Here is a 72,089-nt window from a genome sequence, read left to right as displayed (position 1 = left end):
CAGCTCTCATCTGCTCACAAGGAAATTCTACACCAAGCTTTGCTCACTACCAACGTTCCAAAAGATTTAGACATTGATCGGTTTCAGTCTATGGTGGGTCATCTGACTTCACCTCACTATTTGACCTTCTCTGAGGAAGATGACAACTCATTAAATCATCCACATAACCAGCCATTGCATATTGAAGCCATGATCCACAAACACAGAGTTAAACGTGTTTTGATAGATGGAGGCACGAGGTTGAATATCTGTACTTATCATCTGCTTACAAAACTAGGATTCTCTAAAAATGTCATTGACCCAGGCAAGAAAATAACAATTAAAGCCTATGATGAAGAAGAGAGGAACTCCAAAGGTTTGGTATCATTACCAATCAGAGTGGGACCGGTAGAGAGAGATGTCCTTTTCCAGGTTCTTGATATTCCATTGTCATACAATACATTGTTGGGCAGGCCATGGATTCATGAAATGAAGGCAGTACCCTCAACATATCACCAATGCTTAAAGTTTCCATATAATGGAGCTGAAGTCAATATTCCGGCTGATAAAAATGTCATTTGTAGTGCATTGACAAAAGGTGCAGATACTCTTGTGCCTCATAATAGGGCAGCCTCTCCAAATGAAGATCCAGAAACATTGATCAAAGACTTAGAAAAGAGATTGAAGATTACAGATACCGGCATGGATAGCTACAAGATAGAACCAGTATTATCATTAGTTTCTCTTCCTCCATCGCCAAAACAGTTAGGCAAGCCATCAGAGGCTATGAGAACCCAAACTCCAGCTCCAAATATTATATATGATGGTCTCTTTATACAGTCTTCTACCTCCTTGGCAGATGAAATAGAAGAGGATGATGTGCTTAACTGGCTCTATAAGGAAGATAGTCCAAATGAGGAGGTACGACATTGTGAGATTTCTTCAAACCAGTATGGTCGTGGTTACAAAATGATTCAGCGCATGGGGTACTCAGGTACTGGTCCTTTGGGCAAACAAAAAGAAGGTATTACTGAACCAATTCAGCTACAAACCAAATCCACACATGATAAAGCTAGACTAGGATACAATCCTAAAAAGACATCAGAACAAAAACATGTTTCTAAGTCTAAAGGCTTGAAAAAGATATCGCCTTTAATATTACATGAAGCAAACGCTAAACAGACAAAAGAAGAGCGTAGAAAAGAGAGAGAGGAATCAACAGTCAAGAAAGAAGAAATAGTCAGTGCTCAAGCTTCAACGGTATCAGCTACGATAATACAAGAATTTGAGGTTCCTGAAGATATAAGAGATGAATTTGTAAGAATCAGAGAATTGTTTGCACCATTAAAAATTCCAGTCACATATATTGGCAGGCAACAGGTAGATGATTCAGAGACTGATTCAAATGAGTATGAATGGGGTCCTGACTATCTTTCAGACACATCCGCTACAGAAACTCTAGAAGAATCTAGTGGTATCATAGATGATACTCAAGAGTTGATGCGCCTAAAACTAGAGAAGGAAATACAAGAAATTAGACAAAAGAGGCAAGCAAATTATGAACAAGCATTGAAAGAAGGAACAATACCAAAAAGCTTCTCATCTATGTGTCCTTATCCCGAAACAGAACAAATCAGTTATAGCACTACATAGGAAGAGTTAGAAGTTGTAGGACAAGAACCAGTTGTCAGTCCAAAAGAAGCTAAATGGAGTAGATGACAGAAAGCCGCAGAAACAATGAGACCATGTCAACAGGTGTGTCAGATACAAATGACAAATGAACTACAATATGAAGGAATTTGTAGCATTAAAGATGTTAGTATTGATACCATACATATGCTTACTAAATCACCTGAAAGAGACTTGGAAACTTCATCAGATAACTCTGATGATTCTGATGACTCTAATGACAGTCTTGTTCATGATGATACCCACTCATCCTCAAATTCTAAATCATCTAATACAAACAATGAAAAATTGCCCACTAGTCTTCTTGTTGTTAAACCACGACATGACGTCCAGTCCGATTTAGTCAATGATGTTATAAGTATGCCTATTGGATTAGATCGATTGAATATTAACGTGAACTTTAATAATCATGATCTGACTCTTCCTGGTCTTGAGACACTTACACAAGGTATCATTCTAGAACTCGACTTTTCGATCCACAGCTGTGATAACAATACCATGAATGCTCTTGAACCTATCCAAAATTTGTCCCTAATACATCCTGAATTGATTGACTGTACTTTACAGAATCAACCCATGGATATACCTATTTTTGCCAATGACTATACATTATCCTATTATCTCAATGCAGTCAAACCTATTAACTCTTCCACCAGTGAATGGAGTGAAAATATGATTGAAGAGGATATCAAGTATCTTAGTCGCAAAAACAAGAAAGATAAAGATAAAAGATCTGATGGCGAAAACCACATTGTGGCGGTGTCAGAATCTAAAAAAGAGAAAATAAAGGATGTACCCAAAGGTGAAAACCTCTCTTAGGCACCTGAAGGTGAGATACTTGGTATACTGCCCAGTCTTTTTTAGGAGCGGTCTTCCATATTGATCAAGCCAACTCAGCCAGTGAATATTGGGAATCAAGACACACCACAAATTATTCACGTAGCTCAATCACTATTAGCAGAGGAATTGAAGGATTTCACTCAGCTATTCCTAGAGAAGAAAATAAATTTTGCATGGACATACTCTGATATGCCAGGCTTAGATCCTGATCTCATTATGCACCATCTCTCAATCACACCAGGAGTAAAACCAGTTAAACAAAAACTTTGTAAGATGCACCCGCATGTCGCACTATTGGTCAAAGCTGAACTAGAAAAACTACTCAAAGCTGGATTTATCAGAGTGATAGATTATGTTGAATGGATTTCCAACATAGTACCTATGTCAAAGGCAGATAAATCTATCAGAGTTTGTACAGATTTTAGAGATCTCAATAAAGTATGTCCAAAAGATGACTTTCCATTGCCAAATATTGATATGATAGTCGACATGACAGCTAGGTATGAGATGTACTCACTAATCGACGGATTCTCCGACTACAATCAGATTAAAATTGCTCCTGGAGATCAAGAAAAGACAGCTTTCACCTGTGCATGGGGAACCTTTTGCTGGAACGTTATGCCATTTGGGTTAAAGAATGCAGGAGCGACCTACCAAAGAGTAGTTACAACTATCTTTCATGACATGATGCATAAGAATATGGAAGATTATGTTGATGACACTTTAGTGAAGACTATGAAAAGATCAACGCATATTCAAGAGTTAGGTCCTATACTTGACAGAATGGAAAAGTTCAAGCTCCGATTAAATCCAAAGAAGTGTGCATTCGGAGTGACATCTAGTAAACTACTTGGCTACATCATTTCAAAGAAGGGCATCGAGGTTGATCCTGAGAAGGTCCAAGCTATAATGGAAATGCCGCCTCCAAAGAACATCAGTCAAATGAGAAGTCTACAGGGACGTCTCTAATCCATTAGAAGATTTATTTCTCAACTAGCAGACAAAGCTCAACCTTTTACAAAGGTACTAAGGAAAGGCATATTATACAATTGGGATCAAGAATGTGAACAACATCTTCAGCAAATCAAAGAGTATCTGTCAAATCCACCGATATCGATGCCACCTATTCAAGGTAAACCATTAATTTTATACATATCAGCAACTGATTCATCATTGGGGGCACTTCTGGTGCAACAGGATGATAACAAAAAGGAAAGAGCTATTTATTACATCAGCAGGACATTGGTGTCTTACGAAATGAGCTACAATATAATAGAAAAAGCATGCTTGGCATTAGTCTTCACATCACAGAAACTAAGGCACTATATGCTCACACATTCAGTCAAGATGGTGGCCAAAATTGATCCACTCAAGTATCTTCTTAATAAAGAAACACTCACCGGACGATTGGCAAAGTGGGTAATGATCCTTACAGAGTTTGACATTGAATATGTGGAACGCAAAGCCATAAAAGGATAGGTAATTGCTGATCAACTTGCTGAAGCTCCACTTGAGGATACTCAACCACTACACATTGAGTTCCCAGATGAATCAATAATGCATCTTACTCAACAACCCTGGAAGATGTTCTTTGATGCGTCCTTTACTCAAAATGGTTCAGGTGCTGGCATACTATTCATTACTCCTCAGAAGTACTCAATTCCAAAATCTTATAAGATTCTATTCCCTTGCACAAACAACATTGCAGAATATGAAGCATTGGTAAATGGAATAAAACTAGCCATTGAATGGAAGGTTGTTGAATTACATATTTATGGAGATTCTCAGCTGGTCATCAATCAAATCAACGATACATATCAGACTCGGGATGAGAAATTGATGCCTTACAAGAGGATGGTAGATGATTTCAAGAAGTATTTTGCTTTTGTATCATTCCAACAAATTCCTAGATCAACAAATAGAGCAGTCGGTGCTATGGCTACCTTGGCATCTATACCTGAGCTACAGGAGTCCAATTTTCGCTTTGATTTCCTGGTGGAAGAGTTATATTACCCTGCTTATGATTCTCCTGAGACCCAAATAGTTTGTTCTATTATTGGACACGATTCATCCCGATATAGCCACATCTATTCCTATCTTTGTGACCAAATTATCCCTGAAAACCTTACTCGTAACGAGAGAAGAAACCTAACTCGAAATGCTTCATGATATGTTATCATAGCTAATGATTTATTTAGACGAGGTTTGGATGGTACTTTGCTTAGATGTCTAGAAACTGAAGAATCAAAACGTGCATTATCGGAAGTCCATGAAGGTATTTGTGGATCTCATTCGAATGGTTTTACTTTAGCTCGAAAACTATTACGGGTTGGCTACTACTGGCCAGATATGGAAAAAGATGCCATAAAATTTGCTAAGACTTGTGAGAAATGTCAGCTTCATGGAAATCTCATACATGCCCCAATGAGGGATCTCATACCATTCATTACACATTGGCCTTTTCAGCAATGGGCCTTTGATCTCATTGGTCAGATATATCCTGCTTCATCCAACGGACATAAATTCATCATAACGGCCACTGAGTATTTCACCAAGTGGGTAGAGGCGATTCCACTCATCAAAGCAACTGGTAAACAAGTCGCCTTATTCATCCTAAACTATATAATTTGTAGGTATGGGATACTTTCGTCCATCGTGACTGATAATGGAGGACAGTTCAAGAATAAAGACCTGGATGAACTTTGTGAGAAATTCAAAATAAAGCAACACTGGTCATCAGTATATTACCCTCAAAGTAATGGACAAGCCGAGGCGTCTAACAAAAACCTACTGACTATCTTGCACAGAACAGTGAACAAATCCGGGAAAGATTGGCATCTACAGCTCAATCCGGCACTATGGGCTTACAGAACAAGTATCAGAACACCTACTGGGGCTACACCTTTCTCTTTGGTGTATGGGTCCGAAGCAGTATTACCTATTGAAGTAGAAATACCATCTCTAAGAGTTTTGTTGCAAGGTCTTGTTACTGATGAAGATCGTAGAATATCTAGATTGCAAGAACTCGAATTGTTGGATGAGCGTCGATAAGTGGCGTTTAATCATATCAGAGTGTATCAAAAGAGAATGTCCAGAGGGTATAACAAGAAAGTTCAACAAAGAGAATTTCAAGTTGGTGACCTACAACTGAGAGAAAATCCAAAAAATCAACAGTTTCGAGACAACAAAGGGAAGTTTGAACCCAACTGGCTGGGTCCCTATATCGTTACTGCAGTCTTCGGCTCTGGTGCCTATCAACTCTCAACATCGGAAGGAGAACAGCTCCGAGAACCAATTAGCACCATCCACCTGAAAAGATTCTTTACTTAGCATTCTCTGCTCCAGCAAACTGCACAGCAGAAAATGTCCTGAAGAAATCCTAAAAATCAAAAAATGTCCTGAAGAAATCCTAAAAATCAGAAAAAGTCCTGAAAAAAAAAAAAAAAATTGCACTACTCATTTTCATTCATTTATTTGCATATGAAAAGAAACAAAAACATAGACATCCATTATAATTTGTAATACATACATTCATGTTGAAAAAGAAATGCATACATATAGAATAAAGCATATAGAAACATCTCATAATCGAATTGACAAAAGTACAATGAAGTCAAATCGGATCTCGTATATATATATATATATATATATATATATATATATATATATATATATATATATATATATATATATATATATATATATATCATCTCAAGTCTAAGAGTACAAAATGATGTCCAATGACATGTACAAACTCCCATTGGAGCAAGAATCGTATAGGCTACAAAAAAACAAATGGGTGTGTCTACAAAAAAAAATTTCGAGCTACAAAAAGAATCATCTAGCTGGCACCCTCTCCCTCATCGCCTGGTGGAGGAGGAGGAGCCTGATGCCCAGGATCCTATCGAGGTGCTCGCGCTCCCTCCGATCTGGTCATATACTGCAAATAAGGTTGCACCTGCTGTGCAACAGGAACTACAGCACTATACGCGGCTACATAATAAGATGCCCTACTGCTTTGGAGAAGGACCTCCTGTCGTAGAGACTCTATCTCTGCTCTCAAAGCCGCAATCTGGTGATCACGCTCAGTCCTCACCTCAATCAGCTGTCGGTCTTGCTCCGCCAGCTGAGTCTGCGCCACTAACAACTGTGACTGTAGCTCTACAAGACGTGCTCTCATTGACCGACCCATGTCAGCCCCCTGCTCTCTCGCAGGCTCTCCGCCACCATCTCCACCACCCTCTCCACCTGTGGCTCCGCCCTGCTCCTCTCGCCACTGACAGACCTGCCTCGGAGCTGCTCGCTCCTCCTCTCCCCCACCCAACCTCATGCCTACTCTCCCAAGGGATCCACCCTCACCCCTCTGCTATCCAATGTCAGCTCGCACTTTGCTGCTGCTAGCACAAGGATCACCACCAGTCCGTCGTGGAGCATCTGGTCTCTGGCCCTGTCCCTGACCCTGTCTTTGTGTCTGTCCCCGTGTCGGTGCGGGGGCATCATCCTCCACATCCTCGATATGAGGAGCATGCTCTCCAGGATCCGTAAGCCGAGGGAATGGATGCTGGTGCAAATAATCCCTGTACTGGGGCAATACCCCCGCATCTGCTATATCCTCCAGGTAATCCCACCTCAGGTGGGGTAAACCTGTCAGCTCCTGCATAGCCAAGGCATAAGATAGCCTAGGTGCCCAACCCTGCCTCTCCTCGTCCGCATACCTAGCATATGTTGTAAACTCCTGTGAGATCCCCTGAGGCCGGCCATACTGCCTCATCACTCGTGAAATGACGAATCGCTCCACAACAGTCTGCGATCTCCCAATCAGTGGGCGTGTGACAAATAGATCTCTGCATACTCCCTGCCAGTCATCCCATGGGTCTAACCCTCTATATGGTCACCATACGACAGCTATCAAGTCATCGAGTTGCCGTCTCCAGAAGTCTACCTGGCCCAGATGGGGCTGCGTGATATATCCAGCATATCTATAAATGATCGGTTGTCCTGGCTCCCTGCTATCTGTCACTATCGGCTGACACACGGGAAGGTGCTCCCAAGCCCACACCTACAAAATGTACACTCCAGCAGCCATGCTCTGCCCCTCTCTATAAATAATCTCATGCATCTCTCGATACATGTGGGCCAGTAAGCAAGAACCCCAGCCAAGTCTCTCATGGGACTCTATCAATCGCTCAAGCATCCAGCCCCATCCGCTCTGGAAACCCTGCTGCCCTCGGTCTGGCATCAAAAGGCACCCAATAAACCCTGCTAAGACACATGCCAGCGGATACTCCTCACTGTACCTGCTCATCAGTATATCCCAGAATGAGTCAAGATATCTGGATCCCTGAATACATTCCTCAGTGCCTGCAATCCAAGTAACAATGCGGTATCATAGTCCACCTTATCCCCAGCAAAAGGGATACAAAGGATCCTGTACATATCCTCAGGAGTGATGGTCAACTCCCCAACCGGCAAATGAAAGGTATTATGCTTCGAATGAAATCGTTCTACCAACATCGTGAGCATCCCGTGGTTCACACGGATATCAGGTAACCTCATCAAATGAGCCAAGCCGCATAAATCAACATGAGTCTGCTCAACCTCAGACAAATCCCGAACTAAAGCCATCGTGGGCGGATATACACATCTGAAGAGCACAGGAGGTAAACAAACCTGCAAAACCCAACAACAAACATCAAAAAACATTCCAAATTAGCCTGCAAGAGAAGTTAAACATCACGCAAATCCAAATAAGTTAAATACAAAACCAAAATTTCATGTTTACACTTTCAAAAATTGTCACTGTTTTCCGAACAACAAAACACAGTTAAACAGAATCTCGTACGAGTCAGAAATGGCTTTCGTACGAGAAAACAGCCTCAAACAACAAAGTTTTATAGACAGAACAACAAAATGGTCTTTTAACCGGCCTATCATACGACACAAAGGTTTCTCTCGTACGACAATTCTAATGGGTTGAAATGATAAAACAAAATTTGCCAGTTTCTCGTACGAGACAGGATCCTGTCTCGCATGATAAACCGTGAAACCCGACTTCAAACCCGTCAAAAATGTGAAAAATACACAAAAAAAATTCAAATTTGGAAACATGCAGAGGCTAAAGATTGATCACTTACCACTGGCTCGTAGTTTTGGGGTCGATTATGTCGTCTCTTGCGCTCGAATCGATGCTAACGAGTAGGGACCACCATTTTTCTTAGCAGACGGTTTTTTGAATTTCCAAACTTGGAGGGTTAAAATGAATTGAAAATGACACTTTTGTCCTATATATAGCCTAAAACCAAATTTTTCAACTTGCTCCGAGGGACACGAAAATTGTACCCTTGGCTAATGTGCCTGCTCTGATTCCATTTTCGGGATCGAAATCGAACTTCGAGATCGTGTTGCTAGTCAATTTCACAATTTTGACCACTTAGCGCTTTTTTTCATTAATGCTCATTCTTTCTTCAAATTGCGCTCAATTTCAACGCTGAATCTTAATTCAATTTCAATTCTACACATCCACATTTCAATTCTACCAATCAACTCTATGCTCAATTTCTCATCAATCATTGCCAAATCTTCAGAAAAATCCTCAAAATCAATTTGTGCTTAAATCACTTATTTTCGCCAAACAATTGCCTATAATCAACTACCCTCGCTATCTTTCGATTTCGCTCCCGAGGGGGCATACTCATGACCTTATGACTTTACATCTCACAAGTCAAGAATTTTTTTCAAATCTTCATCAAAAGTCGAGCAAAATCTCTCTAATTAAAATCCTTATCGCTAAGGGGCATCTCAACTTCATCGCTGAAATCTCTCGATCATCTAAATCAATCAATCGCTAGGGGCATATCAGTTTCATCACTTCAAATCAAGCTAATATTTGTCTTTCATCTGAATTAATCTCTTAATATTAATCAGTTTCATCGCTTCAAATCAAACTGATTATTCATTTAAACTCAATCAAAAGTTTAAAGAGTTTCTTTGGTCATTCTAAATCTAAGCGGGTGTTCAGTATTTGTTTCTTGATCAAGCTGGACGGTTTATTCTTCGCTCATCGTGTCTTGATCAATCAAGTTCAAGATCGATTTTTATCATTATTCACTGTATCTAAGATCAATCAAGTTCTAGATCAGTAAGATCCGCTTCTTGATCAATCAAGTTCAAGTTCGGTATCTTTGTTTTCTATCGTTCCTCAGTTCAATCAAGTTCGGGATCGGTATCACTTTAATCAGACCTCATTTAGTTTTGTCGCTTCGAATCAAGCTAACACCTCGCTTTTTATCTAGTTCATGATCAATCAAGTTCAGAACTGGCATCTCCTGGACATCACACATTCTTTGAATCAAAGCATTGCTCACACATTAATTCAAAGAGGGGCAAATGTAATACCCTAAAATTGGTCATCTAAACCATGGGCCCCTAATCTCGACAACATCACCAAGGTCCTAACCAAAGGCAATTAAATCAATCTTGAGCACATTATTAATTCCTTAATTATCAAAAATCACATGGCAAATCAACCACTCAATATTAATTAAATATTTATTTACTTAATTGAATTATTTCAAGAATAATCATTTTGATCAATTATCCTATTTTAATTTATTAAATATCTTTGCATATTTAATTAATTAATAAATTTGTCATTCAATCATGCGAAAAGATTAATTTATTACAAAAGATGAATTAATTTATTACAAAGAGTTGAATTGAAACAAAACAAAAGTCAAAAAAAGAATTGAAGAGAGAGAGAAATCAAACTTGAGATATTATTTCTTTTTCTAAATTTAGAACTTAAAATCAGAAAAGCAATTTAATTGAATTGTTGAATTATTCTCTAAAATTGGAACTCAAAGCTTTTCAGAAAAAGAAGTTCAGTTGCATTAAGAAAACTCTTTTCTTGATTAAATTGAAGAATTGTCTATTTTTATCAGATGTGCATGGAATTAATTTATTATTATTTTCCAATGCAACTTGGACTTCTAATTTGAATGCATTTCAATTAAACTGTAATTGGAATCTATCTCAAAGTTAACTCAACCTGATTTCTCAATTATTTTCAATTAATCCTAAATTGAGCTTTTTGTAATTCTCTATAAATTCAGTCTTCAGCTCTCATTCCAATTCACCCCAGAGATTTTTGAGAACACGCTTGGAAATTATTATCACGCTAATTTCGCTCTGGAGTTATTGAAATCATTGAGTTTTTTAGATTACTTGCATCCATTTTACATTCATTATTGCTTGCATGCATTGTTGCTTGAATTTGCTTGAATTACTCATCCATCTTGCATCCATATAGCTTAATATCATATAGATTAAATCCTTCGTCTTGGTGTAGTCTAGTCACTGGTATTGCTTATAAAAAATCTGAGAGCAATCTTATACTCGCATCTTTTAGAAGGCAATTAGTCGCTTTGCTATGGTTTATTTCTTATTGATTATTGATTACTAACCATGCATATAATGACTTAATTGAAGTGTTGTGCTTGCAGCTACAGGTTCACTTTTTCACACACACAATATTCATCACATATCAAATCACATGCATCTATCTAAGCATTGCATCATCATCATAGAAGCAACAAAATCATATAGAAAGCATCATCCATAACACATCACCTAAGGATCAAAGAAAATTGTGTCATATATATATATCAAAAATTATCAATGTGCAAAATATGTCATGTCTGTGCCAAAAACAACAAAATGATCAAAATTCTATCCTCCAAAATAAGATCCTTACCGTTGACAACCTAAAAGGCAGAGGTTTTGCCCTTCCTAATAGGTATGTGTTGTGCTTTCAAGAGGAAGAGTTTGTGGACCACCTTGCCCTCCACTGTTCCTTCTCAGCCTCAGTTTGGGAAAATTTCCTCAAGAGCTTTAGTTTAGCTTGGGTGTTTCCGAGTAACATTAGAGATTTGTTCTCCTCCTGGAATATTCAATGGACTAACTCTTTTTTGAGATGTATGTGGCAGCTCTCTCTTCCTCACATCTTGTGGGGTCTTTGGAAAGAAAGAAACAACTGAATCTTTAGGGATGTCTCCCTAAATCAATATACTATATTCCAAAAAATTCAAAGGGCTATCCAGGAAAATATGGGAATCATGGAGGGTCCTTGTTACTCAAATAACTCCCTGGAGTCAAATATCTTAAGGGCTTGGAATATGAAGATCACCGATGGTCCTAATCTCAGCTACAATAAAAGGCTTGAAGCTAAATGGCAAACCCCTCCCCAAGGCTGGCTCAAAATCAATTTTGATGGTGCAGCCAAAAGTAACCCAGGTCCTTCAGGTTGTGGAGCTATTCTTAGAGATCATAGAGGAATTTGCAAAGAGATGATTGTTGTCCCTATTGGAACCCAAACTAACCATAAAGTTGAAGTTATGGCAGCTCTTCAAGGCATAATCCTAGCCAAAAAATGGAATTGCCCCTATCTATGGATAGAAGGGGACTCAAATAATATAATAAAGTGCCTCAATGGGACTTCAAAACCTTCATGGTCGATTCACAACATAATCACTTCTGCTATTGACATTATTAGAACCTTTAAAAAATGTCATATCTCCCATATCTATCGGGAGGCCAACTGTTCTACTGATTGGGCTGCCAATGTGGCGGTTAAAAATGAGACAATTACCACATGGATGGGTGAGAGAGGACTCCCTGAAGATGTCAAACAAATCATAAGTGATGAGCGATATAGAAGTACCCCAAAGACTCTTGATTGACAGGGTAATAATGAAAAGTATTGATGTGAACACTTCGAGTTATTTCTATAATGAGAAAATCACTCATTATAACATCAATGCCATCAACTCCCATGCTTGTTGGGTAATTGTTTTAGCTCTGAAAAGCTCTCTGTTTAACCAGCTCTGAAAGTTTCAAAATTTGGCTGTGAGAAGTGACATCATGGGCGGAAATAGGAGACGATATGAGCCAAGTAGCTGCAAAGAGTGGAAATAAAAGGAAGAGGTGTGGGGTATTTTGCAGAAGGGCGGTCTCTCGAACTTCATAGAGAGACTCCACGGCCATGATGGAATGGTAACTAGCCTTTTCTGCAAAAACTGAAAGAAGGGCATGTTAAAAATGGGTGACCAAATGGTGGAAATTGATGAAGATTTAATTGCTAAAGCTACGGGTCTCAACAAGGAAGGTTGCAACTTCTACAGAGACAAGAAGGTCAGCAGGGAAGCCATTGAAAGGTACCCAGTTACTGAGAAAGAGAAAAAATGACTGGTAAAGTTGAGCAAAACCTACTACCCGCCTAGGGCTTTTGCCAAACCCTAGAGGGAAATTCTCTTTGTTTTAATGCGGTATATTACTCTAGATGGTAGGTTTACGAAAGTCTATGGGTATCATTTTGTTTTGTTAAACCACTTTAGGCATAATGATAAGGTGAATTTTCCTTATTTCTTGCTTTGCTCAATGAATGCTTCCCTTAAAGCCTACAAAGAGAATCCTCTGGGCGATACTGCAATGCACCAAGGCCTAATGGTCCCAGAACCCGCACCAGAAGCACGAGGAAGGAAAAGAAAATGAACAAGGATCTGGAAGAGCTGAAAGCTGTCGGGGCTACCTATGATGAGTTGGTGATAAAGGCAGAGGACTTGCTAAAGAAAATTGTTGAGTAGCGTCTCCCCGGTTTCTTTGTTGTGTTTTGTTGTTTTGTTGCTTTGCTGTTCTTTCTGTTCGCTAGTCTTTTGGCCAGTTGTTATGTATGCGGACTTTTAATCCTTTTGCTGCTCTTTCTCTTTCTATGATGTAAGGGTTTCGGGTCCTTAAAACCTGTTTTTTAATCAATCAGAACAAAACGATCAAAATACAATAGAGAAAACATCTCTCAAGTATGACTATCTCCTAAGGGTGATGGTCTCACAACAATTGTCCCAGCATCAGGATCCCCAGGTGGATCCTGACGAACATGCCCTATCACACCTCTACTCTCTGTCCTCGACCCGGTCTCCCTAGATCGACTGGATCTCGAAGCTGTGAAACTCAGAACTCGGCGCTCCCTGGGAACCACATCCTCATAATGCCTCTGGTAGTACTCCGCCTCTTTGGCTCTCAAAGCCAACTCTCTCGGGGTGTCTCTGCTCGAGCCACCTGTCGCCGCTCTCTCCAAAGTCTCTGCTCAAGCCACACCTCTCAATGATATCCCTGTCAACCTGCGTCAATCGTGGTATCAACGACCATGGTCTCAGAAATCGCTCTCACGACTAAACAACTCCAAGTCACTCCTGTAAAAAACAAAACAAGTCCACTATCAGTTTCTTCATCCAATCAATTCATATCGCAAATCAGATTCATATCAACTTGAAACATTGAAAATCTAATCAAGTTTCGCATCATATCCAATCCATTTCCATATCACATCATATCAACTTGTAAAACAACTCAAGTTCCACAACCATATCAACTTGTAAAACAACTCAAGTTCCACAACGATATCAGCTTATAAAACAACTCAAGTTCCACATATATATCAACTTGAAACATTGCAAATCAAATCAAGTTATCTATCCAAAAACCATGATTGAAAAATTCCAAAACATGATAAAAAATGACAAAACAAAAATCAAAAAGGGGTCAAAAATGATGACTTACCGGTGGTCCATACGTGGCGGGCCTCCGATACCTTCGAACGCGCTTGAATCAATGAGACGCAAACGGAATCGGTGTTTTGTCTTTTCTCCAAGTGTCACTTTCTCCAAAGTTAGCAAGCACAAATGAGACAAAATAACTCACTTTTTCCCTTTTATAGGGTAAATGAAAATTAGGGTTGCGTGGACGAACATGTAAATTGCTCGTGGTCTCATATCAAACCCTCGCAAACATCATTATCGGGAGATGAATCAACTTCTCGCATTCAACATAGACTCAAATTTTTAAAATTTTGATTCATCTCCCGAGGGGGCATTATTAACATCATTTATCAAAATCTGGGGCACAACATGAACATCTCGACAAGACATCACACTGATCATAACCAAATTATGACGACACATCATTTTCTTTGAATCAACATGTGCACACACGTCACTTCAAAGAGGGGCAAAATGTAGACGTATAAAAATGACCATATTCCTAAATGAATATTTAATATTCATTTTATTCTCATTCCTCTATTTTAGTTAAATCTAATTTAATTAAATCACCACATTCTTCTATTTAATTAAATAAATTATTCAATTTATTTCTTTAAATTCACTTAAGCCCTTTATATCATTTAACTGAATAAATCATTTTATTTAATTAAACCCCTTCTCTCTACTTTTAATTAAATTTACATTTAATTAAATAGTTTACCCCAATTAAATAATTCTAATTTATTTAAATCTCCAACTTGCAACCAAATTAAAATAAAGCAATTCATTTTAATTAATCCCTTATCCTCCACCCACTTGTATTTTCCTACAAATGCAAGTTGCACAACTATTTTAAATAAAAATTATTTATTTAAAATCCTATTTATCCTCCACCCACTTGTATTTTCCTACAAATGCAAGTTGCACAACTATTTATTTAAAATCCTATTTATCCTCACCCACTTGAAACCTTTAATGGTTTCCCTTAAAGTCTTCAAACTTAATGGCTTCCTTCTAGAGTCTTCAAACTTAAAGTCTTCAAATTTAAAGTCTTCAAACTTAATGGCTTCTTTCTAGAGTCTTCTTAAGCCTTAAATGGTTTCCCTCAAAGTCTTCAAGCATTTAATGCTTTATCTTCCTTTTTCTCATGTAAATAAATTAAGATTTATTTAAATCCAAAATTCACATTCACATTTAAATAAATTAATATCTATTTAAATATTTATCCAAATGCAAATTACACCATTTAATTGAAATAAATGATTTTATTTTAATTGAAAATCCCAAAATTCCTCCCACTTGCATTCTCCTACAAAATCCACTTGCATGCCTAAATCCCTTCTAGATTCTTCTAACTCCTTCTAATTAGCCTAATCCTATCCTAATCATTGTCACATCCCTAAGCAAAGGGAAGTCACTTCTCAAACCTTCAAAGTCTTTGAAAACCATTAAAGGCTTTAGGTTTTCAACAACTTAACCTTGAAAGTCTTCCAAACCATTAATGGTTAACTCAACCCTCTTGCATGGTTAGAGACTTTTTAACTAACTTAACCCTCGTGTAACCCAAGGGTCTCATCAAACCTTTAATGCTTTGACCATGGTTATTCCTTAATCCCTTGCACAAGAGTTTATCCTTTGGGTAAAAGCTTTATCCATTAGATAAACCCTAATCTAATCCTAATCCTTACCTCTTAAGGTAACCATCATGTCCCCTCAAGCATTTAATGCTTCCTACCTCTTCTCTCAAACAGTCTTATGTTGACAATTGTCACCATTTCATTGGTGAAAATTGTAAACATGGATTGATAACTTTCAATCCTGACCCTTGATAACTCCTCCAATCTTGACCCTCCATTGCCCTATTTTCACTAAAAATAGAGCTCTCCATCCCTCCATTTTATGATCCAAGCTTTTAGTATCTCATTTATGCTCAATTTTAGCTTGCATCTAGCCTCTCTTTGCAATAGGAATTAATCTAATATGCATTTTAGAGTATTTCTATTATCATTAGCTTAAAATCATTAACTAGTATATCATGCTAGGATAGTATTGCTACTAACCTTGTCATCTTATAGTCTAGTTTAATCCATTTTGTAGAAACATGCATAAATAGGATGCATTCATGTTAAAATTAATCTAAAGCATCTCTCATTCTTGCATTAGTCATCCCTAAGTCACTTTGCTCAGTGATCTGAGAGCAAAGACATTGGCTTGAGGGACCTTGTGAGATAGAGAACCAGAGAACCAACCTTGGGAAGTTGAGCTATCCTTCATAGCTCCATAACTTGCACCAAGAAGTCCCATGTGTGTGTGTGGACAAGTCTTTTGGAATATTTTCATATATTGAGTTTCATCAACCCACTTTCCCCGCATACACCTCTTGTTAGAGTTAATATTATTTTGAGATTGCTCGTAGGCGGCATTTTGATCAAGTGGCAAGTATTTCTTTTGATTTTCGACCATTTTCCCGTTCATCAGCGTGCGCGCCAAGTGGTGTCTCGGTGTTGCCTCGAGTCGCTCGCTTTTCTCGCTCAAAGTTGAGAGAACACGGAGCTGCCGTGTGGCTCAGGTTTTTATATCGGTATAAGTTTCTCGGCCCCCACCATCCATTGTGTAAAGTTGAAGACACTTGGTGTCCCCGCGTTGCACGATCTGTTTCTCTTTTTGTGCTTGACTTCGGATATCCCCTGAACTGTCGCGTGTCATCCATGGTAGCTTGTGAACCAGAATGCAATTTGCATCACGGTTTTCTTGATGGGTAGGTGCAGGAATCGCCATGACACGGTTGAGATAACAACTTCGAGGGTTGTTTTGCTGGGTAGTATCTCGCGGTTTGCCACACCATGTTTTTTTGTCAGATTGCTAGGTTGTTGTTGATGCTGCGAGCTATCAGTTAGGAGCCGAGGGCTCTATTTATGCTTCATTTTCCTTGCTTTGAAGGGTTTAGACTTCTAGAGAGATTTTTAGACTTTGGCTCATTAAAGAAGCCTTTATGTTTATTTAATTTGGTGAATGATAGACATGTCAGATTGTGCCTATGGCCTTTGTGATTGTTTTATTTGAAGCTTAATATATTGACTTTTGTGTTGTTTTCAAGTTCAATAACTTCTATAATATTTGTTGTGAGACTCCGCAGATTAAACTATGTTCTGAGACTTGTCATCTGTTGGATGAATGGTTAATTTCATTTTATGTTAAATGAGTTTTGTTGAGTTACTCTCTTTAATGATTCTGAGCATGTAGATTGTTGAATGAGCTTTAAAGTTGCATGTCTCTAGGTTTTATATGTTGTTAATGCTTTTCCAAAATATTTTGGCATATCGCCTAAGTAGCGTAGATCATTTATTTTAAGTTTTCTTCTTCCGCTTTTCTCCCCCCAATTATATGAAGAGTCGGCTTCTTAAACCTGGAGGTCATTCAGTGAGTTTTGCGCAAAAGGTCCCTCGTCATTGAATTTCCCATAAGGTTGTTAACATTTAAGGTAAAATTAAGAGTCAACGGTTAGATAGAATTTGGATAAGGGATGCTCTTTTAAGGTCTTCCATGACATCACGAATTGACCTTTTAGAATCCAAGACAAAAATATTTTGAATTATATCATGTGTTAATTGAATTAGAGTTGAGAAAACTAAATTATTCAAGGTTTCATTCACTTTTTTAAATAACATATGTCATCAATGTGAAAGTCGCCACTGCATTAAGGTTACTAAGATTTCAATCATAGAATGTACTAGTATTATATAATCTTGCCATTTCACATAATCTTGTTGGGAGCAAGTTCATTGTAAAAAAGTTCATTGTAAAAGGAAAACATTTATAATTGAACTTTGAGATCTTAATTAAAAGGTTCCAATTTAAGAAATGTAACTTTTTTAAGTTAAAATTACAGGGAATAGCATATTTATGTACGATGATTATTTGTTAGACATACTTCCTAGTTTAGGTAGAATAGTAAATGAACCAAACACTAGTTGTTAAAATCGATTTATTTGTAGGTGATGATGATAAAAGTATATCCTAATATGTAAGTGGAATTAAAGGGGAGAAATAATAGTACAGTTCAGCAAGATTGGTTATTAGCATATGGCATCGATCAATATATAGGTAAATTATTCTTCAAACGATGAGCTGAATCCACACACTAATACCAGATTTGAAATTTAGTGTATAGTCAAACTGAAGCTGACATCATATCAAATTTAAATTATATCCATTAGCTCCATTGGCACTCTTCCCTTCTATATAAAATGATTTGAAATAATAAACTTTCTCACGTATTATAAACGCTTGCTGTTTTCATAGATCAAGTTCTGTTACGCTTGATCAAGTCAATGAAAGAATATACACTAAATCAGAATCCATTTATAACTTGTGCAAATAACAGAATGCATATTCCAAATTTTCTCCCAAAAGCAAATTACATTTTGGGCTTCCAAACAAGCTGTATACTTCTAAACGCCGACTCCTTTTGAACTCCGAATCATAGCTTCGTCACTAAATAGGGACAGAATGTTATTGGTTACTGACAATATTTTAATTTGTGAAGGGCAAAAATAATGCCTTGGTCGAGTAAATCATGATATAAATAGGAGGCCTCCAATGAACAAAGAATTGTCAACTGTACTTATACAATAATGTCTCCGAACAGAAAAGAATGAATAAAAAGAGACAGGATGCCTGTAATTATAATTTAATAATCAGGTAGTAGTGCGCATGGAATCCGAATCACAGAGGATTTGCATTGGAATTGATTTTGCATTGGCAGGAGAATACTGAAGGCCATTACTTGTCCACGGAAACCATCTCTTCGTACTTTTTGCTCTCTCTTCCCAGAGTTGTTCTACCTCTTGGAAAGATAGTCCCTTGGTTTCCGGCACAGCTACAAAGACAAATAGTAATGCCAACACAGACAAACAAGTGAACAAGAAAAATGTTCCAGATGTTCCCAACAAACGTGTGAGTGACAAAAACGACTGTGCGACAAGAAGATTTGAAACCCAATTTGCAGTTGCTGCAATTCCCCCACACACCCCTCTCAAATGTGCAGGGTAAATCTCTGAATTTACTGCCCAAGGAACTGGCCCCATTCCAGGGGAGAATGCCATAATGTAAATTACGAGGCCAACTAAAGCTAGCCAGCCATAGTTACTTGGGCAAGACTGTGTGTACCAAGATCTCGAACTACTAGTGCAAATGTCAGCAACGGTCCCATTGTGAATTAAACAGCTACCCGGTTGCATCTGCAATGATTAGACATAATATGATGAGAATAGATCTATTAGGAAGTATATGCTTGCTATAGGTGATTGACATTTAACAATCTTCCCATTTTTTAGGTTGCTGTTGAATAGGATCGAAGATATACCTTGTTTTGAGGAGCAGCACAAAATGCACATGCCTTATGCAAACAGTCAAGACATGAAATAGACCGAGATGTGTGTTGTTTAGACTGTGCGGCTGTGCATAAAAGTTCAGGAACAAAATGGTTATCTGGTCTCATGACATTGGGTGCATCTGTTGTGGTAAGGTAGAAGCCCACTGATAATAAAATTAATGCTCCTATTACACCAATCAAGCTAAACATTGCAAGCCGCCTCCTTCCAGATCGATCTATGAGCAATATGCCAGCAACTGTGCCCAATGCATTCACACCGGCAACAACTAATGACAACAATAATGCTGTCTTATGAGCAGCAAATCCAGCCAGCTCCATTATGGATGGGCTGTAATACATCACAGTATTAATACCTACCAACTGCTGAAAAACCTGCATCAACAAAGCAATTGACCCCACCAAATGAATAGACATAAAGTACTCTCTGTCCAAATTATATAATTTTAAGTTAAGCGTATTCTTTAGAAATTTGCAGTAACGGGCCAGACCATAGCATGATAAATCTAAAATGAACTTTCCAATTCTAAGAAAAGAAAAAAGAACAGGCAGAACATTTCCAGCTTTAGGGATAAAATAGAGTAGCCATCTCAAATCCAACAAATCAAAACAGACCTGCATTCCAACTCCTGCTATGAGAGCTAACCTCATCTCCTTTGTACCCAGTATATCACCAATGCTTATATCCTTTTTAACTCCATCGACCTGAGATTCATTCTCTGCTGCCTCCATAATTTGCTCCAGTTCAGTTTTCAAGTTGTCTGGTGAATAAATCTTCTTAAACACAGAAATGGCTTCTTCAACATTTCCCTGAAAAAAATCGATTTATTTAATTTGAATTGAAAAAATTGTCAGTTCACTTCAGACAGGCATGCATTTAGAGACCAAACATATATTTCCTTTTAGCAGGGTGAGCTCTCATACTCGCCTTTCTAAACAGCCATCTTGGGGACTCTGGCAAAAAGGTGAATACAATTATCTGGAAGAGCGCAGGTACACCAGCAATTCCCAACATCCAACGCCATGTCCCTGGAACCTAAATAATGGAAGCCACTGTCAGATATGTCATATTGAAGTTACTTGGTGAGTGTGCATCAGAAAAATGGTTCATGACTACATTATGACAAAAATAAGCTTCTTTGGAAAAAGGAACCCAAAAGTAGTAGCAGGTTTTGTAATTTGACAGCCACCTTACTAATCAGCCCACATTTTTGGCACTACCTTTCCTCCCAAATCCATCTGTTATTTGCATTTCTGTAAATAAATTACAGATCGCATTCACAGGATTGTTTTGAATTTACTTTCTTTTGTATCTCTTTATGCTCGTATTCTAGAATAGCCTTAAAAATGTTGATATTTAGTGTTTACATATTCTAGCCTGTCATACTTACAATTTTATCTACAAATTTTAGTCATAAAATAAGTTTACAAAGGTAAAATTATCACAACCTTTGAATTTGAACACAACACTGCAAATGTAAAAGAACGGAGTGTGGTGAGGATGACAAAGTTGTGGAGCAAGTGGACATGTAGGAAGTATGCAGCATGTGCCCCGGTGGAACTATGGCAAATCTTGTCATCAAATGGAACAAGCTATTCCATGTAGGTAAAGAAATGGGTTATGTCAGAATGTACAAGAGTAAAGCGTATGTTATATATCAGAGCACATTCTTCTGTCCATATGCAAACTATGACACATGTTTAGGTCCTAACGGGCACATGGAATAAATGGGCATAGTTGGATCATGACACAAAATTATTTTCATTGTTGCAGATTGTTTTAATGACAAGACTTTCAATGATGGGGATGAAACACTTGAGGAACATTGTTGGAAATAGTAGTGCTGACAACGACAGCTTAAGCCAAAACATATTGATAGAAACATCCAATCATTGGGAAAACGGATCATGAGAACTAAAAACTGCGAAAACAGATTGGATTAGAAGAAAAAATAAGCATTTGGAATAATGGTGTCAACAAAACTGTAAGTTTACTACAAAGGTGACAGGACCTAACACAAGATAAATTATTCCAAGTAAAAAGCGAGAAATTGTGAAGTTGGGAGAAAATTGATTTAAGGCTGTAAACTATAAGAATAAGTAGTGCTATTTGCATTAGTAAAATCCTAAAATGTAAATGATGGTTGTATAGGTTAAATGATATGGTTATTGGGGAAGAAGGGCATCCCCAAAATACAGCAGATCAAGATCATGAGCAAGCACCATCATCAAACCAAGGTTTTTCATATTTTTATTAATATATATCTGATTGCATGGGATACTTTATCTAAACAGAAAGCTCAAAACCTACAAATTCATCTATTGCAACAGCAATTCGTTGATGACAAAATTCACCCCAAGAGTTGCCTGGTGGTGAATAGAGTCTAATCCAAGCTGGTATAACTGGAGGCACATGTTTCAATAGGATAAATGTTGGTGCCAATGTTACATAAAGGGAACATCTCAATTCATTGATGACAAAATTTACCCCAAGAGTTGCCTGGTGGTGAATACAGTCTAATCCAAGCTGTTATAACTGGAGGCACATATTTCAATAGGACAAATGTTGGCGCCCAATTTTTCATAAAGGGCAAATCACAATTCACAAATAAAGGGTTCCCTTGAAAAATTGAACCCTTATCAGATTTCTCCTTTAATTTCACTTGACCTATTTCTTCAAGGTTTTAGAATTTAGGTAAAGGACCCATAAAATGGCATATCAAAGGTCTCCATGTAATCTGTACTATTCCAGGGAAAATTCAACCTTCAGAACATAAAAAATAATTCTGCTAACATCTATAAGAAATTTTGGCAGTGAAAAATGGTGATGCACCAATGTAAGATCATGTTGCTGATAACACTGTAGGAGTTCTCTCAAATACTGCAAAGATCTACACAGTTCATCTACATTATATGACTGAGAGGCCCCAGCACAGGGTGTCACTGTCTCCTCTTGACTAAACAAAAACGAGAGGGTATTTTCCTCCTGTCATGAGAAGGAAATAAAAAGGGAAATCAATTATTTGAGATAAAGTTGGGTCTGAAAAAATGAAATACTAAAACTCAAATAGAGAAGGCCATTGACTCCTCTTGGAAAAATAACCAAGTAGATATTAAAAAATTTATCTGGTCAAGAGCAATAAAAATTAGAGCTAATAGAATATTTCTACGGGAGAAAACTCAGCCTGAGACAGCATGATATTATATATTTATAACCATCCCCACCATTAGCCAGTATCAATTGTATGTTACTGGTGGAAACACATCCCATTTTATGGGTGTACAACTCATCTAGGAATTATAAACATTGACCACCTTAGCAGATTACAAACAGGTCAGCTACCAAAACAATTTAGTAATTTACCACCAGATTGATAACTACCAAAAACAATTATAAATATTTGAAGAATGAATGCAAACACAGTAAGGAAGCAAGTCCATTTGCAATAGTTTAGTCTGGGTTTGTGTTAAAGGGAAAACAGTATTGAAAATTGCTAGGAAACTTACGAGGTAACTTCCCTATTGTCCAACAAATGTTGCTCAATTTCAACAGAAACTCCAAGGGCAGCCCAGGGAAAACAGGGACAAACAGCAATGTGAAAATGATTATTGCCCCCTCAAACTTGCTCTTGTGCGCCTTTTGGCTCGTTAAGTCAAAGGGGACTCTCAAATTATCATCTATGCTTGATAAAGTTGCAATACCAAGTTTTGAAAACTAAAAAGTGTTCATAGAAAAATCTAGGGAGATTGCATCAAAGTTTCAGCTCATTGGCTTCTCACATTGCTGGCATGACACCAGCAAACCAACTTACCAGCTCCAGGGTAAATCAGATTTCATTTTCCTCCATTGGAACAACTGAAATATAAGATCGGGATGGCCTTGTGCCCCTTATCCAAGCTGACTTGATGGGTTTACAAATTAAACCCCAGAACTTTGGGGATCCCACAAAATCTTTTCATTCTCATCATTTGAAGGATTGGCAAAAAGCTTTCATTAGAACTAATAGGAAATTTTTAAAAAATATATATAAATCATGCAGCGGTCCCCTTCCCACCCACAACGCACAGCAGCTCACCATAATGATGTTCAAGGCTTTTAAGAAGTTTCATCTCATTTATTTGTACAAGAGAGTCGTCTAACACAATTTCCCCTACCACTTAGAATGCCAACTATCCCCTATTACCCCCCCCCCCCAGGAGGGTGGGGTGGGGGTGGGGGGGTGTGTGTGTGTGTGTTCAATACGGTTGAGGAGGTGGGTGATCTTCAGCCTCTTGCTTTCTCGCTGTCCTCAATTCTACAACTATTCTAAAGAAATTTTCCAACTTTTCAGCTTTTTACATTTTCAAGTGTTGTAACCTCTACAAATGAATTCTAATTTTTATTTTTTTACTAAATTACCGGTCCACCCTCTCGAAGACCCAAGTATCGATCCAATCCGGCCAGGTTTGAGGACCGGATCCGATCCTTCGTGGGTGCAACCAGGGCTCACAATTTCACCTATGAGTTTGTCCCAGACAAACACGAGAGAACCCACGACAAATTTTGGAAGTTTTTCTTCAATCTGTCAGGGTTTTGTCACATATCCTTCTCAACAAAAGTCTTCCACATCCTTTGATTTCCATTGTGTTTGTATACAATGCAAAATATAAGTGACAGGCATGAGTGATGATGATAGAGCGACAACAAGAGGGGTATTGATGTTTCGGGCTCAGCTATTTGAATCTTGTAGGCAAGAGTCAATTTCTGTATGAGTTTGTGATCGCTTTGTGACCCAATCTCTGGCTTTCATAGTAGCAATTGAAAGGGGGAGCTGATGAAGAGCAAAAAGAGAAACTATGTGAGGTGTGTATATGTATTATGTCTTTGTATGGACGAACCGAACCCCAAAAAAAATTTGACTGAATCCGCAAACCAGACTCTTGAACCCCAACCCAAACCTCAACCAGTAACTTAGTATTTTATTCGTGGACTGTATTGAGACAATCCCGAGCTTCTTAAGCAGCCATTTTGATGTTAAGTTGAACCTCACCCAAAACACTAAACAAGATGTTCAATTTGGCCTTCCAAACGACCTTATCAAATCTTCTCTACTCATCTACACCTTTTGCCAATCAAGTGATTGTTCCAACAAGAACCCACAAATCATTATCACCTTTATGGCAGCAGCCTAAACATCCATAATCTCTAGCACCATGTTTATGCCTTTTGACATTTTGTGAATAGGGGTGTGGTTTAGCATATTTTACATTTCCTCGTGCTAATCTTCCATGCTCCCAAGAGGGCTACAAAATACACAGGTGTTTATAGAGCAACAACAAGAGGGGTATTGATGTTTCGGTTTCAGCTATTTGAATCTTGTAAGCAAGAGTCAATTTCTGTATGAGTTTGTGATCGCTTTGTGACCCAATCTCTGGCTTTCACAGTAGCAATTGAAAGGGGGAGCCAATGAAGAGCGAAAGGAGAAACTATGTGAGGTGTATATATATATATATTATGTCTTTGTATGGACGAACCGACCCCAAAAAAATTTGACTGAACCCGCAAACCAAACTCTTGAACCCCAACCCAAACCTCGACCAGTAACTTAGTATTTTATTCATAGACTGTATTGAGACAATCCCAAGCTTCTTAAGCAGCCATTTTGATGTTAAGTTGAACCTCACCCAAAACACTAAACAAGATGTTCAATTTGGCCTTCCAATTGACCTTATCAAATCTTCTCTATTCATCTACACCTTTAGCTGATCAAGTGATTGTTCCAACAACAACCCACAAATCATTATCACCTTTATGGCAGCAGCCTAAACATCAACAATCTCTAGCACCATGTTTATGCCTTTTGACATTTTCTGAATAGGGGTGTGGTTTAGCCTATTTTACATTTCCTCATGCTAATCTTCCATGCTCCCAAGAGGGCTACAAAATACACAGGTGTTTATATTATCGTTTGCAAATTACAACAACACTTGCTAATCTGCACTTTTGGATAATAGGGTAATGCTAAGATTATCTTGAGCACTGCTTTTGGCGCAGTTTCTTCTTCAGAAGATAATCCTCCATGTAGTGTTCAATCTCCCTTTCCAACATTGGATACATCTTGTACAACCTTTATGTGCTTTCTTTGTTTCCTCTCAAGGATATTGACTTTCAACTGCTGCTTTCAAATCCATCGTGGCTTCATCAATTCACTGGCAGACAATCAATTTACTCTGATACAATGATAAATTCAAGAAAGCAAGGTGCAGTTTATTATTGAAAGAAGATTTTGTTGGTTGTAATTAGGGCCAGCGGATTCCTATTGCCTTAGGCAACATTGGAATCCGCCCCCTTCATATAGGGCTAGGCCCATCACCACACGGCACTAAGGTTTGCTCGCCACACACTCAGATAAACATGCCTCCTTGATAGGGCCGACCCCATCAAGGTAAATTAAAAGGAAAGCAATAAAATGGTTTAAAGTATAAAGGAGGCCGACATGATTAGGAAACCATGTCACCTATAAATGCAACACTTTCCTCTTATTAGCACAATCAAGTTTTATGTTGACAAAATAATCTTCGATGAAGAGCGAAATTTATACTTATACATTCAGCAAGATCAAAGTCTTCCATATAGTGGCAGCGAACTTCATAAGGGTTGCATTAGACTTCAACCAGAAAACAGCGAACCTCACTTGTTGTAGCAGACCCAAAATAGGAAGGTGCGAACTTGATCAAACAGCAGCAGACCTTACATTGAAGGCAGCGAACTCCCTTAGAGACAGCAGATCATCATCCAATATTGAAAACTCCATTAAAAGGGCTGTAATCAGATAAGGAGGACTGTAGCCTAATTATTCCTCCCTCATGGTGGCTGTAAATCCAGATAAGTGTGTAATTTCCTGTTGAATTATAAATCATAAATCAGATCTGAGGATCCTTTGGCTGGGTTTTTCCTCCTAGGAGGTTTTCCCAGGGTAACTGTGCATTGTCTTTAGCATTTCATTTCCTTTATTACGCTTAAAGTCTGAAAACAATAAATTAATTAATCTAAATCTAATTTTCTGAGTTTTATTCAATCTGAAAGTACTAAAATTAACAGATTTCAATATACACAAAGAGATGTTAATTATCACATTAATTGACTGGGTGAGACATACCCAACCACCACCTACTCAACTGCCTATGTTGATAATAATATATTACTTATTAACATTCATACAATGATGTAGTATTATTGTATATTCCAACAAAACTCCTTTAATAACTCTAGAAATTGTTTCTTTACTCCTAATCTGATTACAGCCCTTTTAATGGAGTTTTCAATATTGGATGATGATCTGCTGTCTCTAAGGGAGTTCGCTGCCTTCAATGTAAGGTCTGCTGCTGTTTGATCAAGTTTGCACCCTCCTATTTTGGGTCTGCTACAACATGTGAGGTTCGCTGTTTTCTGTGACAGAGCTTAAGGATCCTGGAACACATTGTGAAACGAATCCAGCTACTTATCCTAGTATTTCAATCCTAGTTAGCACTTCAAACTTATCCTTCAAAAATAAAATAAAATTGCATATTTGTTTGAACAAGTCTTATTGCATGATCAGCACTCACCATGCCAAGCATGGGCTTGCTTTGACGTGCCTATATTGATATAGTTAGTCCTATCCTTAAGCCATCCATATTTGATAGCCCTCCTCTCAAAATAGCATCCCTAAGATACAAGTAAGTTAGAATCCCAAACAACACCTCGAATGCATAAAGGCAAATCACATCTACTTCTAAATTAACATATTGTGGATAATGCCAAAGTTGAATTTGCACCGTTTAACTACTTGACTTTTTCATGCCCCAACCAAAAGGATATGAACGGGGATGATTATAAGCTTTTAAACTAAGCTTTTAAACAAACTGATCTAAAATAGTAAAATCAAATTAGATGTGAGCTTGTGTATATGAGGGCAATTATATTTGTTTTCTTGATTTGGATAACAATTTGGAATAATTATATTCTTTCTTCTTGCTAACATATTGTGCTAGCCACATTAAGAGAATCCCACTCAGTCCCTCATATGCATCAAAATTATCATCGATCTCCACCTCTAATTTGTCTCTCAAAGATGCCACGGGCTTCTTGGAGTCTACCTTGGAACAATTCTTAGTGTGTAATTCCAAATACAAATTCCAACATGCTAATCATTGTGACTGTCAATACTACAATGACCACAATGATTCGTCTTCAGATCTTTACAAACATACAAAATAGTGGTGTTCCTGTTGCTTTGCCACTTGTCCTTTCAAGATTTAAATGGTTGATTTTACTCTTGCTTGGACTGACTGGTCAACGCATTTTGCTTTGAGTGTTCACCTTCTTGCTTCTTTTCTTCTACAATGTAATATGCTTAGAGTTAAACACAAGCCCCGTCAAGATCTTTTGGCTTTACTTGAGACAACTCATCTCATTGTGCATGAATGAAGGCCTCACGTGTAAACTCATCTCATTGTGCATGAATGAAGACCTCATGTGTATTTGGTCCTCTCCATCTTCCAAGTCCAAACCCATCAATATGGCATGTCGACAATCTTATGTGGTAAGTCCAGCACGCTTTGACCACATCCTTTCCTAAAACATTTCCACTTAATTTTTTGATCAATTTATGCCCAATTAGATAAGAACCTTATGTAAAAATCATTTAACAAGTGTTTGAATAAATTCCATCTAGATAAAACAAGCATCTTCTTTTTAAGAGATGCTATAAAACTTTTTCACTGGATGCATGTCCTTTGACTTTGAGACATGCTAGAGACCTCTTTTGTGTCTCACTAACACTATGCACACCAAAATAAGCCTCCATTTGTTTTATCCATTTATCTAGTCATTCAGGATCTATCTCACCTTCAGAAGTCCTAATTTACACTTTAGTTTCAACACTGAATAACGTATGCTCAGATCTTATCATAGCTTTTGGAGATTGCTCCTCTCCACCCATGAACTCTTCTTTATCATCTCCATAGGACTTTCCTCCTATACCAAAAAACTATTTGGAAAGCACAAAACACTGTATCCATGGATTCTTGGTTCCTAAACGTAAGCCCTCACTGTTTGGCACAAGTTCCTTGTGATCACATAACCTTTTCCATGTTTGTTGTCAGTGGAGCCACTTGCTTGACAAGCTTAGCTTCATTATCTTTTGTCATCTCTCTTCCACTTGATTTAACTTCTTTTTAGCTATCTCTCTAGATTACAAGATAGCAAATATATGTCCTTGTTATGTCATATCACTATCATACAAATCAAACCACAACTCCACAATACCCAACACAGTATCTTCAAACAAGCTTTGATACCATTTTACGATTCACAAACTCTCAAGCATACCTAATTGGTAGAATTGGCAGACCAGAATTTCTTGTTCTACTTGAATTCACTTCAAATGACGGTTATAGAATATTTACTAGAATACTTAAGAGACTAGAATTAGTGTTGTTTTGAATTGGAAACATGAACAATACTTGCAGCAATGTTTAAGAGCATACACAACAATAAAAAGTATGCACAAAGAGATTTGACACAAAAAAGTTTACCCTGGAAACATAGTGTGAGGAAAGCCAAATGGAAGTAATAAGTGCACAACTTCCTTACCGTTCTTACATTCAAAGAATGGATACAAAGCACATCATTAGAACTATGACAAGAATAATTTGTTTTCTCACACGATTCACTCTGTGCCCCCTTTCCTTCCCTTCAATCAACTCACCATCTTGGTTACTCCTAACACTCTTCCACACTCTCAAGTTCACAACTGTGCATTTATCTCCTCCTTATAGTGCACAAGGAATGTCCTTTTTGTGCACTAAATGACTTCTAACCATTCTCAAATTGATGAGACAGCACCACTTTGTCATCACTCTGTCTGTATATCTTCAGGTGAAACTCAAACTTAAAGCAAACAAATGTTTATACAATTGTCTCAGAAGCTGCAAAACCACCCTTGTTGGCACTGGTGGCAATGCGTCTATCAATGCAAGAAACTAGTGAGTGTTAGGGAACTGTCCGTAGTAGTAATTAGGAGCAACTGCCTCTATTAATTTCACAATTATGAAACCATCCTCTGTTAGCCAGATACTGTCTGAGCCATATTGCTAACTGAACTTGATAGACTGATGAAGGAACTCTATTTCATACTAATATGAGAATTCCAGATAGATAACCAACCGTGTTAACCAGTTGCTGATTGATTTTGATTTACCGATGACAGATTTTGTTTTGCATCAATCCTTATTGATCAACTATGGGGGGGTCCATTTGTGACATCTTTCCGATGTCTGAAACCTTTTAATGGTCATGTCTCCACAAGGAGATTTAGATTGACTTTCACAGTTTCAGAAAGGCAAGATTCGAACTTAGTCCATGAAAATTCCAGTTGTGATTATTGGTATGACTACCCAAGCATCAAGCCCACCAAGTTTGTGGTGCCAAACACTTTCCTTCAAAATGCAGCATCCAATCATGGATTGGGTGTTTTTTTATGGCATAATTTTTTGCAAAGAATTAAATTTTACAAAATGGAAGAGCTAAAACTTTTGTGGGAGGTTCATTGTGTGAGCTGCAAAAGTGGATTCAAACCCCAATGTGGCAATATGCAGGGTATTGGAGACAGTTGCAGGGCCTTCTAGGGCCAGTGTTGGCCCTCAACTCTCTCCCAGGCATCTGGGTCAATTCCATCAAATTGATGTTCTCTAGTTTGACAAAAAGAAAGGGATCAAAGTAGATAAAAATGTTCAATCCCCAGACAATCCTCAACCAACTCCTCTTGCTCTTGCCACAATGTCCAAAGCAACGCTAGCCTGTAGTGCTCCTGTTGCTACACCTACTTAGTGTTGGCAATTGACACTCAATTGGTTGGTTTCACTATGTTGTCATTGATGGCAACATGGTATCTTATTCCGGCTTCATGTTTTGGTTCAGTTGTGTACCGGCAGGCACTTCACAGACACTACACCAGCACCGGCAGGACAGAAGGATTACTTTGGTTACCGGCTATTGGAGGCCGACATCTCTTGGATCCGGCATCAGCAATTGTTCTTAATATTTATGCATTCATGTTATCTAGCTGACATGTAATTTGATATTGTAAATATCTTTGTAAGCCGACATAAGGCATGATAAGTTGTATAGGGTATATAGGTATGTTGGATTAAATCATTTTTGATATGGGAGATTATGGATATGCGAATGTGATATAATGCGAAATACATTAGAGAGATTATGTATGTGAGGATATTTATGTAAAGGGTTCTTCTGGTAAAGGGTTTAGGGTTTCAGACCAGAACAGACAGAGCTTAAACCGGAACTGTATTCTGACATAGAAGATGTTATTTTTGTAGTTCAACACTTCTCCGGATTGTAGTCTGGATTTATATGTAGTCAATGAGGCTCCTTTTGTGATTGAGCAGCATGCTCTAGGCTATAAGCCTTCCTGCAAGTGCAGGCCCCTTATATTTTGTAATATCTCTTCATATGGCCAGTGGATTGATATTGTGGGTCACAAATCCCACCGTGGTTTTTCCTCTTTGAGGTTTTCCACGTATAAATTTGTGTGTTATGATTCTCATTTATGTGATTAGCTTATTGGTTGCTTTACTTCTTTCAATTTTGTATGTACCAGTATACTGGTTGGTGTATGCATGTTTTAATAAGGTTAAAATTGATCATTCCGGTATAACACTGATTCACCCCCCCCCCCCTCTGAGTGTTATTGGATTCCAACAATTGGTATCAGAGTCTTGTGCCTCGCAAGAAGTTTAATAGCTTAAGGAAGATCCTAAATCCGGAATCCATGGATATGGCTTTGGAGAAGCAACTTGAGATGGCACTTGAAGATTATGATGCTGAAAGATTGAAGAACTTAAAGCTACAAGATGAATTGAATTCTGCTAAGGAATTCATTCTTGTCCTACAAGAGAGGTTATCATTTGTTCAAGCTAGGAAGAAGGAACTTTTGCAAAGTCAAGATGATGAAGAGAAAGATGCACTTAAGGAACAATGTCAGAAATTGAGTTAGGAGAACATGGTCATGAGAAATGAAATGCAAGTTATAACTATGAGAATGTCTAAGGAGATTGAGGACCGAAAGAAAAAGGAAGAAAATCTTGTTGGATCCCTGAAGAACAGATTTGAAGAATGTGGTAGGTAATACAGATGCAAAAGCATATGGATTTCAAAGAATCGATGTTGTTCAATTAATCAAGGAGACAAAGCTCCTTTAAATAGAGTTACAAAGACGATGTTTCTAAAAGAAACAATCGTTAACTAGAGGCGAAATTAGAAACAGCTTAAATGACCATTAATAACACAAAGAGAAAGATATTATTCTAATACCCTCCCTTAATGGTCATCGTTCTAATTACCAAGAGAAATAACAGAGAAAGTTGCCCCCTTCTTCTCGGAACACGCTGCAACAGAAGACAAGAGCCTGCCACTAACTCTGCCACTTGAGATGAGTCTGCCACCAACCCTCCCAGAAACTGCAGAACTTCTGGAGATACCCAAAACAACACCAAACGTCCAACCTAATGTTGGAGAATTGTCCCTCCCTGTAACCAGAGACACACCAAGAACAACTGTCACGATTTTGAGGAAAAAATCGACAAACCCTCCAAACTATTGCAGATGAGCAAGATGCCCGAAAATAGACTGCAAATAAAAGACTAGTGCAGATGTTCGCACAACAACTCTAGGTGCGACGAAAAACAAACTACAACAAAGTACAAGAAAAAATTATAAACCCTCACATGATTTTTTTTACAAGAACAAAAAATATTTAAAAACCCAGAGACTTTTTAAGGGAAAAAAATATTAAAACCCATCAGAATTTTTTTCAAGTAAAAAATATTAAAAACCGAAACAAACATCAATGCCCATAAGCCATCTTCACACTTTTCGAGGCACGAAAAACGAGGTACTGAGAAGATGCTAAGTGCACAAACTTGACAACCTTCCAACATCAAGTTGGTCAATGACGCCATCTTGCACGTTCCCAAATGCACAAAAAACAGAAAAACTGAGAAGAGGCACTGGCACAAAATTCAAAAAATTCGAATCTCAATGCAGAAACAGAGGCAAATGCAAGTACAGACTTCAAAAAATGAAGTACGGCGGGCACGAATTTCAAGAAAAAAATTCCGACTGACCCAGAAAAATTCGAAGACAACCCATAAATCCTTGCGAAAAACCCAAAAAGAATCTGCTGTCGGAATCTGGATCCGCTGGCTCAAAAATCAAGGCACCCAGAAAATTCTGACGACGACCCAGTTGAGATCTCGAAAAACCCACCACGAATCTGTACTCAGAAAAAAATTTCGACTGAATCTGGAGGGTCAAAACCTTGGTCGAAAGTCAAAAAAAGCGGGTTTGACCAAGTTGCAGGTTGCAGAAAAAATGGTGGGTTTGTACCGCGCCGAAAAATGCCGAAAACCCTCGCCAAACAGATGCAAACAGGAAGAACCCCGTTACACAGCATAAACACAGTCCAAAACAGACTTTTGAACACAAAAAAAAAAATTCGAAAATCTGCAGCAAAACTAAGAGGCCCGAAAAATCTCGGAAAAGAATTCACAAATTCTTTATTCAGGCTCTGATACCATAATACGGATGCAAAAGCATATGGATTTCAAAGAATCGGTGTTGTTCAATTAATCAAGGAGACAAAGCTCCTTTAAATAGAGTTACAAAGACGATGTTTCTAAAAGAAACAATCATTAACTAGAGGCGAAATTAGAAACAACTTAAATGACCATTAATAACACAAAGAGAAAGATATTATTCTAATAGTAGGTTGGTTCACGAGAATGATATGTTGAGAACTGATTTAGTACAATCCCAGAGTAATGAACATGAGCTTGAGAGACAAATGATAATTCTCAGAGAAGATCTAACTACTGCAAGTGAGTATAAAGAAAAATTCAAGATTACCTTAGCACAGCTAGATGAGATACTGAAGAGACAAAGGCAGATTGGAGATTCCCGTGGACTTGGTTGTGAGCAAAGACAGAGTTTCGGTACTGCTAATAAAGATCAAAACCATAAAACACCGGTAAGGCAATTTAATGCTTATAAATTGAATGGTAGATGTTTTGTTTGCAATAGATTTGGTCACATGGCTAGACAATGTAGAAACAGAGCAAATTAGAACGCTGCTTCTGCTCCCGGTAAATGTTCTAAATGCAATAAGTATGGTCATAAGACAGAAGATTGCAGAATGAATGTTAAATGCTATGCATGTGGAAAGTTTGGACATATGGCTAATCAGTGCATGTCAAGCAATTTCACTGGTTTTAGCAAAGCAATTCAAAGGAACAATGTTACATGTTATGCATGTAATGAGGTTGGACATATTGCTAAATTCTGTAGAAGCAGAAATCCACCAGTTGGTAATGGAGGATCAAATCCGGCAAGATCATACTCAGAGATGGGTTAAGAAGACTGAAGAACAATCATCAGATGGAAATGCACCGGTTACTTATCCGGCAGAAGCGGTTGCTCCTACATTGGTAGGTAGCTCATCTGGTAACTAAGGCAGATGCCTTAGGGGTAGGCAAAATTCATGAAGATGTTGCATATGCCCCGAGAAGAGGTTCTAGGAGATGTTCCAGACATTGGAGATGCTTATCCGGCATGGATATGTTCTGTTTGAGATCCGGTATCTTTCACCAGCAGTCATTTATGTCAATAGAAGATTAGGGTTTTTCTCAGAGGTTAGAAGGTCGAATTCACTTCATTATTGATTACCTTGCATTTAGAGCGATTTTAGAGTGATTAAGAGCGACTAAGAGTGATCCAGGCATTTCAGAGCAATCAGATTTCTTCTTGAGTGATTTCATCGGCATCTGGAGGAATTTGTTGAAGGTTTTCACCGAGAGCAATCAAAATTTATTTATCTTTAAACATGGAAGTGGGATCATCATCTATTCCTATTTTTGTTGCAAACCCGACTGTAGTAGAGGTCAAGGACCGCCCCAAGCCAATTTTCAAACGGTATCCGCATGTGGCTACCCTGGAAAATTCGGTTGGAGCATTTTCCCGTGTTCCGGAGGGAGTTGTCTATGTTGAAGATGTTAGGGCATACATACACTGTCACATAGAGGACTTGGGACCATCTAAAATAAAGGGCATGTATATGAGCGAGCTGATGGGAGAATCTGGAAAGATCAAACCGGCATACAAACACATTGAAGACTTAGGGTTTACCGGCATTCTGGACATCCTGGAATTTGAAGATGAGATAATTAGGTATGTTTTGAGCAAAGTACATGAGGAGTTTATTTGGTTAGATAGACCTTACAAGATCACCAAGGAAGTCATCCGGGCAATCACTGGTTTACCATCGGTTGGGCAACATCCAGATAAGAAGGTTTCGAATGATTTCGTGAACAAAACCACCGGCGCGACATCTGACAGGAGATCTATGAGACCAAGCACTATTACCGACACGGACATCAGATTCGGTAGCATGATCATCAGGTATAAGGAAACTCAATCAAACCGACCGAATTCTATTTCCACTTCCTGCATTCTTGCTGCATACAAAATGATGAGAGAAAATGTGAAATTGGATCTATGCGGTTGGATGTTAGATGAGTTATTAATAAACCTAGGAAAGATTAAGGGAGAAAAAATGGGAACCTTCTGGTATGGCAACTTGATAGTCTACTTGATGTTATTTTTCATGAATGATACACCCAGTTTTGGTAAAAAGCAATGGGCATTTGACATCCCAATAGGGAGACAATTGAAACAGTCAATTGCTGCTCTAGGCAGTCAGAGAGAAAAAAAGGTATGGGGATATTTCAAAGCATTCCAGAAATCTATTAAGTCTAGGGTAAGGGTTCCTAAGCATATTGTAGAACAATATTCAACTGACATATGCTTCATGGTGAAGAAGGATGAAACACTTATGGAAGCGGTTAAGCCCCGGAAAATTTGGATTGAAGAAATGGGCTATGAGGTGGATGCACAGATTCTTGATGCTTATGCAAAAATGTTGATTGATGCACCTATTGATGAGGCAGAGAAGCCCTGTGGTACTGCACAACAGAAAACACGAGGTTGAAACAGAGTTCAACCGGAAGAAGAGAGAGAAGCAAGAAGGAAAGGCTAGCAAATTTGTTGAGAAGGTCTCCCAAGACATCAAAGCATTAATTGATGTTGTCCCGAAGAAAGGCAGGAAGAGGAAGAATCCAGAAGTACACATTGAGCCTGTTACAGCAGAGTCTGAATCTGAGGATGACACACCGTTGGCATTCAAGAGGGTTGTAAGAAAGAAACAGAGGAAGCAAAGGTTAGGAAGATTACATTCAAAATACCGGCATAGAAGCAAGCACCAGAAGTAACCACTTCAGCTGCATCCAGTACTGCAAAGAGGAAGAAGAAGGATGACACTGATACAACTATTCAATCTGGTAATGTTCTGAAGAGCACACAGTTATACTGAGAGGGGGGGAGTGAATCAGTATAATGAAACTTTTCAATTCAATATTTTATATGATAAGATCAATCACTAAAAATAATTTTCCATATGAACACAATAACACAAAGATTTAAGTGGAAACCCAATGCGGGAGAAAACCACTGAAAATGAATGCTATATATTTATGTTCTTTTACAATTTTGTGAGCACCAACTCCCTAACTCTGTTTTGTGAGCACCAACCCACTGGAAGCACCAACCCCCGAACTCTGTTTTGTGAGCACCAACCCCCTGGAAGCACCAACCCCCAAACTCTGTTTTGTGAGCACCAACCCACTGGAAGCACCAACTCTCTCTGCTGAAATTGTGAGCACCAACTCACTCTTCACAAATCTAATTTTCCATCTTGAACATGTTGTTGTAACAATGGATGATAGACAATGGTAACACTCTTTAAATCTGCATACACATCTTCATACAAATATGTCACAATTCCTTTCTTAAATCTGCTGTAAGCTGATCATAAATCTGCCTTACTCTTCATTTCAAATCTGCATGTGCTAAGTTTATATATCTGCTATTATATTCAAAACTTATACTCTTTTAAGACTGATTGTTCATGTTTCTCTTTGCACACCTCTTACTTCACCTACGTGAGGTAGGTATACTTTCAAAAATCCACAGTTTTATACACAGTATATATATCCAGCATATCAACATCCTTCTCAAAGCATTTTTAAAAATTCATATATATATGTGCTGGTTCCACCAGTTGCAAACCAACATGACTTTTAGTTTGAAAAGTCATATCCTTAAATATTTCAATAACTTCTTTTTGTTAAATCCTATTAATAAACTTTTTACGGGAGTATTTGTTTGCCAAACACTTTTGTTTATATTAATAAACTCTTATGCCACTATACCTTAGACAATACTTTTCATAATAAACAAACCACCGAACTTAATGAAGCCTGATAATGTATTGTAAAAATAAGGTATGCAATTTATTTACGATATTATTTTCTCCCAGCCGGTATTAAGTTCGTTCCGCAAAACACAAAGTTTAATAATTTTTGCTGTCGAGATTTATTTTTGGTTTTAATACCGTTGATAATATGTGATGAATATAAGCCACTATACAACACTTTTAATTTTGCCGCTCCATATCTATCTCCGCTTTAATTAATTTAAAGTGTGCCGCCGATAATATTGTTCAATATATTAACGCTCATGAGGTGCTGTAAAAAATACTTGGTTAATACATCTGCCATCAAAACATTTTTCGCTTTAATAAACTTGCCGCTATATTAATATATTTGCCGATAATTATAAAGTCTTTCCATATTATATATCGGGTAATAAATATATCGGATTATTTATAAAGTCTTCCCATTAATAGTTTTCATTTGATTTCTATTTTTGCCTTCAGATAATGATATAGATACGAACCATGCTCACTGTAATCTTCTACTTCATCGTGCTGATTTGCCAGGAAACTTCCAAACCAACACCCGGCTCTAGGATATATTTTAGATACTTTCATTCTTTCTGTGATGTCATTTTAGATGCTTCCTGCTTTCAATTAATTTGACATCAATGACAATACTTGCATCAATCTCCCCCTTTGTCATTGATGGCAACCTTACAATCCAGATTGCTCCCCCTCAAACCAACACTCCCCCTGTCTCCAAATTCTCCCCCTTTGACATCAATGGCAAGGGATTTTCTGTTGTTTGTAACCTGCCCCTTTTTAATGTATGCTTCATACGAAGTGCTTACTGAGAGGATGAGAGTGATATTACTCCCAATTTATCCCTTAGGTACTCAAAAGTCTCTTTTGGAAGAGGCTTTGTAAAGATATCTGCTAACTGTTCCTTTGTTGGAACATATTCCAACTTTACTTGCTGCTCAAGAACCTGGTCTCTTAAGAAATGAATTTTGATAGGGATGTGTTTTGTCCTGGAGTGCATCACTGGATTCTTTGACATACTGATTGCACTTGTATTATCACAATAGATAGAGATAGGATGATCATACGCAATCTTAACATCTTGCAAGGTTTGTTTCATCCACAATACTTGCGTACAACATGCTGCTACTACAATGTACTCTGCCTCTGCGGTAGATAGAGCTATTGAAGCTTGTTTTTTGCTCAACTAGGATACAAGGTTGTTGCCAAGGAAAAAGGCTCCTCCACTGGTGCTTTTGCTATCATCCTTGTCACCTGCCCAATCAGCATCTGTGTATGCTTTGAGAGTGAAATCATCACATTTTGGGTACCACAATCCAAAATTCATTGTACCCTTCAAATACTTGAAGATTCTTTTAACTGCCTGTACATGTGTTTCCTTTGGTGATGCTTGATACCGTGCTGCTACACCAACAGCTTGCATTATATCTGGCCTGGTAGCTGTTACATATAAGAGACTTCCAATCATGGATCTATATTGAGTCTGACTCGCATCAGGGGATTCATCATTTTTACTAAGTTTGCAACCAGTGATCATAGGAGTACTGACAGGATGGCAATCCTCCATTCTGAATTTCTTCAACATCTCCCTAACATACTTAGTATGTGAGAGAAATATCCCTTCATCTGATTGTGAAATCTGCAATCCCAAGAAGAAAGAAAGTTCTCCAAGCATAGACATCTCGAATTCTTTTTGCATGTTAGAAGCAAATTCTTCACACATTTGATTCTTACTACCACCAAAAATGATATCATCTACATAAACAACTACAATCAGCAAATGATTACCTTCACATTTGAAGTACAAATTACTGTCTGCTGCTCCTCTTTTAAACCCTTGTGTTTGGAGGTAGTTGTCTAATCTGGAGTACCATGCTCTAGGGGCTTGTTTGAGACCATAGAGTGCCTTCTTTAATCTGCCTACATAATCTTCCTCTTCTGACAGGATAAATCGTTCGGGCTGTTCAACATACACTTCCTCTTCTAAATCGCCATTTAAAAAGGCTGATTTCACGTCCATTTGATAGACTTTGAAACCCTTATGACTTGCAAGAGCTAGAAACATTCTGATAGCTTCCAATCTGGCAATTGGGGCAAATGTTTCTTCAAAATCGACTCCCTCCACTTGTGCATAACCCTTACGCACAAGCCTTGCCTTATTTCTTGTAATTTCGCCATCCTCATTCATTTTATTGCGAAAAACCCACTTGGTCCCAATGACATTTTTGTTTGAGGGTCTTGGAACAAGCTCCCATATGTGATTTCTTTCAATTTGGTCCAACTCCTCATTCATAGCATTTACCCAATACTTGTCTTCACTAGTTTCATCAAAACTCTTTGGTTCTATCTTAGAAAGTAGACAGAAATGAGCATGTTCTGTGGTGGTAGCTAGTCTCCTTGTCTGAATGTTTGTATCCAACTCTCCAATAACCAAGCTTTATGGATGATTTTTCTGAACAAACTTTGATGGAGTTTTTGATGGTGTTTTTAAAGGTGTCTTTGATGGTGTTTTTGATGGAGTTTCAAAACTTTCTTGTTCCTCATTTTCACTTTCTTCTTTTAATTCTTCTTCATCACTTTGTTCCTTAGGATGATCTTCTATAGCTTTTTCAAATTGATTTCCTTCATCTATCTTCACATTAGCACTTTCAACTATCTTGTGAAGTCTTTTATTGTAGCATTTATAAGCTTTGCTTCTGGTGGAATATCCAAGAAAGATTCCTTCATCTGACCAGGCATCAAACTTTCCCAAGTCCTCTTCATCTCTTCTAATGTAGCAAGTGCTGCCAAAAATTCTGAAATAATCAATAGTTGCAGCCCTTCCTTTCCATAGTTCGTATGGTGTCTTGTCGTTGTTTACCCTTATTTGCGCTCTATTCAATATGTACACTGCTGTGTGAACTGCTTCTTTCCAAAAAGTGTCTGCAATCTTTGATTCATTCAACATAGCTCTTGCCATTTCCTGAACTATCCTATTCTTCCTTTCAACAACTCCATTTTGTTGTGGAGTTCTTGCTACTGAAAGTTATCTTCTTATTCCATGTTTTGTGCAAAAATCTTCAAACTCATTTGAAGTGAATTCCCCTCCTCGGTCTAATCTAGGACACTTAATTTTGACATCCATCTCATTTTCAACTAACTCTTTGAAGGCTTTAAATTTTGCAAGAGCTTCAAATTTTTCTTTTAGAAAGACGACCCAAGTCATCCTGGAGTAATCGCCTATGAGTAGCATAAAATACCTTTCCCCTTGCAAACTTTTTGTTTTGGTTGGTCCCCATAAGTCTGTATGTATCAGCTCTAGAGGCTTTGAAGACAAGTATTCTTTGGATTTAAAACTTACTCGAGTTTGTTTCCCAAATTGGCATTGTTTGCAAATGACATTAGATGGTTTTGTAATTCTAGGCATATCCCTTACTGCTTCCTTTTTGCTGATCTTGACAAGATTGTCAAAGTTAAGGTGGCCTAGCCTTTTGTGCCATAGCCAGTTTTCATCCTCTTGAACAAAATTACACGTTTCTTCATCTATTTCATTTAGAATATATAAATTATTTGCAGTTCTATGGGCATTTGCAATGATTCTTCCATTCTTTTTAATCTCACATCCCTTAGACAAAAATGTCACACTATGTCCTTGATCACAAAGCTGGCTAACACTTAATAAATTTTCTTTTAAGCCTTTGACATATAGCACATTCTCAGTTTTAGTCTTTCCATTATCTAAACTAAGTGTTCCTTTACCTTTTATTTCTCTTTTTGTGTTATCACCAAACCTTACTGATCCTTCATCTGCTGGTTCAAAAGAGATAAATTTGTTTTTGTCCCCTGTCATGTGCCTTGAGCATCCGCTGTCTACATACCATCTATCCTTCTTGTTCTTTGCATGAAGAGCTATTTGAACAAATAAGGATTCTTTCTCTTCTTGTTGTTTTTTCTTCCAAGTCATTCTAGATGTTTCCTCCTTTTTGATAGGTACATCTCCCTTTCTTGGTAAACAAGGGAAGATAGTTCGGCAAAATCTGGCTGTGTCTCCAAAATTGTGACATAACATATTACATCATAATTCATTAGAGGAGAAAATGAATTATATTTCTTTGGAGTGAAGTTAGAAATATTTCTAGTATGACTTATACAATCAATTGCTTTATGACCAAACTTATAGCATGAAAAACAATGTCCTTTGAATGGATAATAATTATTAGTTACATGTGATTTCTTTATGTGAGATGTTTTCAACATATTTGTGGGAGGATGAGATTTTTGAGCATCATTCTTCCTTCTTTTGTTTTCTACTGTCTTCCATGAATCATCCAAAGTTTTTGACTTAGTAGCATTTGTTGTTTGATCCTCTTCATGTCCTAGACCTGATTTAATGAACGTAGGTCTTTGTGCCTTAAGAAGTCGATCCATTTTCTTGGTGCTATCTTCAAATTTTTTAAGTTTCCCCAAGTCTTGTTTTAAGGAGACAATTTCTAATTCTAATTTGTTGCATCCTTCCTCTTTTCTTTTAAGTTGATCCCTTATTTCCTTCTCATTCTTCTTTGCTTCCTCCAATTGTATTTTTAAGTCTTCAATGAGATTGCTTGATTCTTGTAATTTTGTCTTATATTTTGAGACCCTTCCTTTTAGCTTTTCATTTTGTTTATATGCATAATGTAACTCTTCTTCAAGATCTACATCTTCTTCATCACATATAGCCTCTTGTCCTTCTTCCTTCTCATCTTCATCATCTTCGACTTTCATTGCCATAAAAAGAATCTCTTCTCCATCACTGTTAGACATATCTTCAGAACTTTCCTCCAATGAACTAGAATTTTGCTTAGAGTAGAAGCTTTTCTTATGTTTTGAGTAGTTCTTCTTGAAGTATTTCTTTCCTTTCTTCTTTGAATAGTTTTTCTTCTCCTCTTCACTACTATCACTTTCATTTTGAGGACACTTTGAAGCATAATGCCCAACCTTGCCACAATTGAAACATTTGAAAGGGAATTTGCCTTTGCCCTTTTTGACCTTTCTCATGAAGTAAGCTTCAACCTCATCTGATTCACTGCTTGTACTCTCTTTTGGTGTATGATTTTTGTTCTTGCTCTTCTTTGATGCTTTAAAAGATACCTCCTTTTGTGATGGTTTGTCTTCTCTCCTCATTTCATAGGCTGTGAGGATTCCAAACAATTCATCTTTTGTTAATGTTTTCAAATCCTTCATTTCTTCTATTGCTGATATCTTAGGATCAAATTTCATTGTCAATGTTCTCAACAACTTTCGAACAAGAGGTGTGTCTTCAACTTCTTCTCCTAAAGTTGTGATTGCATTTACGATTTCATCCACATGCAAAAAGTAGGTGGCGATATCTTCATCTTCCTTCATTTTAAGGCTTTCAAATTTCATTCTAAGTGATTGAAGCTTGGCCTCTCTTACCTTTTCATCCCCTTCATAGATACTTTTCAGTTTGTTCCATATCTCTTTTGCTGATTTGCAATGCATGACTTTTGTAAATTCAGAATCAGCCAGGCTGCATAGGAGAGCATGTTCTGCTTTGGCATTATTCTCACTTTTCCTCTTTCCTGCTGCATCGGTCGGAGGAGTTGATGGAGGTGTGTATCCATCTACCACGGATTGCCAAACATCATAACCAAGTGCGTTCAGATAGGCTTTCATCTTGATACTCCAAAATGCATAATTTGTCCCATCGAAAATTGGATTTCTAACTGCATAGTTATCTACCATTGTGCTCTTTTGAGGATCTACCTTCAAGCTGTAAGGCTATCTCCGAAGGAACCAGCTCTGATACCAATTGAAGAGCACACAGTTATACTGAGAGGGGGGGGTGAATCAGTATAATGAAACTTTTCAATTCAATATTTTATATGATAGAATCAATCACTAAAAATAATTTTGCATATGAACACAATAACACAAAGATTTAAGTGGAAACCCAATGCAGGAGAAAACCACTGAAAATGAATGCTATATATTTATGTTCTTTTACAATTTTGTGAGCACCAACCCACTGGAAGCACCAACTCCCTAACTCTGTTTTGTGAGCACCAACCCACTGGAAGCACCCACCCCCGAACTCTGTTTTGTGAGCACCAACCCACTGGAAGCACCCACCCCCAAACTCTGTTTTGTGAGCACCAACCCACTGGAAGCACCAACTCTCTCTGCTGAAATTGTGAGCACCAACTCACTCTTCACAAATCTAATTTTCCATCTTGAACATGTTGCTGTAACAATGGATGATAGACAATGGTAACACTCTTTAAATCTGCATACACATCTTCATACAAATATGTCACAATTCCTTTCTTAAATCTGTTGTAAGCTGATCATAAATCTGCCTTACTCTTCATTTCAAATCTGCATGTGCTAAGTTTATATATCTGCTATTATATTCTAAACTTATGCTCTTTTAAGACTGATTGTTCATGTTTCTCTTTGCACACCTCTTACTTCACCTACGTGAGGTAGGTATACTTTCAAAAATCCACAGTTTTATACACAGTATATATATCCAGCATATCAACATCCTTCTCAAAGCATTTTTAAAAATTCATATATATATGCGCTGGTTCCACCGGTTGCAAACCAACATGACTTTTAGTTTGAAAAGTCATATCCTTCAATATTTCAATAACTTCTTTTTGTTAAATTCTATTAATAAACTTTTTACGGGAGTATTTGTTTGCCAAACACTTTTGTTTATATTAATAAACTCTTATGCCACTATACCTTAGACAATACTTTTCATAATAAACAAACCACCGAACTTAATGAAGCCCGATAATGTATTGTAAAAATAAGGTATGCAATTTATTTACGATATTATTTTCTCCCAGCCGGTATTAAGTTCGTTCCGCAAAACACAAAGTTTAATAATTTTTGCTGTCGAGATTTATTTTTGGTTTTAATACCGTTGATAATATGTGATGAATATAAGCCGCTATACAACACTTTTAATTTTGCCGCTCCATATCTATCTCCGCTTTAATTAATTTAAAGTGTGTCGCTGATAATATTGTTCAATATATTAACGCTCATGAGGTGTCGTAAAAAATACTTGGTTAATACATCCGCCATCAAAACATTTTTCGCTTTAATAAACTTGCCGCTATATTAATATATTTGCCGATAATTATAAAGTCTTTCCATATTATATATCGGGTAATAAATATATCGGATTATTTATAAAGTCTTCCCATTAATAGTTTTCATTTGATTTCTATTTTTGCCTTCAGATAATGATATAGATACGAACCATGCTCACTGTAATCTTCTGCTTCATCGTGCTGATTTGCTAGGAAACTTCCAAACCAACACCCGGCTCTAAGATATATTTTAGATACTTTCATTCTTTCTGTGATGTCATTTTAGATGCTTCCTGCTTTCAATTAATTTGACATCAATGACAATACTTGCATTATGTTCCACCTAAAACTTGTGCAAAATTAGTAGATGAAATCACTAAGGATGGCATGTTAAAGAATGTATAGTTTTACTATGATCATTTAGAGGATGATGAACAAAGTGAGGTAGAGGAAGCAGTCTTATTATACTTAGATATTTATAAGAAAGCCTTAATAAAAATTGAAAATCAAATACCAGCAGAACTGTATAATATGTTAGATGCTAGGAGACTGTCTGCAATGCAAGAAGACAAGCACATTAAAATTCAAGAGTTATTATCTGTTTGTGTTACTATTGCTCCAGAGGAAATGGAAAGGACACTTGAGGTGGCAGATAGAAAAGTCTTTAATAGAAAACATAGAATAACCAGTCTGATGCTAGGAAGGGTAAATGAGATAATAAAAGAAACTCAAAAAGCATGGGTTAAGTTCTTTGGAGAAAACAGAGGATTCTTTACTTCACTGGATTCAAAGATGAACACTGTAGACACCCCGGTTGAAGGAAAGGGAAAAGAGATTATGGGTACTTCACCCTCAATTTTAAAGAACATTAAGATAGTGGAAATCTAGCCCTTGGTAGAGGTTGAGGTTACAGGTTGAGGTTACAATTCCTACAGAAAAACCGGTAGTTACAAAGACACCACCAAGTGGTGAAGCCACCGATGCAAGTGAGGTTATAAAGGCTAAATCATCAGAGGAGAAGAAAGGGGAAACTAGTAGTTGGTCCATCATTGTCATCAATTGACACCTCGCAGGTTGTAAAGAAAAACATAATAGAGATGAGTCCTACTGAACTCATGATGATGGCAGCACAAAAACTAATGAAGGAGGGATCTACAGACAAAGGGATTATGGATCAATCAATCACTATTTTACACAGACTAGTCCCAGAGTGCGAGATTGACAATGAAGCGAACCCATCCGGCAAGCTTAAGACAATTCCTGAGCATATTTCAAAGGATTTTCAATCCTTACAGCAGATTTCAAACCGGCATGCATTGGAGAGGTTCACTCAGGCTAAGAGAGTTGCATTTGATCAGGTGATTGAATCTGAGAAGAAGAAGATTGATGAGAAGCTAAAACTGATCGAAAATTCCTTGAAGCAATGTACCAATATTTATAGGTTATGTTGTAACACTAATATACTTACAGCTAATGTGGATAAGAAGATAAAAGAATTTCAGGAGAAAATTACAAATATAGCTAATTCTTTTGATGGATTGACTTCATTGACTACATCCATTGATGGTCAAATTTTGATTTTGGAAAAACAAATTTCTGTTCTTGAGAAGGAAAGAGACACAATTATAAGAAGAACCTGAAGTCTGAAAGGCTTGGTGAGTCCCCGGTTAGATTCACTCAATGTACATAAAGAAAGAATGTATGGATATGATGGGAAAGCCCACATCGGCAGAGGTAAATAAGAAAGAGTCATTTGCAAATATATTAAGTGGACTTGTATCTATTTCCGGCACATTGAAAATTGGTTGGGATACTTATCTTGAGCTATTGGAGAAGGCTTATCCGGAAATTTTGAAATTTGTTAAGCTCCAATAAGATATTTTTGGGATATTCATTGTACAGTTTTTTTGGATCTTTGACATTCCTTTAGAATTTTTGATGGCATTGATGTCAAAGGGGGAGTGATATAGATGTGAAAAAGAATAGAAGGAGTTGTATACATTAGGGGGAGTTATGGAGTTATGGAGATATGGAGATGTGGAGTATTTTGCATTAATGAATATTCAGCTCATGGGGAGCAGGCAAGATGGAACCGGCAGATGAAACCTTGACCATTTTTCACATGAGTGTTGCCATCAATGCCAAAGGGGGAGATTGTTGGCAATTGACACTCAATTGGTTGGTTTCACTATGTTGTCATTGATGGCAACATGGTATCTTATTCCTGCTTCATGTTTTGGTTCAGTTGTGTACCAGCAAGCACTTCACAGACACTACACTGGCATCAGCACCAGCAGGACAGAAGGATTACTTTGGTTACCGGCAATGCAGGCCGACATGGTTTAGAATATGGTTATCAGTATTGGAGGCCAACATCTCTTGGATCCGGCATCGGCAATTGTTCTTAATATTTATGCATTCATGTTATCTAGCCGACATGTAATTTGATATTGTAAAAATCTTTGTAAACCGACATAAGGCATGATAAGTTGTATAGGGTATATAGGTCAGTTGGATTAGATCATTTTTGACATGGGAGATTATGGATATGCGAATATGATATAATGCGAAATACATCAGAGAGATTATGTATGTGAGGATATTTATGTAAAGGGTTATTCCGGTAAAGGGTTTAGGGTGACCGGAACAGACAGAGCTTAAACCGGAACTGTATTCTGACATAGAAGATGTTATCTTAGCAGTTCAACACTTCTCCAGATTGTAGTCTGGATTTATATGTAATCAGTGAGGCTCCTTTTGTGATTGAGCAGTGTGCTCTAGGCTGTAAGTCTTCCTGCAAGTGCAAGCCCCTTATATTTTATAATATCTCTTCATATGGCCAGTGGATTGATATTGTGGGTCACAAATCCCACCGTGGTTTTTCCTCTTTGAGGTTTTCCACATATAAATCTGTGTGTTATGATTCTCATTTATGTGATTAGCTTATTGGTTGTTTTACTTCTTTCAATTCTGTATTTACCGGTATACCGGTTGGTGTATGCATCTTTTAATAAGGCTAAAATTGATCATTCTGGTATAACACTGATTCACCCCCCCTCTCAGTGTTATTGGATTCCAACACTTAGCCTTCTCTCTAGCAAGGAAGAGAACCTACCAATGTCAAGGAATTGTTGAATGGTCCAAAGATATCACCGGGTGCTCTGCTGCAAATAGATATAAAGGAAAGTATGTCTCCTAGAGTTTTTTATCCTACAATGAAAAATTAGGTGAAGTGGGGTAAAGGAAGGCCAGCTTCAATGTTGAGGTGAGGACCACACGAGCCCACTAATTTATATGGATATTATTGTGCATAATGGTAGAGGTCAAGGCCAAGACAAGGGGCATCATGAGGTGTGATGATTGTTGCAGATGCAGATGCTGGTGAACAAGGTGATGGATGGCCCATACGGCTCTACTAGTGGTGATGATGCTGGCACATCTTCCTCAAACATGCAATTTGAGCTTGACTTTGAGATATGCCACTCTTCTGTTTGCCAACCCATGTTATGTGTCCATGCAAATGGCCAATTTGGTTGATTTTTGTCAGTCACCTTGTAATTTGTTTTGTTGCAAACTGAATGTAATGATGTATCTAAGCTTCAGAATTATTTTTTTATGATTGTGGCCTTTGGTGACGTGCCCACCCTATGGCCCATAGACACACAAATTGTAAGCTTAGCACTTTATGTTGCTTGATGATCATTTAAAAAAAGTTATGAATGGTGTTTATCATCATGTAGCAGAAAGACAGACTAGAGCTGAACCTAATACTACTGTGTTAGTTATATGATGTTATGGCAGGTCATTCACTGCCCCAATAAATAAGATTAAGTTATAAAGTTTCATCTTCATTGGTAGATGAATGAATGTGGCACCAAATAATCTATTACAATTTATGCGTTCCTTCTATGACTAATGGATGTGACAAAAGTCGCAATAAATTAGGTACAATTATGTAGCACAAATTTTCAAAAGTAAGGACAATTTTTGTTCCCATGCATAGCAATGTTCAAGGGATTTTTAAAGAATCTTAACTTCCACAACCACAGCTCAATTTAACTGCTTGTGAAATGGAAATTAACTGAAGTAATACATACTGATTGAAATAGTAATCTAGCATATGAATAAGTCAAATGAAAGATTCATGCTCTTAAGGTAAATATTAATGTAAAGTTCATAAAGGCTTAATGGATCTATCAATGCATTAATGTTTATATCATTATCATCTGCACAAGAGAAATGAGTTTATATGATTCAACTGTTGCATTTGTAGTAAGTAATGTTTACCTGTAATCTATTAACCAAACACACTGCCCTCAGGCATCCCACTAATAGATATTATTTATCAACACTTCATTAGTTACACATATCCTTCTACTTTTCATTAACAGCAATATATCATCTATATAAAGAATAAAAAGTACCTGAGTGAAAGAATAATTGACGACATAGGAGACAAACTGACCAGTTGTAACCATAAGAGTATTTACACTAACAAGTGCTCCTCGGATATCAGATGGTGAAGTTTCTGCAATATACAAGGGTGCTGCCATTGAAGCAATACCAATGCCAAGACCAACCATCATTCTTCCACCAATTAATATTGATGGAGATGGTGCCAGAGCCATAAGAAGGGAGCCCAATAGAAAAACTGTGTCGGCAATGAGCATGCTTGTTTTCCTTCCAAAACGATCACAAGTTTTACCACCCAAAGCTGCTCCCAAGGCAGCTCCACCTATAGCTGTGCTCACAATGGTCTCCTGTTCATGTATGACCACCCTGTCAGACGACATATATTAAAAGCCATTTAAAGCTTTAAGATCCTACCCATCGTGAAGAAAAGATCAGATGATAATTTAGTGTTGCATGGAATTATGATGTGGAATTCACCTGAAGTACTGTGCTCTTCTCAACAGATTCAAAATCTTCACGAATATAAAGAAGAGCACCAGAAATCACTCCTAGTTGTCATCAACACAATCGTGTAAGTAATCTTCAAATAAGGGGTTTTAAAATGATCCACTACTCATGTTTTTGTCACTAGCTTGTCCTTTTCACATTTCCAAATTAGTGTATATTTAAATCTATATTCAAAACAAATTATTCACCTATTTGTGGTCGAGAGATACATTTAAGTGGACTCTTAGGTAAGGATTTTATTCTGCGTGTCTTAAATTTCATAAATGCAAATCCCATTGTAAAGTATTGTAATACGTTTTTGTATTATAGTAAAAGTTACAGAGATCGGTTCAAATAAGCAGCAAAATGATGTTAGTAGGGGTCACAAGCAAATAAAGAACTCATCTAAACCTGCCACTGTTTCTAACATCAAAAACAAAAACTACTTATAAATTTATGAAGTTTACAACAAATAATGATAAGCTTTCCACGGGTTAGCTGCCAAAGTAAATTGATAGATTTATTTGGACTTGTAAGATAACAATAATCACAATAACAGATATGTAAAGGGAATTAAAAATTCATGCGTCAAGATACAGAATTCAAGTTTTGGATTAAGCTCAAAAACATGACTAAGCTCTCTAACAAAAAAAGAATCTTATAGAGCAAAGAACTTCAGAAACAGCATCACTTGAACTTTCATATTTCAAACAAATGGAACTCAATTCTAGTCCTCACAATGTTAAGGCCCTAGGAAGCAAGTTTAAGCACGTAAATGAAAACGATCAATTCTTTAACACCCTTGTATCATGGATTTTCCTTTTTGTCATTTTGTGTATAGGCTACAGTAGATGCTAAAAATATCTTGGTTGCCATTTATGTTTTCCCTACTGTTTCAATCTTTCCTGTTTGTACGGTTGCAAGCTAATAAATACCATATTCCTTAACTCAGATGATTTCGGTCCTGCATTGATCTACTTGTTGTCTCATTCTGTTTGTACTCACTATCAAATTGTCCTTCAGCATGAATAATTTTATTTTAAATCTCTTGTATGTTGTTAAACTACCTTGTCATTCAAAGCACCATATCTCTGAGCAATTGAAGTCACAATCATATAATACCCAAAAGGAGGTCATATTTATCACTAAGTTATACATAACACTATACTAAAATTCTGCAAAACACAACCATTCAGACCATTTATCTGTTTATTTCTCTTATTTACCACCTTTCTTTGGCCACCCATCCACTAAGGGTAAACAGTTCTTCCCAAAAAAAATAATCTGAAACTCGTAGTCCCTATCACAGAGGATGTGGTGAGGGAGCTCATCAGTTTATTAATGTGCCAGAACAAGAGCTCGCCAACTTCAAAAGAAATAAATTCAAACTCAGTCAAAGAAATGAAATAAGGATGTTTATGGGAACAAAGAGTTAGGAAAAACTGTGTCAAAAAAATTTTAAAATCCAAAAAGCTTTGATAAAAAACTTCTACACATTTTTTTTCATAATCCGTGTTCACTTCTCTGAGAAAATCATATGTTCTTAATGAGCATATTTGTTTAACTATTCAACCACAACAAACATTTGGTGTTTGCCTTATACAATTTCCCGCTTCTGCATTGAAATGGCATTTGATTGAAAGAGATCTCGAAAAGGAAATCTTTCCAGTTTGTTGTGCACGCATGTGCTACACTTAACTATGAACATCACATTGTCAGGTTCGATGTTATGCTAACTGAAAGCAGTTCTGCATGTTATCTTCTACATTTTTTCCCATAACATGTGTTTTCTGAATTCCATGGTCTTTGCAAAAACCTCATGTTCTTAATAAAGAATATTTGGTTAATGGAAAAGGAAATCTTTCCAGTTTGTTGTGCTGGCATGTGCTACACTTAACATTGTAATGTTCACATTATGCTAATTGAAACTAGTTATGCATGTTATCTTCTACACGTTTTTTGCCATAACCTGTGTTCTCTGAATTCCATGGTCTCTGTAAAAACCTAATGTTCTTAACAAGCATATTTGGTTAACTGGTCAAACACAACAAAGAATGATGCTAGCAGGCTTGAAATAAATACCACTTCCCAATTCTGCTTTGAAACGGCATTTGATTGAAGAAGACCTGGAAACAGAAATCTTTTCAGTTTGTTGTGCTGACAAGTACTACACTCCACTATGAACATCACATTGTCAGGCTTCATGTTATGCTAGTTGAAACTAGTTATATCCCTATAGGTTTTCTAGAATCTTTGATGCCTAGCAGTGAAGGATACCTGCCCATGCTTGAGGGCCTTTCAAAAAAATGAACTGATTCCTGAAGTAGATATGAAATTTGAGGATGATATAATTTCTAGTTGGATAAGCCTTCCCATTATTTTCATTGGTAATCTCTTGCCTGAGCAAGAATATAACGGATATGGATACAAATACGGATACAGCCATTTTTTAGGACCCCCAATATGGATATGGCTGGATACGCCATTCATAAAAACAACACATACACATATATTTAACACAATTTTCCAAGTTATTGGAGGAGATTTTCATTACTTCAAAAGCAATATAGACACATAATTGCTACATAAATAATGATAAGTTGATTTAACGTTTTACAATATGCAAAAAGAGTTGCATTGGAAGATAACCCAAAAAATGGGTTACTGAAATAGAAAAACATTTCATTTGTCTTTCTCATTGGGTTTAAGTTTTGTTTATACCAATTTTTTTTTTTTAAAATCCATGAATGAAGTTTTCAAAAATTTAATTTAGCAAGATTTCCGTCAAATTTTCAAAAAATCAAATCACGTAGTATCTAGCATGGATGGAAATCAAGGTTTTTTGGGCACATGTGGGTACAGGAGTTGATGTGCATCCGGTCTGTATCGGATACGGGGATACGCGTGCCTGGGGAGGGATAAAGGAGTTTCCGGCTACTCTAGCCCTAGTAAAGAACTTGCTCCCTAGGAGAAACTAATACCATTTGGTCACTGCATACAATTTAGCCAACGTTCTTTAGACTTTATTGTATGTTGATATGTGTTTCTCTATCTCATTCATCTTTCATTTTTTTCAAAAGCAATGACATAATCAACCATTGAATGTACTCACTGAGCCCAGATCTAATGGAATCATTGAGCTTGAAAAGATCAGAGGTGGTCAACATGTGAACAGAGAAAAGGGCATCTTCAAATCTTTCCAAGGCTCACTAGACCTCAACAAACCAACAAAAGGCATATCATTCCTGGTAAAGCCAAAAAAGAATCAAGCTACAGTGAAGAACTGCTTAACTAATCTATGGTATAAACCTATTAACAGCATGTATTAATGAAGATTCTTAAAATCCTTCTATATATAAACCTTCCATTGAAATAAGATGGCCAAAAGGACTCGAAAGATATCTTTAAAAACTCATATTTGTATTATTAAGCATACAGAGCAGAACTTGGGACCATTTCCAATATGTTCAAAAATAGTTTTATCTGACTAAATTTTATGTGTCCCCAATTAATGTGTTTGCCAGTTTACGAGTTAGGAAAAATTAATACATCATCAAGTGGGCTATCAAATGGGTCAAGCAAAATCAAGCATGAATGATTAATATGCATGAATAATTACTATATATAATATATGAAAAGCTATAAACCTTATTCCGAAACATCATGATAGACTGAATTCCTGTTTTGTCTATTGGACATACTTGTATTGACATTTACCTGGGAAAACGCTGGCTTTGAATTGAGTAGCCATCTTACTAACTCAAGTTGTACTCCAATTCAATTGTCTCTTTCACTATCCTGTGGCATTCCATTGAAGTTTATTGGCTTCTTCTAACTTATGAACCGAAGTTATAACAATGATTGCCCATTTCAGAAAAGAACCTGCTAAGGATCTATACTTTTTACCCTTAGTTAAAGTGTTCAGCAATGTATTTCAAGGATTAGACTGTCTAGTCTAATCTCAACATTCTATTACCGTAAGGTAATTCATTTAAAGAAAAATGGTCCCTCCAAACAGACATCACCTTCATCTTGGAACGAACAGTAGTATAGTCTATTATTACCTAAGTTTGTTACCAGCTAAAAATATGCATGTTAAGGAAAATATCATGCTGCCTCCAAAAACTTAACTTATCTTAAGAGGTCAGATTTGTATCCAAATCTCCCATATAATATACAGATCTGCCAGAAATTCTGGGCTATATTTTACAATTAAACCCTCCATAGAGCACTCAGATCTGCTAAAAATTGTTGGACAGTTTAATGTTTTAACTATTTGGTGTACATATTACTTTCAAACTACTCAACATTAAATAGAAAACAAGTTAATTAGAATGAAATAAACAACGGCTCACCTTCTTTTTGTCACATTTGCAATTTTGGGTATAGTTAACAGATAATTTGAACTCACTTTCAAACCATTCAGCTAAAACTTTCCACAATTTAGCTATTCTTCTAATTCTGTGCTTCCAATATTTAACGTACTTCTGCCAAATCATAAAATTTCACAAAATTTTGGCACATACTTGTGCCAGATCATAAAATGTCACATTACCTTAGATAAATCTTTCCACAATTTCGCAAAAGCAACCGTGTGCATCAAAATGGGAGCATCTTACAACAAATAATTTGCACATACGGAGCCGTACAGATCCACTTCAGATAGAGTGGAATGCATCTGAACTATTATGCAATGTACGGAGAGATGTAAACGGATAGATCGTTTCTTGAGCTGTGGTCTAGTGGAAAATTGGTGAAATTTTATCAAAGGTGGCCACTTAGTACAGGTTTGCTTCTCGCTTGTAATCTATGGGGGATCGACTCTCTACCCGCCAAGAAATAGGGTTTCCCCTAACACATTGAAAGAACGAAAGAAATTATTTTAACGTCGACGAGGCTAAATATAGCTACTTTTGGGTCATTAAAAAGGTCATAGAAATAATCAGTTAAATCTGAGATCAGCGCAACGCGTTATCCTCAAGACTCAACTCGCAGGAGATTTTACAATATTTCACCTCAATCGCACAAACATTACCCTAGTTTAGACACATTTTGTATGGGTTGCAACAGAGAAGGCAATGAGTTTGAGACTAAATTAACAAGATCTGAAAAGGCAAAGACAAACCAGTATCATATCCGAAGAGAAATCCGCCTATGCCAGCAACCAGAGTCAAAATTATGACGAAAGACTTTGGAGGTGACCGTGCACCATCCAAGTTGTTGAGATCTAAATCACTTCGCTGCGATTGGGGCTTCAACAGATGCGCTTCGTCGCCGTAATCTGATGCAGTTGCAGGAGCCCTGCCTTGTTCTTGGTCTTGCACTTGACCTTCCCCTGCAGCCATCGTACCTCCTTCCTTCAACACGCTTCCCTCCTGTGCAATTTGTTCACCATTTCACAGCAGCAAAGATTTGAACGTCAACAGCCTTTGCGATTGTGTTTGTTTTACTTTACTGGAGGCGATCTTGTTCTGTAAGGGCTTGTTCATGCGCTATTAGTGATAGTAATTTGAAGCAAACTGGAGTGCAAAGCTCAATGTTTGTGATTGCCCAAGAAAGCGCCTGTTAAGTGGTGCGCATGTTAAGCTCAGATCCACCAACACAAACTTGTTCAATGCTTTCCAATGGATTACAGTACACGCATGAATCCGACGAAATAGACGTACGCTCCGGAATTCGAGGCTCCGAAATTCTTGGACTACTGTAAAATATTGTTCGGCAGGCGGAACATGTTGGAAGAGTGAATTGAATTGATTTCATATGTCCAATTCACACAAGAAGCACGCGCCATGAATTTAAGGCATTTGTCGTTTTAATAGTTTAATTGTCAATTTTTAAGATTACATTGTTTGAATAGTCTATGCAGGCATTTTTTATTATTATTATTCTTAATTAAAAATACGGTCAAAGGTATAGGGATCAGTTTTTTATTAAGATATTATCATGTATGATTATGTTTTCGATAAAGTGATTTTGTTATTTCCACCTGATACAAAATTTGATCTTTAATAATATAGAAGATATTTGTAGGCTTTTTTTATGTTAATGTTTTTGACAATTTCAAAACAAAAAGTTGTACTTTTCTTTAAACTTCTAGATCTTTTAGCACATCTATTTCAACTTATAAAGGAATAACACATCATCTTAAGTTATTATGTGATTGCTTGTTATTCTAGATTATTTTGTTCACATATAAAAAGTCAAATTTTTGGAATCTAATTAAGAAGAACATGAATAGGTCAATAAATATAGTAAAATTTTAGCATCTTGGAAAATGTGTTTTAATACTTAAATATAGATTTTTGCAATAAAATTATAATTAATTAGTGTAATTTTCTACATTCAATTTTAAAATTTTCAATTATTAGTCTCAATTCATTTTATTTAGGTCAATTGTTTGTTAATTGAATGTATTTATTTGGTTAGCTAATATGTGGAGAAATGAGATCTTAGCCTAGGAACATAAACTAAGATTTCAAATCTCCATAGCATTTATCATTGGAAACATGAATACGTTCAACTAAAAGTCTAATAGGAGAGTTGAATGGTTGGTTTATGATTCCTTTTGTTGAAATATATTTGATATTGTAAACAAGGAAAAGGATTTCGAAAACATTTAGAAAACCAAAACATGAAATTGATCTAAGCTAATCACAAACTTAAATAACATGTAAATCCTTCCTAATCCAGCCAATGGGACCATTAAAATGGAAACATTGTTTAAAACATGATGCAAACTGTGAATCTTCAATGAAGCCCCATTTTTCTTCCTTTCATCTCTAATGATGTTATGTTGCTCTCTTGTATGTCAGGTGCACAAAACATATGAAAGCAAAGGAGTGGTGCTCGAGATATACTAGGAATGTGTGATTATGCAAGGTTGATTGCTAAAATGGATGATTATTTCAACAAAATTACAGTGCTTAAGCTAAATGATTACTTGAAAATTCAACAGAATGACAATGCTAGAAGTTAGATCTCTAAGCTATTTTGACATAATAAGATTGCATGAAAGTTAGATGATTTGATTGAAAGGGGAGTCCCAATTTATAGAAAACCAGAGACTTGGCAAACAGACGAGATCAAAAGATTTTTTGATCAGATGAACAGACTAGATTGAGAGCATGACAAAGCTACCATTTGAGGAAGGATGAAGGTGATGAGAAAAAAAAATGAAGTTTTCGAGGATGCATACCTCTTTTTTTAATTAAAAATTAAAATGAATGAGATATTTCTAAAATGATAGATTTTTTAAAATCAAAGAGGATATTAGGCAATTAAGAAATAAAATGGAAGATATTATCCTCCTATGAGAAGATAATTAAAAAATTAACTAAATAAAGATATTTATTTAATTTTTATGGTATTATTAGCTAATTGAATAATTTAAATAAAGTATTCAACTATAGGGCATTAAAAAATGAACCTTTAATAAAATAATTAAAATCATTTAATTAAAGGGAATGAATCGAAATTATTTAAATAATTAATTATTGTTTAATTAATATTAGAAGGGGATTTGATTAAATAATGGAATATTAAAAGATTGGGGAGAATAATTAGTTAAAAATAGATTTAATTAATTAAATCTAATAGGGCAAATTAATCAAACTAATATCCAGAGACCTCAATCTGGTCAAACAAAGTCAATTTTTGGTCAAAATGGGTGAAATTGGAAAAAATTGGGAAGGTTCGGACATAAAATGGAAAGATTTGAGAAAAAATAGGAAAATTAGGTCAAACCGAGTAAAATCGAGTAGCAGCAGATAAATCGGGTCAAAGCGGATCAACAGGCGAAAAGGGATGAATGTGACACCATGGAGCTAGAGAAGAGGTCAAAATGGAATCATAAAATAGGAATAGGGATAAAATGAAGACAACGGGATTGAAAATGGAAAGTGGGAAGCGGCAAGACCAAAAAGAAGCAAAAAACCCTTAATCGATACAGGGGTTTAGGTCAAAAACTGACATCACCGAATCGAGAGGGGAACAAATTGGCACCAAGGGGATGAAGTTGAGGATAAAATGAAATCTCATACTTGAAATGGAAATAAAATGAAACAATCTAGAAAGAAAATGGAAAATGTGAAGCAGCAACACTGGATCAAGAGCAAAAAACCCTAATCGGGACAAAATTAGGCAAACTGAAACCGCAAAAATGAAAAGGGAAAGATTTGATGCAAAGGGGATGACGTTAAGGGTAAAAGAAAACCCCAAAATCGAGATGGGAAGGAAATGAAATGATCCAAATAAAAAATAGAAAAGATGAAACAAGACAGGATTGCACGAATAATGAAGTTTATATGTGTGATTACATTAAAAATAAAGAACGCAAGTGATATTGATTTTTAGTGTGTACATTTTGCCCCTCTTTGAGTGTTGGTGTAATTATTTATTCATGTTGGATATAATCACACTTTACTTAAGTTTACTTAGGTACATGCACCACATTGCAGTTTGCATATGAGACACTTAGGGAGATGTGCATAAATTGGGAGTGTGTATGTAGGAGAAATTTCACCTTTTATGGTGTAGTGTTTCTATTACTTTATCATATCCAATTATTGTGGAGTGATAATTCCACCTTCGATGGGTGATCCACCTCATGTGGAATACTTTTACTATTTCTCCTACCTACCCTTACCTACCCTTGCATCTCATTGAGCCACATGTCATCATTGTGTGCTCTCTTGTCTCTTAGCCTTGCCTTTGTAAGCAGGCCCATCTACATTGTATGTAATTTTTTATGATCTAGTTGATCAGTATTTTCATCTTGATTAGAATACAATTTATTCTTATCGATCTATTTTGTTTCTCTATTGTGATATTGATTTTTAGTGTCTACATTTTGCCACTCTTTGAGACAATGTGATTCAAAGCATTGTTTCAAAGAAAATTGAAAAAAAATTATGCCCCAGCAAACTAAGGGATGGAGGTAAGATGCCCCCTCGAGAAATTATTTGTGTATGGAATAAATAAATGATTTCTCGAAAGAAGAGAAGAATGTTAGATGAAAGATTAAAAAATGATGAAAGAGAAAAAAATGTTAATAAGAAGTAAAAATATTAGACAAGGAACAATTACTAATGATGAAACCTTGCTTTCATAATTGCACCTTTAGCAATAGAGAGCTTTATTTTATATGGCAAAATGGATACATCGCATCATGACATATATGGTTAGAGCGATAATGTGATCCTTTTGCAAAAGAGAGATATATTGTAGACAAGGAATGCTTCCATGGTGTATTCTAAAATATTGGTTTGTATGTCAAGGGTCGAGGTATGTGCAATAATCACAAAGTGATCGAACCAACACAAAGACCCAAGAGATACATGTTGCTAAGTGGTCCCTCATCAAGGTCTATCACCTTTGGGTCTCATTTGGTCTTACTTGGAGTCAAGGTCAACTTACCTCATCAAGAGATCTATCATCTCTTTGGAAGTCACACCTACTCTACTACATACATACTTGGTCTTACACTTTGGAAACTACAAGTACACCTCAGATTCATTTACATTCCATCCAACTCTTAGTCTTCCATACTCTTTCCATTTTCATCTAGTGTCACACATCTTGGTCAAGATCTAGTTCATGGTTGAAACCCATTCCCAAAAATCTAGGAGAGAAACTAAAGAAGCTCAAGAGTCCGCAAACATGAGTGGCTATGAGTACGACAACAATATCTTTTTTAATTCTTATCATACCACATTACCTGACATGGACATCTATAGAAACATTCAGAATGTTGAGAACCTAGATAATACAAACATCAATGATACACACAATGACAATGTGGACAACATTTCAGTACATTAAGCAGAAGTGGAAGACTCTATTATGGATCCCCATTTTAATAGATTGGTTGAGGAAATCATGAGAAGAGATGAATAATATTTCTTACAAGTGATGACACATAGTGGAGCTAAGATACCTCATGATTTTGAGATGTCTCAAATAATAGAAAATCGGCCTACTCAAGGAAATCAAGTCAACATGGATCAAAGGATGCCTAATAGTGGAGGTACTAGAGGACCACATTTCATTTCTGAGTCACCATCATCTTTGTTTCAAAAACCTGAGGTCCCAAATACACATGGTCAAGCTTATGATACTCATGAAAGAGCATCTCGTGAACAACTCCGTCTACGCAGACCATTATGGAAGTCTTATGCAGATAAATACACTCAATTGCATACCAATGCTAAGGACCAACCTCCAAAACAATTGGATATCCATAGGCATGGTCAAAATTTGGAGACAAGAAAACCTTGTGTCAAATTTGGGGGCACTACACAAGAACAAACTCATGACACACCTGTAGAATATGATATGCATGGACAAAGAAGATATTCCATTCCTTGTTATGACTCTATACCAGGTGGTTCCTATACACAATATCATTATAGACCTCCTCCATACGAACATGTTTGCAATCAATACCATCCATATATGCAGTATCCTCCTCCTCCACCCGGTGGCTCAGGCATGGGATATGGTCCAAGAAGTCGATCTCCACCCAAGAATAATTTGGAATAGTAGATAAGGGACTTACAAAAGAAAATGGAAGACATTAATACACCAAAGCTAGCTTACACAATGAAGACATATGTCCCTATCCATTTGATAAAAGTGTTCCAATGCCTCCATTTTCTACACACTTTGTGACACCAAAGTTTGATAAATACAGAGGAAAAGGAGACCCTAAGGCACATATAAGATAATTTTTCACAACTTGCATTCAGGTAGCAGCAGAAGAAACATACTTGATGAGATTGTTCCCACAAAGCTTAGGTGATCAAGTTATGTAATGGTTCTCCCAACTTCCACCTGGAATTAAGTCATGGGGTGATCAGGTAGAAGCTTTCATACAACATTTCTCATATAAAATAGAGACAGATATATCAGTTACCACTTTGTGTAATACCAAACAGAAAGATGGGGAGTCAGTTTCATCATTCTTACAAAGATGGAGGAATTTAGCCAGCAGATGCTCTTGTGAGATTCCACAAAAATAAATGGTAGAGATGTTTACACAGAATGTCAACAGAGAAATTGGTTATGACTTGAGAAAAGCTTGTTTGTCCACTTTCAAGGACGTCATTGAGAAAGGCTTAGCAACAGAGAAGGTCTTAATTGAGCAAGGAGTCATTAAGATATTCAAAGAAAACAAATAGGACTTTAAAGAAAAATACAAGCCATGATTTTGGAACAAGAACAAGAACACAATAAATGATGGCATTGTCGATGCTAACACAATGAGACCCAAAATCATTCTTTCTAGATCAAGTTCTACAAATAACCAAGTCAATACTCAAACAACTTCAAAACCACAAAGGAAATACACCCCAGTAGGAGAACCACTTGAATTAGCTTTCAAGAAGCTAGTGGCAAACAAGATAATAACAATTCCAGACAATCCTCCATATGAGACAAAGGTAAAACCAAATTAGTGGAATGATGATGAGTACTGTGAATATCACAAGAGCAAGGGACATAAAATAGGAAATTGTCATCGGCTGAAGAACATTATACAAGATCTTATTTATAGAGGTGACATTGAGATCGAAGGACATTCATCCAATCAAGAACATGAGATGTTTAAGGAACCATTCCCTAAACATGATAAGGGAAAAGACAAAGCCACAGATGAGCAAGCAAACTATACAAAAGCATCCTATAACTATGATTCAACTGTTAATCACATCTCGATGGACAATTATGTCTCTACCATTATCATAAAAGACAAAACGCTTGAAATTTCTACTCAAAGAGCCAAAGTTGTCCTAAAAGGCATTGGACCTTCTTCTAAATCTACCTCCAAATGTAATGTCACAACTCATCGAGGTAAGGTCACTTTGCAAGGTGCTCCAGCTAAAACCATCGCTTCCTCGGCAACCAAACCTGAGTACGACCTAGTAGAACAATTAGGGAGAACGCCCGTGCTTATCTCCATCCTTGAGCTTTTACGCATATCCCCCACACATAAATTCATCCTTGATAAAACTTTGAGAGAAACTTTTGCCCCCACTGATCTGAATGTGGACCAGTTTCAAGCCATGGTGAGATACCTTTCCGTTCCACATTCCCTTACATTCACTGAAGCTGACGACGCCTCCATAAGCCAACTGCATAATGCACCTTTACACATTGAAGCTTTCCTACACAAGCATCAAATAAAATGAGTCCTGGTAGATGGAGGAGCTGGTCTCAATATATGTACATTGAATACTCTTAAGCAATTGGGATATTCTAAGAGGGTTGCGAATTCTACACATGCAATCACCATTAAGGCATATGATGATGATGAGCGCTCATCCAAAGGCACAATCACCTTACCTCTCAGAGTTGGGTCAGTTACGAAGGATGTGGTTTGTCAAGTCCATGATCTAGATCTCACATACAACATACTCTTGGGACGCCCACGGATTCATGAAATGAGAGTTGTTTCCTCAACATATCATTGATATATCAAGTTCCCACACAATGGAGTTGAAGTGACCATCAAAGCTTATCCAAACCCATTCATATATTGTAACAATGTGCAACCTAGATTAGAAATAACAATCCCAGTCAATCAAGAGGCTATTCCTTCATCAACATATGTTGATCCCAAATCATTAAAACCTTCTACATCAAAGCAAGCACAGCTAAAAGAAAAATTCAAGGTTAAAGACATGAGATGTGGTGAGTATATCTTTCATGTTGATCAACTCCCACTATCTCCTAAGGTATTCAGTCGAAAGGAACAATCTACAAACAATTTGCAATGCCAAGGAATTGGGTGTGAACCACCTAGTGTTGTGGCTACTAAGTCTAAATGCAAATATCCTCTAGTGGTGCAAGCATCTCTTGATATCAATAGTCCTAAGAGTGGTTCCAGCGAAGAATCTATTGAGTGTATCGCCAGCCCTCTTGAGAACTCACATAGCTTTACCATTTCATCCACTCATTCCATTTCCACTCCTCTCCTAGACTTGGATCAACAGGAACCACAAAAGCCCTTACTCATTGGGGATAAAAAATCAAGCTATGAAAATAAAAATTTTAAAGTCAAAAATAAAGAGAAGTCCTTTAGTCCAAATCAAAATCAAAACCTTTTGGACTCTACAAAAAATCAAAGTCAAGGATAAAACTCCTATGAAGCAAAAAGAACAAGAGTTGATCTACCCTAATACCAAAATAACTGGGGGCAAAAGTTCTAAAATTTTAAGTAAAAAAGAATACTTGTTGATCCTAAGTCTCCATCATGCTATCCTACTTTCACTTCTTTTTGCAATCATAAGCCTTCATAACTCATCCACTTGTTTCACACATCCTTTCCTTTTTAGTGATACATCATGCACCTTTAATGGAACTTCCTTGAAGGACTTTGTTGTCAGGGATGCCCAAACTTCTTTAGGTGATATGCATATGGGCCTACGTAGTCCACACACTAGTAATTCTATCTCAGTTCCTTCATCAAGGAAGACAATCGCTCGAGCTACTCATCATTCAATCAAGGAACAATGCAACTACAATCATAAGGTAAAGACTCACACATTTGAGGTGGGTGACTTATTTCTCAAGGAGAATCCTAAAAATCAGCAAGACAAAGAGAAGAAGGGCAATTTTGAACCAAATTGGCTTGGTCCTTACATCATCACATTAGTCTATGGATCTGATGCCTATCAGCTTTCGACCCCATATGGCAAACCTTTGGAAGATCCCATCAACAATAGGCACCTCCGTCGGTTTTACACATAGCTCTTTAGAATGTCCTAATTCAAAAATACAAAAAAAATTATAAAAATATAAAAATTGTTACTTGGTGAAAACCTGGCAAACAGGCACCTTGTGACACAACAAAAAAAAGAAGTCAAGAGAAATAAATTCATCTAACGGTGAAAACCGGGTCACCGACGCTATGTGTAGAGACATTGCTCCTCCCTCCTTTAGGATTCAATCTCATCCTTTCACTTTGCACACACTCACAACTTATACATTCATAATAAACTTACCCATTCCCATCATGGCTTGTTATTGATCTACCTTAGATTGGTTAGCCATTCCTAATAAACCTCCCTTTTCATGCCTTTCCATCCATAATAAATCAGCTCCCATCAGTGGCTAAGGCAAATCCTAAGTCTAGTGATGGGTGTGGAACTAAGAGCATTACACGTTCTGAGGAGTATAGTTTCTTCCAATTTTCTTCAGTCTATCTGCACACAATCCACAATAAAGCAACACTTGCATCGCTAATCCACAATAAAGTTTCGTCTTCTCTGCAATAAACTATCAGTTTCATGGATTCAGTCAGTTTCAGATGAGACACAAGCAGCAATGGGATTCCACAAATCAATCTTTCAACAAACTCAGACAACATTATGGTTCAGTGCTATCTATCCTTTTGCGAAAGTAAACATTGTGACTACAGTCAAATAGACTTCTACAAGTGACAAGAGACACTAAACTTGAGGACTACAGTGGATGTTGGTGTCGAGTTTTGGTTTTCTTTTGATTTTATCTTTTGGTGACATGTCTTTTAGCTTTTTCGGGATGTCTTTGACTAGAGATTCTATCTCCAGGATGTCTTTGACTAGAAAGGCGAGGATGGGGTATCGTCGCCTATTTTTATTTATTGTCTGTGGATTGTCTCTTAGTAATGCTATGACTTTTCCAAGGATATGAGGACACCGTGAGTCTAGTATGAACTGGGGCATTCCTTGTTTGTGACTGTCTGATCTCCATGCAAACGGACACAATGACTTTCTGGGTCAAACATATATCTGGATTGTCATAACCTATTTGCCATAATAAAGCTCAATGATGATAATAGCACAACAAGCTCTTTCACATCAATATCTTCTATCTTCCATCCCCTTTCTTGATTGACCTCCATCGTCCTTCCCGAGTCTGTGTAGCTCGCTATCACATGACTGAGTATAATGACACAGTAAAAATATTTACATTTCATGTAGTTTGCACCTGCATTACCACATTTTAGCATCTCATACATACATGTAGATAACACAATTGCACCATATCTTTCACACAACACATGTTAGCACAATTTACATTCTCATCGTGTAAATAGTTAATTGCATTATCATATTCATCTGCATTTCATACATTCCCATTTGCATTTGCATAACATATCAAACATTAAAAACATAAAAGAATAAAAATATTGTATTTCATCATGTACATATTAAGCATCCATACATCATAGAATCATAAATTACATCATCACATAGGTGCACATGTATATAGTTGCCGCAAGGATGAATCATCTCACATGTATATATCTCAAAATCATAAGTGTCATGATACAATGATGTCAAAATACATATGCCTACACAATCACCCGAAGGTGTCATCATACAAAATGGTACAAAACTAATACATAGGGAGCCGTCTAAGGCTATGATGAACTCCCTCCCTCAGAGCCAGCTAGCCTCGATGGAGTCTGAGCCCTGGAAGTCCCTATCCCATGATCATCTCTCTTGCCCCCTCTATCTGGTGGTGGTGGAGGACCCATGACCGCACCACTAGATGTCTGTCTCCTATCTCTCCCTCCAGTGGTCGTAGTAGTCTGCAATGGTCTCTGGAAGCTCCTAGCCCGCTGATCTGGTGGTACCACTCCATAGTACAGGTCTCTCTAGTAGGCTATCTCCTCTCCTACCCATAGAACATAGGCGTATCTAGCTCCTGTGTCCTCTACTTCATGCTTGCCTACCCTCAGTGTTGTCTCAGCCTCCGTATAGCACTGAATATCCTAATCCCTCTCCCACTCAGTGTCCCTCAACTGTCTCCTGAGCCTCTCTGCATCCCTCTCTAGATCCTGGATCTCATCTGCCTATCCTTGGGAGATCTCCTTCAAGCATAGTAGCTCATCCTCCTCCTCTCCTCCCCCCTCACCCTATCCCTGTGGCTACTCCTGTCCCTGTCCCTATCCTTGTACTTGTCTTGGAACCTGTGTTGTTGGCACTTGTAACAAAAATCCACCCCTACCCCTCACTACATGAGCCTGCCTCTCCCCTCCATCTCTCCTCTGAGCCACTCTCCTCTCTGCTATTGCATCTCGTCTCCACCATCGGCCTCTGCCTCCACCATCTCTACTATCATCTCCACCATCTCCACCATCACCCTCTATCGGCTCCCCTGAATTTGTCAGCCATGGAAATGGATGCTCTTCCTAATATGCACTATACTTTGCATCCATCCCTGCATCCTCCACATCTGCCCAAATATCCCAAGGCATGGGAACCATCTATAGAAGTTGTGTCACAACCTGATCATAAGACAATAATGGCCCTAAATGCACCTAATCCCTCATCGTTAGTTTATACATCCATGACCCTCATTGCATCCGTTGTATCCTGTCGAACTGTCTGCATACCCTGTCAATCAACTGTCGCTCAATAATATATGGTGTCTGACCGATCAAATACCTACTCCTGAATACATACGACAGTTCCACTGCATCATCCTCCCACTCCTCACAGTCTAAGTAAGGCCTCCATACCACATTGTCTACCTCATCGATAACCCGACGCCAATACTCTAGCCTCCCAATTTGTGGCTGAGAAGTAATCATATCATACAGATGCACATAACTGTGCCCATGTCCCCTGACTCTAAAGTGTATAAGATGTGTAACTGGAAGATGCTCATATGCCCATACCTACAATAATATCACTCCACATCCCAATCCTGTTGATCCATGATATACAAACTGATGCAACTCACAATACAAGTGTGTCAGCAGACATAGCCCCAATGCAAACCTGGTGTGCTCCATCACCAATGTCTTCAGAGTCCTCCCCCATCCCACAACCAACCCTTGTGTCATCCTATCCGGACATAGGAACCCACTGATCACTCATGCCAACACCGACAGTAGCGCCAATCCTGTACCTGTCATGGTGTCCCAAGCCACATGTCTTGCCCTCATCTCCAACCCTAGATCCTAGAACACTTGTCTTAGTGCATCCCTGTCTCCCTCTTGATTGTAAGGAACCAACTCCCCATTGATCGATATCCTCAGTATCCTGTATACATCCTCTAAGGTGACTGTCATCTCATCCATCGGTAAATGAAACGTGCATGTCTCTAAGTGTCATCTCTCAACTAATGCATTTAATAATCCCATGTTCACCCGAAACTCAGGCACATCTATAATTATCGCAATCACATAGCCTCAATGGCTGCTTTATCCTCGAATGTCAGCTCTGCTCGCAAACTCTAAGTCAAATGGAATCTCTCTCATGACTCCAGCATAGGTAAGTCCTCTTGTAGTCAAGCAAATCAACCATGTCAATCCTAGTAGTACTCCCCATTCATCACAAAGTGTTGCTTTTTATCCTAGTGCTTATATCTATCATATGGCACTCTATCCTAGTAGCATTCCCTGTTCATCACAAAGTGTTGCTTTTATCTTTTAGGGCACCTACTTGAGTGCATCCTCTTGAGTATCTTATCCAATTGACAACATATGTTCTATCACATAATTGTCAATTTCAGTCTAATCCAATTGGCAACGTATGTTCTATCACAAAATTGTCAATTTCCATGGTACTCCCTGTTCATCACAAAGTGCCTCGATCTATCCTATCCTAAGGCCTTTGCTTGAGTATATCCTCTTGAGTAGTTTCTTGATTGGAAACGTATGTTTTATCACAAAATTGTCAATCCTATCCCTATCTGGTATCCTAGTCTTCCCTAGAGGACCTGTTTGAGTGTATCCTCTCAACAATTTATCCAATCGACAACGTATGTTGATCACATAACTGTTGATTCTATCTTGAAGACATGAACGCACATTCATGACACAAACACGCTTACATACTTCACAGATGTTTTTGCATTTCAAAGACGCGCCTGAAACACACAAACATGCATCTCTTCTGCATAGACGTGCCTACCCTGCATAGACGCGCCTGCATTTCACAAATGTGCTCGCATTTGACATAGACGTGTTTCAATTCGATACAGACTTTTTTGCATTTCACAGAGGCGCCTAGCACCTGTTGGTATTTTGGATATGTTGATATGGTTTTGTCATTGATGTCAACACTTATCAACTCTGGCACTTGGAGAATTGGCAATGTTCACCGGCAAGCAAGTGACTTATGCACAGTCACCGGTATCTAGTACACCGGCAGGATATATTGTTCATCGACACTTGGAATGACATGGAAAACACTTGGTTACGTCGAAGACATCGTTTGGACACTTTGTCTTGAAGATTTGTTCATTGGTATATTCGTGATTGCATATTTGTTGTTACCGACAAATAGTTCCAAGATAAACACCAGTAGGCTTATCTATTCGAGATCAGCACGACACACTATGGAGATGATTTAGTAATGTTGCAAATGCATTAAGCCAACATGTTGAATCAAATATTGCATCGATTATTGTTTTACTTATAAATTGTTTTATTATAATATCTTTTATAAAGTTGACCTACACATTTTGGTCTTAGGCTTCGGTATACATGTAAGATCTATATGTGATTGGAAAAAGATTTGTAATAAGATATATGTGAGAATAAGCAGAGCTATACATGCAGACATCACTTGAAGGTTGAAGGAAGGTTTTGTGAAGGCATATCAGAACTAAACCAGTACTGAATCCAGCATATGAAGATGTTATTTTGAGCAGTACATCATTATTGGATTTAACCATCCAATTGTAGTCAGTGTGACTCGCATTTGTGTTTGAGCAATGAGCTCTAGGCGATTGGCCTATTGTATATACATACTATCTGTAGTAGTATCATCTGATTGTGGGCAAGGTTTCCCACCATGGTTTTTCCCCTTACAGGGTTTCCATGTACAAATATTGGTGTTATGTGTTGTGGATGTTATTGTATTTTTGTTTCATGCATTAATCTTTACCGGTACTGCACTTAACTGATAAACTGTCTACCGACATCAAGTTTGGTTTACCAGTATTAAGCATTAAGTTTGGGTAAGTTATTTTTGGTTTGAATTTATTAGACAACTGATTCACCCCACCCCCCCTCTCAGTTGTCTTCGGGACCTAATAATTGGTATCAGAGCCTAGTCCGCTTTTTGCAAAAGTTTAACAGCTTGAGGAGATCCAATATCTTCTAACTATTTCAGGAAGGACAATCCTAAACTTGATGGAACCAACTATGGCATATGGAATATCAGGATGGAGACACATATGAATTGCGTTGAGAAGGACATCTGGGAAGTTACAAAGAATGGCTATAGTGCTCCTACTCCCCGTCAGCCTAATCCACCTACCTTAGGAAAAGATGAAGAAAATGATTGCAAAGCAAGGGAAGCACTTTTGAGTGCATTATTAGATCAGAAAATCATGGGATTATCAGATAGATCTACTGCTAAAGTTGTTTGGGACCATTTGTAAATATTGAATGAAGAAGATTCCACAGTCAAAATTGCAAAACTTGAAAGCTTTCGGGTCAGGTATGAAAATCTGAAAATGGAAGAAGATGAAAGGATTTCTGCTTTTATGGAAAGAGTAAATGAAATTGTTTTGGGTATTAAATTTTATGGAGGAACCTTAAATGAAGATGAAATTGTTTCAAAAGTTTTAAGAGGATTGCCACCAACATACAAAATGAAAGTTACTGCTATAAATGAGTTAAGAATAATGCCCAATACATCAGTAACTAGAGATACATTGATTGAAAAACTTTCAGCTTTTGAAATTGAGGAATTTGGCCTTGTTGCTACTATAAAGACAGATTTAGCTTTTAAGGCATCAACATCATCTACACCATCATTTGACAAATCTGATTGGAAAGCCTTTTATGCAAGAGAACTTGAAGAAAGCAGAAGAGAAAATGAGGAACTTGAAGACCTTGAAGCACTATTTGCAAGGAAAATGCCTAAAGGTCCAATTGGAAGTAAGTATGAAGGTAAAGCACCCTTTAAATGTTTTAACTGTAATAAGATTGGTCACATCGCTTCAAGATGCCGTGATAGACATGCAAGATTGAAAGAAGAAGCTAGAAGAACATACAAGCCTAACCTTGAATATCAAAGATACAAATTTAAGAAGAATAAAGGCAAGTCTTGTTATCTTGTTGATGAAGGAGTCACTGATGATTCTGATGAGGATCCGACATACACTGGATGGGTCTTTGTTGTTATAACATAAGATCAACCGACACCTACTGTTCAACTGGTAGAGCAGGCCCTGGCAGCTAAAATAGAAGTTAAGGATGAATGGATCATTGATTCAGGATGTTCACATCATATGACTGGTGACAAAAGTAAATTTTTGACTTTTCAGGAATATAATGGAGGTATAGTAAGATTTGGAGATGATAAAGCTTGTTTGATCAAAGGTAAAGGTACTATATCTCTTGATGGTAAGCATAATACCGACAATGTTTACTATGTTGAAGGTTTAAAGCATAATCTTTTGAGTGTTGGTCAATTAGTTGAAAAAAGATTTTAGTTACAATTCAAGAATGGAAAATGCAAAATTATGAACAGAACTGGTTTGGAAATTACAACCGGTAATCAAACTAGAGGTAATATCTTTCATTTGAATAATAGTGAAAAGACATGCCTGATTGCACATATTGATGAAAGTTGGCTATGGCATAAGAGACTCTGTCATGTAAATTTTGATTGTATTGTGAAAATCAGTACAACTAAGGCAGTTAGAGATTTACCTAAGATTGTTAAACCTCACAATCCGGTATGTAGGGAATGTCAATTTGGAAAATAAGTTAGAGCATCTTTTAAAAGTATTCTAGAAAAATCCAATAATGCTCTTGAATTAATTCACATTGACTTATGTGGTCCAGCTAGAACTAAAAGTTTACAAGGTGATAGATGTTTCATGCTAATCATTGATGACTATTCTAGAATCTGTTGGGTTACTTTTCTCAGAGAAAAATCAGAAGCACTTGGGAAATTGAAACTATTCAAGGTGATGGTAGAGAATGAAACCGACAAGAAAATCAAATGTCTGAGATCGGATCAAGGAGGTGAATTTACATCTAAGGAATTTGATACATTCTGTGAAGTAAATGGAATCAGAAGACAATTATCAACATGCCAGACACCACAATAGAATGGAGTTGTAGAAAGGAAAAATAGAACTATCTTGGATGCAGCTAGAAGTGTGTTATCAGAAGTAAATCTACCACATGTATATTGGAGAGAGGCAGTAAGCACAACAGTCTACACATTCAACAAAGTTCACATCAAAGGTGAAACTGGTAAGACCCCTTATGAACTATGGTTTGGCATTACTCCTACTCTTAAATATTTCAGAATATTTGGAAGTAAATGCCATATTAGAAGAGATGAGTATATTGGCAAATTTGATCCTAGAAGTGATGAAGGAATATTTCTTGGTTATTCTTCTAAGAGCAAGGCATATAGATGTTTTAACAAGAGATTGCAGAAAATTGTTGAGAGTACAAATGTGAAAATTGATGAACAGTTTAGAGGAACTTCAAGGTATATAGACTCTGAACCGACAATAGAGATACTGACAAATGAACACACACCGATACAGAATGAAGATCCAGTTACATCGGTATCATCTGAAAATTCCACTGTAACTGAGGAACAACAACAAACGAAGACACCCCGGTATGTAAGATAGAATCACTCTGAAGATCAGATAATTGGGAACAAGTATCAAGGAGTTATGACAAGAGGAAGACTGGCAAATGAAGAGTTATGTCTTATTTCTCAAATTGAACTAGCATCAATTAATGAGACATGTGAAGATAAACACTGGATTAAAGCTATGGAAGAAGAATTAGAGCAAATTGAGAAGAATAACACATGGACATTAGTTCCCCGGCCTAAAGACAAAAATGTAATTGGAACAAAATGGGTATTCAGAAACAAACTTAATGAAGATGGCAAGGTAATCAGAAATAAAGCAAGACTAGTGTGTAAGGGATATTCATAGAAAGAAGGAATTGATTACAATGAAACCTTTGCACCGGTAGCTAGAATTGAGGCAGTCAGATTATTCTTGGCTTTTGCAACACATAAGAACTACAAAGTATATCTGATGGATATTAAATGTGCATTTCTGAATGGAGATCTTGAAGAAGAAGTTTACATTGAGCAACCTAATGGATTTTCTTTGACAAATAACAAAGATATGGTTTGCACGTTAAGGAAAGCTTTGTATGGGTTGAAGCAAGCTCCAAGAGCTTGGTATGCTAGATTGGATAAATATCTTTTAAAGATTGGTTTTTCTAAAGGTAACGCTGACATCAATTTATACTATAAAGTGACTAATGATGACATCTTGGTTATAGAAGTTTTTGTTGATGATATAATATTTGGAGGAGAAGATGGATTATGTAAAGACTTTTCTATTGAAATGCATCAAGAATTTGAAATGTCTATGATTGGAGAGATAAAATTATTTTTAGGATTGCAGATTTCATAGACTGATAAAGGTATATTCTTGAGTCAATCTAAGTACTTGAAGGAGTTACTAAAGAAATTTGGGATGGAAAACTCTAAACCGGTAAGCACACCTATGACTACAAATGACAAATTATCACTAAGGGATGAATCTACACCTGTTAATCCGACTAGGTACAAATCTATGATAGGAGGCCTACTGTATTTGACACAAACAAGACCTGATATTATGAATGCAGTATGTATTGTTTCAAGATTTCAGAGTAATCCTAAAGAAAATCATGAATCAACAGTAAAAAGGATTTTCTGGTACTTACAAGGCACTACAAATCTTGCCTTATGGTATCCTAGAGCTGAAAACTTTGAATTATGTGCATACACAAATGCAAATTGGGCAGGAGATGTGGATGACAGAAAAAACCATCCACGGAGCATTTTTTTCTTGGAAACAGATTAATTTCTTGGTTAAGTAAGAAACAAAGTTGCACATCTTTATCAACAACAGAATCAGAATATGTTGCAGCAGCAACTAACTGTACACAGGTATTATGGCTTAAGCAAATGTTGAAGGACATAAAGGTAAAATGCAAGGAACCTATAACTATCTATTGTGATAACACTGCAACAATTGATATATCTAAGAATCCGATACTACATTCTAAAACTAAACATGTTTCTATCAAACTGAATTTTCTGAAAGAGAATGTTGAAGCAAAAGAAGTAAAATTGGTTTATGTGAATACTAAAGAGCAGATTGCAGATATTTTCACTAAACCTCTGCCTAAAGAAACTTTTGAATATCTCAGAGATTA

At 37.2% G+C, this 72,089-nt stretch overlaps 1 protein-coding gene across 1 annotated transcript; it reads right to left on the bottom strand.

Annotated features, from left to right (window-relative positions):
• Positions 1-18,338: 18,338 nt before the first annotated feature.
• Positions 18,339-54,668, bottom strand: LOC131072724 (inositol transporter 1). Its single transcript, XM_058008985.2, has 7 exons — positions 54,012-54,668; positions 48,878-48,948; positions 48,412-48,747; positions 20,423-20,530; positions 20,110-20,304; positions 19,468-19,869; positions 18,339-19,342 (listed from the first exon to the last, which is right to left on the bottom strand). The coding sequence occupies exons 1-7, from the start codon at positions 54,229-54,231 to the stop codon at positions 18,800-18,802; spliced, it is 1,875 nt and encodes a 624-aa protein (XP_057864968.1). The 5' UTR covers positions 54,232-54,668; the 3' UTR covers positions 18,339-18,799.
• Between the last annotated feature and the right edge of the window lie 17,421 nt (positions 54,669-72,089).

Source organism: Cryptomeria japonica, chromosome 9 (assembly GCF_030272615.1).
Source record: "Cryptomeria japonica chromosome 9, Sugi_1.0, whole genome shotgun sequence".
Taxonomy (NCBI): domain Eukaryota; kingdom Viridiplantae; phylum Streptophyta; class Pinopsida; order Cupressales; family Cupressaceae; genus Cryptomeria; species Cryptomeria japonica.
This window is presented reverse-complemented; position numbering and strand designations above follow the sequence as displayed.

Excerpts from the sequence above, each read along its gene's own strand:
- LOC131072724 (XM_058008985.2), bottom strand. The coding sequence starts at position 54,231 with ATGGCTGCAGGGGAAGGTCAAGTGCAAGACCAAGAACAAGGCAGGGCT. Across the intron at positions 20,531-48,411 it reads TCAATTATTCTTTCACTCAG|GTTCCAGGGACATGGCGTTG; the intron begins GTACTTTTTATT and ends TCCATTATTTAG. Across the intron at positions 20,305-20,422 it reads CAAGATGGCTGTTTAGAAAG|GGAAATGTTGAAGAAGCCAT; the intron begins GCGAGTATGAGA and ends GATTTTTTTCAG.